At 46.4% G+C, this 60,948-nt stretch overlaps 1 protein-coding gene and 1 non-coding gene across 13 annotated transcripts; one reads left to right on the forward strand and one right to left on the reverse strand.

Moving 5' to 3' along the window:
* Positions 1-8,146: 8,146 nt before the first annotated feature.
* ARHGEF37 (Rho guanine nucleotide exchange factor 37) lies at positions 8,147-57,405 on the reverse strand. Of its 12 annotated transcripts, none has more exons than XM_046666215.1 (15): positions 57,097-57,405; positions 54,392-54,511; positions 41,462-41,506; positions 40,144-40,340; positions 38,574-38,697; positions 34,244-34,391; positions 26,673-26,872; positions 25,090-25,220; positions 24,334-24,438; positions 22,208-22,318; positions 21,188-21,517; positions 18,557-18,685; positions 15,366-15,561; positions 13,712-13,869; positions 8,147-10,321 (listed from the first exon to the last, which is right to left on the reverse strand). In XM_046666215.1, the coding sequence occupies exons 2-15, from the start codon at positions 54,432-54,434 to the stop codon at positions 10,112-10,114; spliced, it is 2,127 nt and encodes a 708-aa protein (XP_046522171.1). In that variant the 5' UTR covers positions 54,435-54,511; positions 57,097-57,405; the 3' UTR covers positions 8,147-10,111. The 12 variants fall into 12 exon arrangements, with proteins under 12 accessions (XP_046522171.1, XP_046522173.1, XP_046522172.1 ...); XM_046666217.1 differs by lacking the exon at positions 57,097-57,405 and adding an exon at positions 56,727-56,992; XM_046666216.1 differs by lacking the exon at positions 57,097-57,405 and adding an exon at positions 56,526-56,717.
* On the forward strand, positions 35,563-35,664 carry LOC124243127 (U6 spliceosomal RNA). The gene has a single exon (XR_006889623.1). It is a non-coding gene; the product is annotated as a U6 spliceosomal RNA (small nuclear RNA).
* Positions 57,406-60,948: the final 3,543 nt, after the last annotated feature.

A 60,948-nucleotide genomic window follows, 5' to 3' on the forward strand; every position in this document is an offset into this window, starting at 1 on the left:
TGGGAGAGACTGCAGAGGGGCGGCCTTGGGGTTGCGGTTGCGGGCTAGATATTTATTGTCTCTGTACCTTCCAGGAAGCGAAGGAGTGTGACAGACTCTTGGGGGAGGAAGTGACATAATTCAAATTCCATATTCATTTTATTAAAAATAATGTGTTACATGCCTATTGAAATACATTAATTAATAAAAACAAAAAACCCATCATCATTGCAACACAAACTACAGAAAGTATATCCGGACCAAGCGTTTTTGGCTGGTGGCTGTGATTCTCCACGTGGGGGTGGGGGACACATGATTCCTAAAAGGAGCTCCAGATCTTGGAATCTCTGGCCTGGGAGGTGGCCAGGGGGTGGTGCAAAGGGGAAAGAGATGAATGTTGAGATTTTTCCAATTGTGCATGTATGCATGTGTCATTGTGTTTGTATTTTTATTTTATGCTTGCTCCTCCACCCCATAGCTTTTTTAGGGGGAGGGAGGGGAATGAAAAAGAATTTGAGATATTTAGAAATTTGAAAACAAAAGTAGGGAAAAGGTGTTCTTACAAACACCAGCCACATCAGCAAGCTATCTACAACCACTCTGGGCCCGATGGGCAAGCACCTTGAGAGAGTAAAGTAATTCAAGATGGCAGCCTCTAATCACCAGAGAGTAGCTGAGGACGTGGTCACAGTTATGTTCCCAGGGGAATAACTTTGGCCTCTTAAGACATCCACCTGCTTTCAGTTTTGAAAGATCGCATGTAATGAGGGGGTGTTTTTTACAGTCTGAGGTGGTAAAGGGTCAGGAACACAGACGTTAGAGGAAAGGCTGAAAGCACGGGGAGTGTTGGCCCAGAGAAGAGAAAACTCGGGCGCGGGGTCACTGTCTGCAAAGTTTGGAAGGAATACCTCAGAGCAGGAAGGAGGGTGCAGAATCGGCTGTGTGACCGAGGACAAATCATTTATTAAGAACTCATACGTGCCAGATACAGTGACAATTGCTTCCATGCCTTGTCCCATTTCGACATCCCAAGAACTCTTTGAGGCAGGACTATTTCCTGGTTTACCCACAAAGAGGAAAGTGAGGTTTTCAAGGGATGAAGCAACTTTTGCAACAAGGTCACACAGCTGGGAAGAGTGGAGTCAGGATTTGAATCTGGACGTTTTGCAGTGTGAGGTCTGGGCTCCTGACCACCACCGCCCCTTCGTCCCTGACCCTCTCCCAGGGGCTCCCCACCCTGCTTCCTAGGTCCAATCCTGCTCTCAGATGGGAGGGTTTCAAGTGGCTCTAGGTAGCCCCCTGGGCTCAATATGAAGTCCCTGGTGTTGAAAGCTGGACCCTAACCTTATGCCCAGCTCTCAACCCTGCCTCCTGCCAGGATCATAGTGTCTTTAGTGGATCTGATCCCTGAGTCCCCAAGGCCTGGTACTTAAACCTCAACCCAAAGACTGGGACCCTACTGCCCACTCTCTGATCTGGCCTTGATCTCTGTCCTCCCTGGATCCTAGGAGATACCTGTCCTCAAATGCCTCATTGGGGCGCCAGCCACCTGCTGGACACCTGCGGCCTCCCCCTACAACCCTGAGGAGTGCGCCTTGGGATCACCGTGCCCTCCCAACCTCACAGCTGCTTCACCTGACTCGACCCTCTTCCTAGCCCCGGCAGCCGGATCTGTGTTCCCAGCCGCCGTTCTTCCCCAGGGGAGAGGCCATCCTAACTGTGACATCAGCATGTCCTGTGAAATGCCTACAGGATGGAGTCCACAGTGACTGGCTACTGTTGAGACTCGTGTTTGGTTTTTAGCTTGCAGCTGTTTTTTTCTTTGAAGATTGGCCCTGAACTAACGTCTGTTGCCAATCTTCCTGTTTTTTGTTTTTTCTCTCCAAAGCCCCAGTACATAGTTGTATATGCTAGTTGTAAGTCCTTCCAGTTCTTCTATGTGGGATGCCACCACAGCATGGCCTGATGACCAGTGCGTAAGTCCGCGAACCCAGGATCCAAACTGGCGAACCCTGGGCCGCCGAAGCAGAGCCTGGGAACTTAATCACTACGCTACCGGGCCAGCCGCAGCTTGCAGCTCTTGAGAGCTTCCCATGTGCCAGGCACTGGGTTAATCATGGAAGGTGGATTCCCTCATGCAGCTTCAGACAGCTCTGTGAGTAGTGGATAGAAGCTGCGGTGATTGCTATGGAAAACTGGGTTTTCCCCAGGCCAGAGGCTCTGCTGATGTGCCCGGGAGCCCTGAAACCCCAGAATCAAGACAAGCAGCCTCTTCCCTGGCTGGAAGCCCCACCCCCACTTCCTGTCTTCCTGACCTGGGGCTCACTTGAGCCAGGGCCCACGTGAGGCAGTGTGGCTGGAAGGAGGCGACCCTCTCCTCCTGCCCACAGCCTGGCTCTGCTCTCACACAGCGGCCCTTGGGTCTCCTCTGTGTCTGTCTGCTCTGGGCTCTGCAGGAACAGCCTCAGCTGGCCAAGACTAGGGGCGGCTCAGCAGATTCTCACAGCTACTGACCCTGGAGCATGACCCACTCAGCTGCTGTGTGCAGCTGAAGACACTTCCAAGAGCTCCGGGTGGGGAGGGCTGGACAGTCCCCTGACACAGGGAAGGTGCAGTGGACCTGGTGACAGTCCCAGTCTTCCCCGAGGGCGGTGCAATCTGAGGGGCAGAGGTACCTGGGAGCCCCATAGTTCCACGACTCTGTACCCCTGGCTGCTGAACAGCTTATCAGTCACTGTCCAGTAAGAAACAGAACCTCTCTATGCATTTTGAACAGAAGGAATTTGATTTGGAAGGAGGTTACACAGGTGAAAGAAGATCCAAGAAGCACCCCAGAGATTAACAACATCCAAAAGACACTCCAGGGGCTGGCCCCGCGGCCAAGTGGTTAAGTTCGCTTGCTCCGCTTCAGTGGCCCAGGGTTTCACTGGTTTAGATCCTGGGCACGGACATGACACTGCTCATCAGGCCATGCCGAGGTGGCGTCCCACATGCCACAACTAGGAGGACCCACAGCTAGAATATACAACTATGTACTGGAGGGGTTTGGGGAGAAGTAAAAAAAGGAAGATTGGCAACAGATGTTAGCTCAGGTGCCAATCTTAAAAAAAAAATAAAAATAAAAAAACACGACACTCCACTCCTTTGGCTGGAGGGACAGGCAGAAGTAGTGTTATTGATATCCAGGACCTGAAGCTTCCTGACAGAAACTGGAAGCGTAGCCAGGCCTGTCCAATGGGACCTGACACCACGAGGCGGGGGCCATCCAGGGGGGGCGGGAACCATGGAGAAGACCAGCACAAGCAGAGATGCTGCCTGAAGCAGGGAAAGGGAGAAATACCCTGGGTTCTCTTATCCTCCCTCCTGCCAGTGCTTCCCGTTGGCCAAACCCACCAGGAAACTAGAGGGCCAAGGAGCCTGGGAAGCAGTTCCCTGCAGTGTGGAGCAGAGCAGGGCAGGGGATGAAGACGAGAGCAAGCAAGCAAATAACCAGCCTCTGGTGAGGTGAGCTGCTCAGAAGGGGTGGCTGCAACTCCTATGCCCACTCTGGCTGAACCTTCCAGGAGCTGAAAGCTGTCCCAAACCTGCAGCCACTGTTTAGAGCTCTCTTTTCATTCACAGACTGTAAGGATGTCCAGACCCCTGATGACAGGCAAATGGGCCCAAGACGAGGAACCCAGAACCACCCTGAGATGTCCTGGAAACATGGAGGTTGCCTGAGATCTCAGCGTTAACTGAACAGCAGCAGCTGGTCCTCCTGAGCCCAGTTATGCCAGAGCCCATGAGGACAGATCTGGTCCCCTCTTCTCTTTGTTCCCTAATCTGCTACTGGAGCCTCCAGCAAGGAACCTTGGTCCCCAAAGCTGCTGGGTCCCCTAGGAACACCCCAAGAAGATGCTCCTGGTTGCAAAGGGCCCTGAGCCCAGGACCAGAGTTGTTGCTCCGGCAGTATCAGGGTGCCTGATTATTGCCTGCCCGACTTGTCCAGGTGCAGTGGACAGCAGAAAGCCCTATTGCTGAAGACAGGCTGGAGAATCTGGGCCGCTCGCGTTCATGAGCACTGCCCTGGATGAGAAACCTGCCCAGCCTGACCCACTTGGCAGCACCAGGGATGGCAGAGGAGGGAAAGTCCCAAGAATGCTTTGGGGTGCATTCTGAGGAAGGGCTGTACCCAACCTCAGCCAGGCCCTCAGCAGCCTGGACCAGGGGGCTTCATCTACATGGGTCAGGGGCCAGGCCTTGTCACTATTCCATACAGGGAGAAAGACAGGCCTTGCAAAACTTCCTCCAAATTTCATGCTCTCTCTTCTGAAGTTCCCCATAATAATGATAACTGTGTTTATGGAGCACAAATGAGCCAGGTGCTGGGCTAAGTGAATTTATCTCAGTATCTCATTTAATCCTAAAAAGAACCTTGAGAGATAGAGACTATGGAGATCCTCAGGGGTGGGTCAGAAAGTATGGCCCACAATCGAATAAAAGTCTGAAGACAGCAATGACAGTAATAACAGCATAAAAGGAAAACAGTGCTCCCCGGAGATCTAAGGAAGGAAAATTAATGTTTGAGGAAGTAGTGAGAAAGTGGAGACACACGAAAGCATTTCACAGGAAATACAAACATGTGAAACTACCACCTTCCCTCAGCATCCCCAGGCGATTGGTTCCAGGCTCGCACTGACACCAAAATCCCCGGAGCTCAAGTGCCTTCTATAAAATGGAGTAGTATTTGCATACAACTTATCCACATCCTCCCATGCACATTAATCATCTCTAGATTATTTATAATACCTAATCCAATGTAAATGCTAAGTAAATAGTTGTTATACTGTGTTGTTTAGGGAATAATGACGAGAGAAAAGTCCGTACATGTGCAGAACAGACACAACCACCGTAGGCCTTCCAGCCCATGACTGGTTGACTCTGTGGATGTTGAACCCACGGGTAGGGAGGGCTGACTGAAATTCTTCAGTGGAGAGTCTCCACCCACAACAGTCAACCCACACTCAGGCAGAAGACGCAAAGAGAAGGCTAGTCATGGCCCGCACAGTCTCCACCCAGATTTCACATTAAAAAACAAAAACAAACAAAAACCCTGGTTACCACCAAGAACAAAACAAAAAGACGACCCACCAACCGGGAGGAAATATCTGCAAATCATATCTGAAGCAACCCAAGTGCCCTTCTATGGATGAGTGGATAAAGAAGATGTGGTATATACATACAATGGAATACTACTCAGCCATAAAAAAGACAAAATCGTCCCATTTATAACGACATGGATGAACCTTGAGGGTATTATGTTAAGCAAAATAGCCAGACTGAGAAAGATAAACACCCCATGATTTCACTCATACGTGGAAGATAAATAAACACATGGACAAAGAGAAGAGATTAGTGGTTACCAGAGGAGAAGGGGGTTGGGGGTGGGCATAAGGGGTAAAGGGGCACATTAATATACTGACTAACAAATAATAATGTTCAACTGAAATTTCACAATGTTATAAACTATTATGACCTCAATAAAATAAAAAACACCCTGGTTTCCAGCTTCTCTTAAAAAATCAGAATGTTTGGTACCACTGGACCCTCATTCTGATGTGGCAACATCGGTTGGAGCCACGAAGCTGCAAGCTCGTTTAGACTGAGCGTGTATGCTCTGGTCCAACACAGTCCCCACCACTCCCTAATGTCTTTCATCTGGGTCTTCCTCTCATTTGCACCACCTGCCTGGCACCACGGAGCATTTACTTCAGTTTGACTCCATGGCACCTCCCAAGCCTACCTCAAATTGGTAGAGCCCTGCTGCCACCTGGTGGTCATAGCTCACATGTTCTGTCTACACAGCAGTGGTACTCCTGAAGCCATCCACAACTATTCACGCCACACCGATGTTTCATTTACTCCTCTCACTCACCCTGTGAGAAGAGGAATTGTACCCGTTTTACAGAGGAGAAAACAGAAAAGGTAAGCTGAGAAAATACTGATAAGAAAACTGATGAGCAAGGTTGAGAGAATGGATTGTTCAGGATCCCAGCCCCTCGGGATGCTGCCAGGAGTGCAGTCCCGCTTTTTTCTCATCCCGAGTCCGGAGTATTTTAGTCTCTGCCCTACTACAACAGGCCCAAAAAGGACCCTTCCGGAAGTCAGGTCCTGGTGGAGGGAGTCAGGGGCGCCTTTATAAGCCAGAACTCCACAATGAGTACGTTGCAGGCAGGGGCCTCACCAGCTTCTTCTCATGCAAAAACCATGATAGGTGCATTTGCTACTTGCCTACTGGCAAGTAGACCTTGAACTCAGGTGTTCTAAGTCCAAGCGCCGGGCACTTTTCACACCACCTGCCTCCCCAGGCCTGAGCAGCTTCTCTTTCCCTTTTCATTTCCCTAAACCTACTCATCCCACAAGGCCAGCACCTGCCCCACCTCCTCCAGGAAGGCTTCCTGACCACCTCAGCCACCCCAAAACTCCCCGTTGTCTGAGCACCTGGTCCATAGGCCTCCTCTGGGGCGGACAGCATCTTGCCCCTTGGTGCCAGGTGGCTGCCTGATGCTCATGTTGTTGCTACAGCTGACGGTGAGATTCCTTGGAGGCAGGCTGTGGTGTTCCCATCCCCTCTGGGATGTTTCCCTGAGCAATACGTACTGAATATCTGTTACTTGAGGCATGTGACGGACGCTTAGGGAGATTTCGGGATGAACCAGAACTTGCATCCTAAAATACAACCCTGGCATGTCACTCCTCCGCTTCAAACCTTTCAGTGCCCCCTCCACTGCCCTCAGGATAAAACGCAAAGCTCCTTACCATGCTGACCTCTTTAAGCATCTCACTGCACCCACCACGGCTTCACGCACCTGTGTGCTAGCTCTACAGCATTTCAGTTCTCCGACGAGCCACGCTCGCTCTAGCTCTGGGCCTTTGCACGTGCCCTCCACCCCACCTTCACCTAACCCTAGTTACTCATCAGGCCTCAGCTTGGATATCACTTCTTCCAGGAAGACTTCCTAAGTTGCCAAGTCTGAGTCAGGGACTGCCCCTCTTGGGCTCTGGTGGCACCTGTTATTGCCCTATCCTAACACTTCCACTGTCTGTAACTGACTGGTGACTTCTCTGTCTCCCTCACCAGACTGTGGGCTTTGGGAGGACAGGACCCCGTCTGCCTGATTTCTCGCTGTACCCCCAGCAGCTAAGACCAACTCTGGGAGACACCAAAGGTGTGCAGTAGACACTCATTAAGTGAACACCTGAATGAGTGAGGTGCCATATTTATGTACAGCAGGTGTCAGTGAACAAATGTCACACTGGGGCATCTGACTACCCAACGGTTAGAGTCACACCAATTCCAGACACACTTCCATCTTTGAAGTCCTTTATTCCCAGTAGTTCACATCAGTTATTCACCAAGCTAGAGCTTGTCATATTAATCAGAAATTCACTCATCTTTCCTTTGATACTGTATCTTGGCCTCACGTCCAAAACTGGGTTGGGGCCCCAAAGGTTGAAGAGCTCTCACTCCGTCGCAGGGAGCGAGGGGCACCCTTGGGAGTCAGTCTCCAACTCCTGAAGTCTTATTTGGTTCATAGGCAAATGCTTGAGCAAGTTTAATACGTGACAGTCTGACAGTGAAATACATAAGACACAGTGCAATGGTTCCAGGCATTCGAGGGGAAAAAAAGGCACATTACACAAAGTCCCCTGGAGAAAATTCAGGCCATTCTCCATCTTTTCAATATGCATTTTCTCACCCTTCAGTGACTTTTAATCTCATTAGCTGGTCTACGAGAAACCATAACTCATGTGCTACTGAACCCATTCTTATTTTCCCTTCATGAGACAGATTTGATTCCAAGTGTATTTCGGTTTTCTCCCTTACGCCTACAAGAACATCCAATTTTGCGCAGGTCCCTTTTAACGGCACTTAATAAATATACATTCTGGGACCTGACAGAACAGGCTGTCCTCGTTCAAACCACCTCTAAAGCTGCCTGTTCAAAACATCTGAGCTAGTACAAAGCTCAGACAGGGCATGTCCTAGCTTATAGTTGTGGCCATTTCTGACCCCACGTCTATCTCGTCCACCACTACGTGGCTAGGGCAGAGGTCTCCAACCCTGGCCAGACACTAGAATTCTGGAGAACTTTTTGAATTCCTGAGGCTCGGGCTACACCCCAGACCAATTACATGGAAGGGGGGGGGGGGGGGGGGCAGGGATCCTGGCGTCACTCATAGTTGAAAGCTGCCCAGATGACTACAGAGAGCAGCCATCTCGAGAAGCCCTGAGCTCAAGTTCCAGCACACAGGAGCTCTCACAAGCACTGTGGACCCACCAATGGATTTCCTACTTTATCATCTGCTCCTCTATGCTTCCTATTTGTATCAGAAAGCTGAGCAGGAAAGAGAAAGGAAAATGAGTCAAGAGCATCTGGTACAGTGAATTTGGCGCCAGGAAAGGGATGGTGGGGACTGAGTTTCTCTTGTATTATGCAGGCTTCAAGCTTTCAGAAGCCCAGAGGAGATGAGTTAAGGACTGACACAGACATGTCTCTATTTCTTAAAATTAGCCCTCCCAAAACCAGAGCTAACAGCTTTAGGCACTATATTATAATCACATAGAGATGTTCTTGGAAATAAGGCTAAACTGCCACCTGCTTTTACACACACTCTAACTTGGGCTGGTTCCAAAATTTGTAATTCATATTAAAGATCAGGCTGGATCACCTTTTCCCTCTTCCGTGAACCTGGCAATTTATCATAGCCCAGAGTGACAACCGAGAAGGGATGATCCAACAGCAGCTGCACCCAAAACTGCCTCTCTGTCTTCCTTGAACAGGAAGTGGTTTTCAATTTCCAGGTTCTAGAAAGGGATGACCATAGGGTTTGACCTCACTGAGTGCAAGAGATTGGCTGCCTAGAACGCAAGAAGGATCCTGAGGTAGATCCTGGGTTTACGGGAAAGGATGCCATGTTGATTAACGACATCGGCCGTGGGCCTGGGCATGGGGCATGGCGGCAGGAATGCTTCCAGTGCAGGCAGGGCTGGCCGATGCTGGGGCCATCCTGACACCACTTCCAACACATCCTGCTTCCAACAGCAATTTACATTTATACCACACCCTGCGATGCAAGGAGCTTCCACATCCTTAGCCTCACGTCATTCTCACCGCAAAACTGTGAGTTAGGGCTTTATGGATGGGAAAACTGAGGTGGTGTCCTATGTCTAAGGTCCCACAGCCAAGTGACTTCACGTCCACTGTTGCCTCCAGGCCTCGGCAGGCTCTTGAAACCACTGGAGGTTCCTCTGGCTCCCCAGCTTCCAGAAACAGGAAACCAAGCCATTACCTAACCTCCCCCACCCACCAGGACTTTAACCACCTGAGGCACAGTTTCCCCTGTGATTTGCATGCGCCTTTGTCTCCAGTCCAGAGAACACAGCAGCAGTGTACAACTGCTGCCAGCAGCCTCGTGCGCCACACCTGACATACCCTCAAAATCCCCTCTTCCCTGGAACAGCCTCTGACTTTGCCTACACACATTCCAGAACCGTGACTTGGTGACGCCCACTCCCAGGCCCCACCAAGAGTCTTCTGGGAACCTCTGCACTGCCCGGACAAGCCTGCTGGAGAGGGCTCCCAGAGTTCACCGCCCAAGACAACTCAGCTCCCAGCAGGGAGAAATAAAAGGTGACTGGTCGGCTATGGTGTCTCCTGATACCACATGTGGGGAGGGAACCGGCAGGCCAGCCCGTTCTGGACTTCTCCAGCGCCCCTCCCTGCAACCACAGAGCACACAGGCAGCATTCACCTGGGTGACCCACTCGCATGGGCAGGCCCAGATGGGGCAGAGGTAAGACTGGCCATCAGCTACAAGTCCTCATCAACTTGACCTGCCATCCAGGGTGTGAGACTCCAGGTTGGGGCAACCTCGTAAGCAGACATAACGAGTGGTCCTGGCTGGGGTCTTCCATGCCCTCCCACGCCAGGCACTCTTCACGGCCCCCTCCTTTTCTGGGTGCCCTTCATCCCACTCTGGCCTGATCTCCCGTTCCACCCTCGCCTTCTCTTTGCTTTTCTTCTCTCCTGGGGTCATAGCCTCTAAGCCTCCCCCCTCTCTTGACAACATGGGCTCCAAGGAGGGCACCCTAAGAGGGCAGACTCCAGCCCCACGGAGCCGGGCTTGGGGCCCTGGCCAGGAAGCTGGAAGGCACATATCCCCGCTGTCCGTCCACTTCCACAAGGCTCCACTCCGGGTTCCCCTTCTTGTCCTGGGCCTCCAGCACAGTCACTGGCTGGCCTGCCTGCAGACTCACTTCATGGCTGCTTCTGGCCAGAAAGGGGTACACTGCCACCACCTGAAACACATGGGGAGCGACACAGAAATGGTCAGGGTGGCAAAACAGACAAACCCAACCCAGAGAGGCTATTTATCCTGTTCCCTCCCACCTGACTCAGCGCCCATAGCTGGGCAGCCACCGCCTCCCAAGCACATCGTTTGTGCTAAAGACACGGCTACTTCTGCTCCTACCTTCCCTATGGCAGACTCTATTCCAGCACTTTGCCTGGTTTTGATTTTCACAATTCTATAATTCTCTTTGCCCCATTTTTCAGATAAGGAAATTGGGACTTGGAGAAGTAAAGAAATTTACTCAAAATCACACAGTAGTGAAGCTAGGCCTGTCTGGCCTCAGGACGAGTGCTCTCAGTCCACGCAGCCAAGTCACTGAGCAGAGGACTCAGCACCCTCCCCAATGCCGCCCAGATCTAAGGGTGTCATCAGCCCAGGCCAGTTTCCCAGCTTGGAGTAGAGACAGGAGGTTTGGTGACTTGGTTATGTTTTGGGGAGAGGCATCAAACTGGAGTAAAAACTGGAGGGGAGGGCATTTATTAGGCTAATATTTCACCTCTCTGCGCCTCTGTTTTATCATCCGCAAAATGGGATTAGGGACAGCCTCCCCTCCAGGTAACTGTGGGAATTGAATGAATGAATGCCTGTGTCTGGTACATAGTAAGGGCTCAATAAACACAGGCTGCTTTGACTATTTTTACCATTACTGTTATTACTGTGGACCAAGCCTCAGGACCAATCAGGAGCAAGGGAAGATGTGACCCCATGTGAGTCCCACTGAGCAGCCCCACAAACAAAAAGGAAACTGCTGATGTGTCTGCGTACATGGACAGCTGAGCTCACCCACGTGAGCCCCTGGGTGGGGGTTCCCAGAGACACTGCTCACCCTGGCTGGGGCTGGGCCTGAGTGGGATCCTTGAGGGTCCTTTGCTGATAGGTGGGACTGTCCAGCAGGAGGCAGCCTGGGTGCAATACTTCTGGCTAATGCTCCAGGATCTTGGCCTGAGTGCCTTCCTGGGAGAGTGTCACAAGCTAAACAGCATAGCTTCTGCAGGCTTCTATGCAGCCCACTCCAGGCTCCTCCAGCCGCCCTGGCCAGAGGCACCCCACAGCTATTCACTGCAAGCACGTCCTCATTGCCTCTGGGCTCCCGCCCCTCAGCCTGGGTTCTCTCTGTTGCTTAACTGTCACCTGCAAAGCTCTCCTTTCTGCTGACGGTAACTGTGAGCGTAGCCTCCATTTATGGAGGCTCACACAGGCCCGGCGGGGCTTCACAATCTCATCCAATCCTCACAGTGACCCCACTGAGCTTCTTCCCCCTTGGGGACTCTGTGCCTGAACAGCCAAATCCTTAAATAGCTTCCTATCAATTCTTTTTGTTTTGAGATATAATTCACATACCATAATATTCACCCTTTACAGGGTAAAATTCAGTAGTTTTTAATATGTTCACAAGGTTGTGTAACTATCACCACTTCTAATTTCAGAACATCTTTATCACCCGCAAAAAGAAACCCCATACCAGCTAGCAGTCACTTCCCATGCCCTCTCCCCCGAGCCTCTGCCAATCACGGATCTACCTTCTGTCTCTATGCATTTGCCTATTCTGGACATTTCCTACGAACAGAATCATACGATACGTGGCCTTCTGTGTCTAAGTACATGTATCAGCACTCCATTCTTTTTTATGGCTGAATGATATTCATTTATATGGATATACCACATTTTGTTTATCCATTCTTCAGTTGATAGACACTTGGGTTGTTTCCACTTTTTGGCTATTATGAATAACGCTGCTATGAACATGCGTGTACATGTTTCCCATTGCTTTTAAGAGAAGACCAACACCCTTGCCAAGGCCACAAGGCCCTGCCAGCCTGGCCCTGCCCACCTGTCCAGCAGCACCTCATTCTCCCTGCCCCTCACTCTTTCCAGCCACAACGGCCTCACCCAGTTCCTCAGGGCCCCCTATCCTCCCCTGTCACTAGGCGTTTGCATTCTCTGTGTACGCTTTCTGGAGCACTCTTCCCACGTGCACCCCAAAACACCCCCTTTATCCAATTAATCCCTACTCACCCTTCAAATCAGAGAAAAAGCATCATTCCTCTCAGAAGAACCTTTGCTGAACCCCTCCCACACCCAGGGCTCTGGCACTTACTGTGTGATATTGTGATTTATAAGAAATACACATTGCTCATTCAGATGACCAAAATATATTTCTCATATATATTTGGTCTTCATCCATGGTTCTGGACTCACAGCTCCCCAAACCCTCAGAATTTCCTAAGTGTTGAGAGAGATAAAGGTATCGTTTGTGATGTGATGAGGTGACTTTTGGAAGCACCTAAGGATGGGGCTGGCTGCCAGGAGAGCCGACCACGTGATCAGCGGGTCGGAGCTTTCAGTCCCACCCTCTGACCTCCAGGCACAGGAGAGGGGCTGGAGGTTGAATCAATCACCAACGGCCACCAACGGCCAATGATTTAATCTATCACACCTATGTGATGAAGCCTCCATAAAGACCCAAAAGGAGAGGGGAAGAGAGCCTTCAGGTTGGTAAACACGTGGGGATTTGGGGAGAGGGCATGGACGCCCCCCACCTTCCCACATACCATCCCCTATACATCTCTTCCATCTGGCTGTTCCTGGTTGCATCATTTTATAGTAAACCGATAACCTAGTAAGTAAAATGTTTCTCTGAGTTCTGTGAGCCGCTCTAGCAAATCACTCAAACCCGAGAAGGGGGTCGTGGGGTCCTCTGATTTACCACCTGTCGGTCAGAAGCACAGGTGACAACCTGGACTTGAGATCAGTGTCTGCAGTGTGGGGGGACAGTCTAATAGGACTGAGGCCTTAACCTGTGGGGTCTGATGCTATCTCTGGGTAGATAGTGTCAGAAGTGAGCTGAATTGTGGGACATGCTGCTGGTGCCCAAGAATTCTTTGTTGGTGTGAGGAACACCCCCTCCCATTTTGGAAATTGGGTCCAGGAAGCTAATTCAACTGCTATAACTTTACGATTATTCATATGACTGTTTTATTAATTGCTGTTCTCCCCTCCCCAAGATTATAAATTTGAGGAAGGCCAGGACCGAGATTTACTTTTGCTCGTCATTTTCTCTCTCTCATCTAACACAGTGTCTGGCAAATACTGAATGAATGAATGAATGAACAAATGCCACTTGCCCTACTGATGGGCAGCAAAGGGTTAGCTCTCTGTTGTTGATGTGGCAGGGACAGGAGGCTCCCTTCTCCGGTCCACCTCTGGCCAGGACACTAATGTGGCCACTGATCAAGGCCATGGGCTCACAGGATGGTGGCCCCTCCAGAGGAGGAAAATCAAAGCCCCACTCTAGGTGGCCGTGGGGAGGCAAAACCCACCCCTCTCCCAGACTCACCTGGGTCATGGTTGGGACAGAAGAGACTGGCACTGGAGTGGGCTCTGGTGTTAGATGTCGGGAGTCCTCGTGAGGCCCCGCCTGTCCTTTGAGCTCCTTGTCCCTGGGGACGACGCGGTACAGCTCCAGTTTCCCAGCTGGCACATATCCTCGATGTCCTACAGGATATGTAGAATATTATCTGGCTGCAGAACAACCATCCCCATCCCTTTTAGCGGGAGAGGAAGTCACCACCGTTCGTGGATATGAATGCCCCCAGCACAGCTTCTCAGCCCTAAAGAGGACCTGAATAGGTAACCTGGGAACCTCACAAACCCACTTCCACCCCACCCCGCTTCCAGGGGTTTCCAGCTTCTGCTTACACACCCCCAGTGACACGGAGCTCATTCCCTGCTAAGGCAGCCCACTCCGTTTTAAACAGCTCTGACAGAGATACAAAGTTCTTCCTCGGACTGGTGTGAAAACTGCTTTCTTAGTCCCCTACCCCTCTAGGGGCAGCCCTAGCAAGGTTGCTTCCTTGACCCAGGACAGCCGGTTCTAGAAGGCAGAAATTGCCTTTCCCCTCCCCAAATGCCCCCAGTTCCTTCACATGTAGCGACTACCCCAGTGTTCCTCTGGCTGTTATCGTTATGAATGGCCAGCACTGCCCTAGAGCTTGCTAGGTACCAGGCCAGCATTTGATTATCTAGTCTTCCCACCAACTCTCCATTTTACGGCGGAGCCAACCGAGCTCAGAGAGGCTCCGTGACTTCTCCAAGATCATACAGTTCGTAAAGTAGCAGAGCTGGGGTCCAAACCCAGTCCTCTTGACCCCAGGGGCCTCACTTTAATCTCCATGCAGCAGTTTTGCAAGTCGAGTCATGAGACTGTCCTTTCATGATTTCTGCTGGATTTGTACTGTTTCTTAATTTTTTAATAGACTCACTTTTTAAAACTTAGTCTTGTACCATACAATATGAATAAAATCCTGGTTTTATGTACTAGCTATGTTTTTTCTAATACACACTAAAATACTTAATAATTGCAATAAACTATCTGAAGGGGGAGAAACTCTACATAGACAGCACCACTCCCGCCAAGTAGTCCTGTGTGACCTGCATCTTGTGGTCACATGCCCTTCTCTGGAAGACACTCTGCTGGACCATCTCCTGCTGGGTTCACCTGCCTCCTGCCTCCTGCCCCGTTACACTGGGGCACCCAGAACTGAAGAGCACACCCAACGGCGTGGCAAGTGCAGAAGGAACAGGATAACCCCTCCCTCAATCTGGATGTCTGTCCACGTAGCTGGGATCCAAGCATCCCTGCTCCGCGTATCCGCATCTTCCAGGGTGATGCTGAAGTTCTCTCCATACAGCTCCGTTACCCCAGTGGTCTGTGAGGTCCCCAGGGTAGGGTCCCTCTTCCTTGCATAGCACCCAGCAAACAGTAGGTGCTTGCTAACGGCTGTTGCAATGAAAGACTGAATTCCTCTTTTTGGCATTCCATGTACCACACTAAGCCAGCTGTGCCCCAAGCCCTGCATTTTCACCTCTGCTCATTCCCATGCAGGATTTGCACAGCCAGCCCGGCCCACAGGAGTGCCTGCATCTCCCCACTGGCTCCTGTTGGGTGGTTTTCCCAGAGGGAGGAGAAGGGCTCACAAAGTCCCACGTACCCCCAGTGTCCACCAGCCAGCGGCTGCTATTGCCTTTGGTGTCCTTGTTTTGAAGGAGGGCCACAATTTGGCCCCGTGGCAGTGTCAGGTCCAGAGTCCCAGCCCCGCTGATGTTGCTTGTCACCTGGTACAGCTTTCCCGGGCCATACCTGCTCAGGAGGGCCTGCACTTGGCGTTCAGCCCCTGGAAGGAGCGGCTGGGGGAGGAGGGACAGAGACAGACACAGGTGCGTGAGTGGGCATGCAAAAGCCGGCTCCAACGTGTGCCCACATGCTGAGAGCCAGTTGCTCTGGGCCCATCCTGCCTCGGCTGCCAATGGGCCCATCCCAATCGGGGCAACAGTCTCCCTCTAACACATGGCTGGATTAGACGAGAAGCACATGCTCTTAGTATCGAACAGCATCTCAGAAGAAACCTCTAATTTCACCTCTAATATCCTTCCAAAGTCTAAATTTCTGGGATTTTCTAAAATTCTAATTCAGGTTCTGAAATTTCTTAGTTCCAACACTCCAGGAGTGCACCCCAAATTCTGCCCATAGCATCAAACTAAGTTATCCCACAGGAAAAGGCCTTACAGAGGTCTTTCAACCCCAAGGAGCAACATTATGAGCTCCATGTGGACACCAGGCCTTACTCATCCAACATCTTTTTTTTTTTTAAAGATTTTATTTTATTTTTCCTTTTTCTCCCCAAAGCCCCCCGGTACCTAGCTGTATATTCTTAGTTGTGGATCTTTCTAGTTGTGGCATGTGGGACACCGCCTCAGCATGGCCTGATGAGTGGCGCCATGTCCGCGCCCAGGATTCGAACCGGCAAAACCCTGGGCCGCAACAGTGGAGCTCACGAACTTAACCACTCGGTCACGGGGCCGGCCCCTCATCTGGCATCTTAAACAGCCAGCACACGGCTGACACATGCAGACCCTCACACACGTGGGAGTAAAGGGAATGCTATCTTTTATTCCACGAGTTTTCAGTCCACAAGTATTTATTGAGCACCTGCTGTTTACAAGGCACGGTAAGCCTTGTGAATGGTATAGCAGGAACACAGGAGAGAGTTTTTCCCTGAAGGAAACTGCCGTCTAGCTGGAGAGAGAGACTCAGTGGCACTTTCAGCTCATCCAAAAATCTCCTGGCATTGCCTTTGTTTTTTCATTCACTGCTTCCCGCAAAAGTATCAGCAAGAAGGCACTCAGGGTGATTGGCCCATTTTTGTAAAATAAAGAAGAAACTAAAAATGTTGAATATAGATATACTATATATTATCTCTTATGATAAACAGATAGATAGATAATGTATATGTATTCACCGTGTTCTACATGGCCATCTCTGGGTGGGAAGGTGCTGGGTGTAGGGCCGCCCTTCAGGGACATTTGGGCACAGACCCTGCCATTACCGATATTCCAATGGGTTCACTGAATGGGTTCAGGATCAAGAACCAGGAGGACCGATGTTTCTAAATAGGCCCTGACACGGAAGTGTGGAGACGGGGAGCTTTTTTTCAGAACAGAGGTGTCAAGGTGAGTACAAAAGCGAGTGGTGTAGCCAACATCGGTCCACTTTCTCTAGTCCAGCAGGCCCCCTGCTGTGCAGAGACCAGCAGCACTCCCTGGAGGGACTGGGGGACGTGTGTAAAGACATCACTGGGACTGCTCCTGTCCTGGATGGCCACCTCACATCTGTGGGTCCTGTACCCTTAGCCAAATAAGTCAGGAATTTATGTGCAGTGCGCACGTGTGTGCGCACGTGCACCTGTGTATGGCAGTGGGGGGTGTTCTGGGGAGAGATGGGGAAGGGGGGGTCTCTTCTCTTCCTACCAATTTATAACATACACTGGGATTATGCTGTTCCCATTTGTTTCTTCTTTTTGTTTTTCTGTGTCTTCTCTTTTTTCTACAATCAGCACGGATTGCTTTTCCAACAAGAAAAATGTTATTTTAAGCAGGGACAGGAGGTTCCCGTGACTCACGTGAGTGGCTGCTCTGTTCCGCTCCCAAGCTGCAGGGCCCATGGCCCACACCTCTGCCAGGGCAGTCTCAGTGTGGGGGGAGGAGGCAGGGACAGCTGCGACCTGAGAGGCATCAGCCGCCCCTTGGAGTAGACGTGCATCTCTGATGTCTTTGCCCTCCCCTGCACGCTGGCCTGACGTGAAGGTCGCCTGTATCTGTCTCTGGGTCCTTTACTTGTCTCTGGGTCCCCAGGCCCCCTTCTCCCTTCTGGGGAACCTTGAAGCTGTTTCCTGACCCCTCACTTCTCGTCTCCCATGGGCCTGGGTACATTCAGTCTTCTCACACCCGGGTTGTGCCACACTCTGGGAGCCCCTTCTCCCTCCAGCTACTTCAGTTACTTTAAAAACATATAAGACCTGGGTCCAGCCTCCAAGTGGACTGGAAGATACGCTTTCCTTCATTTTAGAGAAAAATACTTTAGCAAGAAAAGCACTCGGCTAGCCAAAGTTTTATAAACCATAAAGCAGCTGAAACACTGTCTTTTGCGACTAAAAATTCCACAGCAAAAAGAAAATTTAAATGACTCCTTACTCAAACTGTGTATTCACCCTGAGTGCTGGTACAGTCATACGTTGCTTAACATCAGGGACATGGTCCGGGAACACCTTGTTAGGCAATTTTGTCGTCGTGTGAACATCATAGAGTGCACTTACACAAACCTAGATGGCACAGCCTACTACACACGTAGGCTGTATGGTACTAACTTATGGGGCCACCGGTGTATGTATGGTCCGCCGTTGACTGAAACGTCATTATGTGGTGCACGACTGTATTTGAAGCAGGTTCAGTGAGGAGGTGGTGAGGAAACGGTAAATTTTGATGAAAAATTTGAAGAAGTTCCAGGTTTTTAGATGTTAGTGCCACTTGCCCATTATTATATCTAATTTCACTTAATATTAAAATGTTTGGGTTTTCTTATTCTTGATCTAAGAGTTCTATTCTGCTCTTATGCTTACTGGCCATGAAGAACAGGTGTGCATGGGGGTGTGAACCCCGCCTGACCCCACGCCCAGCTCGCAGGGAGAAAGGAGCCAGGGAGAGGGGCGATGTCCCCGCAGGTACCAGGAAACGCTGGGAAACGAAAAGGCAAAAGAAATAGGGGATTGGGCCTCTGCCCACCGGCAGGTGAAGGAGTGACGGTCTTTAGGATGGACAGTCTTTGTGGGGAAGGAAGGACACTTACTTGTATGGTAGGAGGTGGCAGCACTTTCTCGAAGTTCTTCTGAAAGGAGTGAAGCTGGTGACTGGTCTGGCCTAGTGCATCCTCCACCAGTTTCCTGAAGGCCAGCTCAGGGATGTGGTGGTGGGGTAGCTGGCGGGGGGACAGACACTGTCAGCAGAGCCTTCGTCGGGAGAGAGGGGACAGGGAGACCCTGGCAGTCCACACTCTGGCTCCAGGTATGTTAAGATGGGCCTTTCTGTCACGGTCACCTGTTGTTTCTGTCTGCCTACTGCCCCACTTCCCTTTCAGAACGCATTCTGCTGGGGCGTTGAGTAGCACTGCCCATCCTGGCGCTCCAGCCCCAGGTCTGGCAGCCATGGCATCCTTTCTCCTATCCACCACGATCAGTCCAACGATTGGACAGTGGATCCAAGCAAGGCCAATTGAAATCCTCCCACCAGATCTAGAATATGAAGGCTGGAACAACAGGGTCGCTCTTCCTTTGGATTCTGAGATGTAAAGGTAAACGCTTGCAGCTCTTGTGGGCCAGCTCTCCCATCATGCAGGAAAAAGCCTGCCTGAGAATAAAGCGAACCCAGAGAGGGAACCAGAGCTGGGGAAAGTCAGAGTCCTGACAACATCATTGGTACTGAATGCTGATGGGCCTGAGGCTGGGTTCCCTCAGGGCCTCCTATTTATATAAGTCAACATGGTCTTCTTTATGCCTGAGCTGGTTTGGAACCCAAGGAGCTCTGAGTAATGCTCCATCCTCAGACCTTGGTGCTGTTAGGCATCTCCTGCATTCTTATCAGACACCCTAGGCATGAGAGAGACCCCGCAGCTAACAGAGATGTGTCCTTTCTGCTTGTCACTAAACTCACTGCTCTTGGTTCTGTCCTAGAGCCGCCCGCCCACCCCCAGGATGCAGACAGATTGAGGTTCTACCCTGCAGGCCCTTCCCAGGCCTCACAGGACTGGTCCAGGTGAATGGGCCATGGGCACAGACAAAGCTGGCATCATCACTGACAGGCCCTCACATTCTATATTACAGGGGCAACCAAGAAATGCCCTCCTTCTGCTTTTATAAAGTCGACCCCCCCCCCCCACCACAACTGGCATCCTGTAACACTCCCCAGCCCTGCACATCCCCTCCAAATAAACAGGGGTCTGGCAGCCCTGGAGAGAAAGCTAGAGGGCGGGGAGAGAATGAAAGGATCGTCTAATCAGATTTACCCTCTGCCTTCAGGGAAGAGAAATGCTTTTCTGCAGATGGCTCAGGCGTAACTCAATTCAAAAAGAGCGTCTGAGACAGAACTAGAGACTAAATGCAGTGAGGGACAAAAAGCAGCAGCCCACAGTCCCAGCCCTCCTCAAGGAGGAGAAACAGCTTCATCCGTCACGCCAGCAGAAGGCAGACTCTGAGAATGCTTAGCAGGGGCACAACCTGAGGGCTGCTGGAAGATAGGGGATGGGGAGATGGGTTCTCCCACCTGGGGGAGGGGATTCGGAGAGCTTCATGGAGAGACTCATTCATCTGTCACATATCTAGGGAGTTTTTCCCATACACCACACACTGTGAAAGGCACTGGGGATGATGAGGAGGGGCATGCCAGGCCGAGGAAGCAGTCTGGGCAAAGGGACTGGGGTCACACTCAGACATGGTGTGCTGGAGGTGGGGGCTACAGGCATAGAGTGGGACTATGAGCTGGAAAGGCAGTGAAGGGGTCAAATTTTAGAGGAATTTTCATGGAACAAACTGGATGGGAAAGCTGAGCTGGGCAACATGGAGCACAGGAGACAGCATGTGGTACAAGGAGTACTGAAATTACTCCGGAGGTTGGACCCACAGGCCATTCAGCTCTGATGCTGACATCAGAGAGAGATCTGAAAGCAGCTGAGTATTCTTGCCTATATCAACTCCAGTCTTCAAAATTCTAAAATCAAAGTTTGTACTTAGAGGTTTGTCCAAACCTCTCTGTGACCTATTTATGCTTTCAGCAGACAGCTCCTCTCACCGGCTGTCGAGCATTATGGTTCAGAGCCCAGGCTCTATAGAGATGAACTGCCAGGGTTCAAATCCTACTAGCTGTGTGGCCTTGGGAAAGCTGCTTAGCCTCTCTGAGCCTCAGCTTCCTTTTGAAAGGAGGATAGTAAGAACACCAACTCTGTAGGGTTATTGTGAGGATTAAGAGAGAGAATACACAGAAGGTGCTCCACACAGATACACAGTAAGTACTCATGGGGGAGGCAGCTGCTAGAAGCAGTAACAGGAGCAGGAACACCAGCTCGAGACATTGACTCCTGACAGTATAGAAGGGACCTTGCCTCTGTCATCAACTTCTAATCCACCCCAGGGAGCAGTCCCAAGGTCTGCTATTTTCCCAGCAGAGCCTCCTCTGCTTCTGAGTTCCAGAACCTGGAAGGGCCTGGAATCCCAGTTCTATCCTTGCTTTCATGGTCTGATGCCATTAATGGAGGGAGAAGATGCACGAGAGAGAGCCAGGAGGTCCCCTGGGCTCCTCCTAAGCACCTGACGGCCTGTTTGGAAGGCCCAACCTCAGTCCATCCCAGCTCCTGCAAGCAGCGGCCTGCAAGGGCGACAAGGCCTTGCCTGGCTCTTCCCCAGAGGCGCCGCAGTCCCAGGGGCCTTACCTGAGCCAAGCTGCCCTCTGCCCTCTGCAGCACCTGCTTGGCAAGGTCCCTCTGGAGGGCCACGAACGTGCACAGGATCTGGCGCAGCCACTGCACGGCCAGCTGGTTAAACTGCGGGAGCTCGGCCACCAGCATGGAGTTGAGTGCCTGGTACGTGTGCCGGGCCACCTCCTCCTCGTAGGACACACTGCCCACCTCCAACAGCTTCTCTTCCACCCGCTCAAAGTCCAGGAGTTTGTCCAGACGCTTCTTGATCAGGTTCTGAGGGCCGGCCAGGGTTTTGGCCAGGCTGCACAGTGGCTGCCACACCAGGCCTTCCAGCCGCCGCTTCTGTGGGGAAGGGTGGGCTTGGGAGGCTGGGAAGGAAGTGGCAGAGGGCAGGCACTGGGAAGGGGCTGGGAGATAGGCAGGACCAGGCTCCAGTCCCACCCCTACGAACTAGCTGTGACCTCCAGCATGTTTTCTAACCTTTCTGGGGCTCTCAATGTGCCCACCTGAATACATATAAGCCAATACATGTAAGCCAATACATGTAAGGAGCTTAGCAGAGTGCCGGGCACAGAGCAAGTATTCAGTATATGTCACTTCACATCATCACCGTGCACAGATCTTGAAAAAGATTTTGTATCGAGTGGTATCAAAAGCACAGTCTTTAGGGCTCAGATGCCAGCTTGCCAGTGACATCTGAATAACCCAGGAGGGCACCCTCTCTGGGCCTGAAGCTCTCATGCGCAGAATGGGGCTATTAATAGTATCTGCCTCGTAAGCCATGTTGCAAGGATTAAATGAGGTGAAGAATGTAAAGGGCTTAGCGCAGTGCCTGGCGGATAGAGAGGCTCCACAAACGTTAGCTGCAGCTATTTTTATCAGGAGAATGCACTGATGATAATCTCCGTCCTGCTCACTATCCGGGTGGTTATGAGCGTGACAATCCTGTGAACTGCCTGACGTCGAAATACCATTCTTTCAGGCTCTGCCACCTGCCCACCAAAGAAAGGGGAGCGGAGAAGTCCCACTCACAAACTCCGGGAAGGCCTGGAGCTGGAGGTCTCTCGTCAGGCTGCAGTACTGCACCACCGGCCCCCTGCCGACGTCCAGGTCACACTCCTGCGGCCGGAAGTGGAGGAAAGCCTGGACCGGGGCGGATGGGGGACAGCGAATCACGGCCTGTCGTGGCCATCTCACACCTGAATCCCTGTCCACCATGCCCCCTCAGAGGTTGTCCAGGCTGTCCGCACACCTGCCATGACAGGGAAGCACACAGCCTATTCTGTCCTTCCACATCTTGAGTGATTAGAGAGTTCTTCCCTAGACTGAGCCAACATCTTTCTCCCTATTCCAGTGCTTCCCAAACTGCACATATTTGCCCATCACCTTTGTGATTTTTTTTTTGCCATGTCCATATTCCACATGTTCTAGTAATACTTTTCTTTAAATCAACTAACTATTCCTATTTAAGTCAATGCATTAGGGGGCTGGCCCCATGGCTGAGTGTTAAGTTTGTGCGCTCCGCTTTGGCGGCCCAGGGTTTCACGGGTTCGATCCTGGGTGCAGACATGGCACTGCTCACCAAGCCATGCTGAGGCGGTGTCCCACATGCCACAACTAGAAGGACCCACAACTAGAATATACAACTATGTACTGAGGGACTTCAGGGAGAAGGAAAAAAAACAAAAGGAAGATTGGCAACAGATGTTAGCTCAGGGCCAATCTTTAAAATAAACAAACAAACAAATGCATTAAAAAAAAACCACCTTATGTCACAACCATAAGGGGAAAGCCAGTAATAATCACCATAAGTAGGCATGTATGAATAATAGCTATAAAAACAAACACTGTTATTAAGTTCTGTCTGGACGTCACTGCCTGCTGCTCCCAGCCGGAGACCTGCTCCATCTGTGTCAGACACGCCAGCGAAAGGCTTTTCTTAGACTCAGGGAATTGAAAGAGGGAGTCGCTTTCTCACTTGGGGATCCACGTCAACACTGTACCTGTTGTGTTAAGTCCTGCATCTATGGAAATGCAGCCTCAATACATCCAAATGTCCACAGACCCTACACAGCCAGCTGTGTCTCCCCAGGCCCCACGATTCCTTCTTAGGACACAGCTCTGAATGCCTTCCCCTTCTGGTTCACTGTGTTGCTCAGACCCTTCCACTGGGGGTCCAGGATGGAGCAGGAATACGCAGCGAGCTCTCCCCACACGGGAGCGTGGCCCTGTGACCTCACTCCTTTTACACACTCCCGATAAGGCCACCCCAAATCCCACTATCCAAAGAGCCTGTTATCGTCTGACTACGCTGGTCTGCACAAACAGATGTGATTGACAACAAAACCATGTAAAAGGGACGGAGTGGAAGCAATGAGTCAGCAGCAATGACAAGAATGAAGGGGGATCTGGGCACAAGGAAAATGACATGCTGGACGGTCACGCAAACTGGTGTTCCTGCGGGCTGAATGCAGTGTGTAGAAATATATTGTCTTGGGCCTGCAGAGCATTTAAATTTCTATTTAATTAGTTGCTCACGTGGATACATCATGAGATTTCACCTGCAAGTCTGAATTTCCACGGTTTTTTTCTTAAAATCGGAAGAGCAGACTACACTGAGTCTACCTTCCCACAGAGCAGAGACTCCCCTGAGATTTTATCCCCTTTTAGATTTTATTCCTTCCTTCCTTCATTCAGTCATTCAAATCCCAAATATTTTTATAAATTTCACTACTGGAAAGTCTCATAAAGTGTCTGTTAGATATTCAGCCTCACACATACGTACACATTTCACTCAATAATATTACTTGCCAGGCCCCTCCAGGTTCCTGAGTTTGTCACCTGCTCCAGGTGCTGGTCTGGAAGGGTCCCTCTGGAGGGCTCTGAGCGCAGTGAATTTTGACCCTGCCCAGTGAGAACCTCACCCCCTGAGAGCTCAACGGGCTACTCAGAGCTCACGCCCTACTCAGACGCCCTGGGGGCTGAGGAGCCCTCGCACATGGCCCTGCTTCTGGCCTGCAGCCAGTGACTAGATGACCACCTCCTTTGGGCTCCTGTAGCTGGTGCCTTTGCCAGCTTGTCCGATGAGCCCCACATACCTCCTGCCTGGGGAACCCGGCCCAGCCCAGCCCATTATTAACGGCAGGCAGGATCCTCACCTCCAGATTATCCAGGTAGGCAGCCACATTGTTCTTCGTCTCCTTTACACACAGCGACACCCAGTGGAACCTTTCTTCTAAATCATCAAATTCTTTGTCTTCCGTCTGGCGGTAAAGTTATGCTCGTGAGGGCCCAGAACATCCACACGGGGGAAAGGTACATCCCATACCCATGTCCCAAGTCCTCACTGGGATCACATCAACAGACCCGCGCATCAGAATCACTTCCCCCAGCCCCCAAGCTGAGCGGGATGGTTAGAGGCAGTGAGTGCAGCTTAGTGGTTTTATATTCAGACCATGGAATCAAACACTCAAGCATATGAGTCCTGGTTCATTTGCTTCTTAGCTGTGTGACCCTAGGCAGATATTTTACCCTCTCTGGGCCTGTCTTCTCATCTGCAAAATGGGGTAATAGGAACACCTACTTCACTGTGGATCAAATAACACCTGGTTCAGAGTAAATACTCAATCTTGGTCTGTCCAGACCCAGAGATTAGCACTTCTCCTATCTGTATAAAGAGATGCTCAGGGAAAGAGTAGCACAAGATGCAGTGGAGAAAGCCCTCCCCTGGCTCTTCAGAATCAAGTGGGGGTGCCAACTCTGTCTCTTCCTGGCTATGCAACGCTGGGAAGTCACTTCACTCCCTCAGCCTCAGTTTCCCTCATCTCCACAAGGAGTCTAAGCCCCCTGCCTTGCCCACTGACAGTCTTGCCCCTTGGGATGGTTGGGACGAGACCCTTGCTGCCCATGCTCACCCTGGGCACGAGCCCCGCCTCCTGCTTCAGCAGCTGGCTCAGCCGGGTGGTCTTTTTGGAGAGGGTGTGCGTGTTGATGCGGGCCAGGCGCTCCCGGAGGGTCAGCTGCTCCACCCTGGTGTACTTGGAGGCTGCAGGGACAGGGGAGAGGCAGGGTTCGGGGACCAAAGCTGACCCAGGAAAGCAGGCGTCCCTGACACACCAGGCCAGGCACCCGCTTGGGCCCACTTCTCAAACATCAGGGTCACGCCCATCACCACGCTGGGCATGGAGGAAAAGCACAGGGCTCGGAGCCCTCCCTTTGAATGGAAGCTGTGGTGAACAGCTCCCTGCCTGCTTGACTTTGCCAAGCCACCACTTCTTGAGCCTCAGTTTCCTCATCTGTAAACGAGGCTCGCCACCTCACAGGATTGCTGGGAGGATCCCATAAGACGATGGGTCTGAATGTACTTTCTAAAGAAGAACCCAAGTGGGAGGTGATTGGCCTGAGGTCCCTCAGCCAGTGTGAGCCAGGCCGGGTGGGAACCACGCTTTCTCAGTCCTGGCTCAGGCTTTCCCCCCATGTGCCACCTCCTGACCTGGATGGAGAAGCAAGTGAGGAAAAAATCCGAAACTGCCAGATGGAGTCTGGTGTGGGAGGGAAGACCACGGGCCTGAGAGTGAAAGCTAGCTCTGTCCCTTACCTGCTCTGTTACCTAGAGCAAAGGACTGAAGCTCTCATTTTACCCAACTGTGAAATGGGGCTGACAGTGCCACCCTCAGAGGGCTATTGTAAGGATCAAACATGACAACGAATAAAAAATGCATCACAGTTAGCCCTTAGGAAACATTAGCAAAATTATCCGTATTACGTGCCTCAGTTGTGCAACTGAGTTTCTCTCTACTCGGGACACGGCTTCATTTTCCAAACCTTTCTGTTTCAACAGCCTGAGAGGCACAGTTCCCCACCTTCCTCTGCCCCTCACCCCCACCCCAGGATACACACTGCTCTCTGCCTCCCCAGTGTTTGTTTCTCCTCCACAGTATAGCAGCCACGTGGTTTTGATAGGACTGACCTCACTTTAGCTCAAGGAGTGGGTGCTGACTGGTATAAGCCAATTCATATAGTCCCATCCGCTGGCTACAGTGATTGGTTCAAAGAAGGGTACATAACAAGACCTAAGCCAATCAGCTCATGGCATTCGCCTAACCATAGTGATTGGTTCAGGGTGAGCACACGACCCAAACAGGTCCTATCAGAGTGAAGCTACAATTTAATTTTTACTGTTAAGGGGAGAAAGGTCCTGTCTTGTCCTGAAGGGTGTGGCTGCAGACGTGAGTCTTGGAACAGCTATAGCTATTTACTACTATGAGGGAGGCCAGCCTGAAGAGGAAGATGACACACAGTAAAGAGTAGAGACAAGAGAATTACAGGGAAATGAAGCCAGCACCCTAATCAAGCCCTACCTAAAGCCCACATTATCTCTGGACTTGTAGTTACATGAGCTACTACATGCCCTCTATTGGTGAAGCCAGTTTGAGATGAGTCTTTTGGTAACTAGCAGCATTCTCACTGCTCTACCCTAAATGTCCTGAGTCCTTACCCACTTCTTTGCGCCTCTTGTATTCATTGATGTTGGCGTTCACATCCTGGAGGGCATGGGTAGCCCTCTGAAGGACAGGGTAGGCGCTGGCATCAGGGAGTGTGTTCTCCAGGATTTTCTGCAGCAGCAATGGGTACTTGGTAATCCTCTGCAGAGGGATTACCAGTAAGAAACTGAGGCCTGAGGATCCAGCTTGTGGCCTGAAGGAGAAGGCGGGTGTTAGGTCAGTGAAGCCCATCCCTGGGGGAACCAGAGGGCCTGGGCTCTAGCCCCAGCTCTGCCAACTGTGTGATCTCAGGCAAGTCCCCCTCCTTCTGTGGTCCTCAGTTTCCCCATCTGTAATTCCTGAGGTCTAGCTGTTGGACGAGTGCTGCTAGTTCTCGCTTTGCCCCTTTCTGGGCCTTGGTTCCCTGTCTGTACCAAACGCAGTGGTCAGTTCTCTGCCTGAGCTCAGCTTACTTGTCTCTCGACAAGAGACACAGCTGACCACTCCCTCTTCCTCAAAACACTTTCTTCTTTCAGCCCCAGAGGTGTCCTTTGTCCAGCTTCTCATACTCCACAGGCTGCTCTCTTGGCCTCCTCTGCCGGCCTCTCTCCAATGCCAGGGTGCCCTGGGCCTCCTCTCCTCCCTCTCCACTCACTCTCTGCCTGATCTCACTTAGTCTTACGGCTTTACACACGTCCCAAACCCAGATCTCCACTTCCAACTTCTGCCCAGAGCTCCAGACTCACACGGTCCACTGCCTGCTTCTCATCCCCGCTGGGGGACATCCCAAACACAACTCTACGTGCTGGTCGGTCATCCACATGATATTTCATTAATGAAATGGTTCTGCTGCTTTAAAAAAGAAGTTTTTAAAATCACAGGAACTTAATGTTTAGAGATGCATTCAAAGCATTTAAAGGTAAAAAGTCATCTGCATTTTCCTTTAAATAGTTTAGCATGAAAATAGATGAAGCAAAAAAAACATAACACTGGTTCATTTCAGGTGGTGGGTATATGAGCGTTCATTACATCCTTCTATTTCATTAAAAAAAGTAAAAAAGAAAACAAAACACAGGAACTAATAGTGTCCAGGTCCCTTCCAGATGTACCATTTGTTGCATCGATGACTATTTCTAGTTCCTTTCTCGATGACATCTGGAATTTGCAGAAAGAGCCCCTGAGTCAATGGCATCTAAGAAGAGGCTGCAACAGTCTTGCCTTGATCATGACCAGACCCACATTCTGAGAAACCCACGAGGCCTTCAAACCTCAGTGTCCAAGTGCGTCTCCTCCAAGATGACTCACGGACACAGCTCAGGACCGTTTTCTGGCCCCCTCTCTATGGCACCCTTGCCTCTGGCTCCTCTTTCTATGGAAAAATCTCCAGACCAAATGTCCAGGAAAGATCAACCACGAGGCTAAGGGTAGGCAGGGCAGGTGGGAGCCCCCTCATTAGCTGCAGGGGGTAGGAAGCAGGGGTGGGACTCTCTCTCAGGACACACCTACACTGACCACGTGTTCTCACCACGGGTTTTCTAGTGCTTGGTTGACCACGGGCAGGGGAGGTGGAAACAGTTAGCAGATATTTGTAAAACTGTCCTCTGGGCTTACTTTGCATGGGAAAGGGCCAACTACCTCCTGGGGATAGCTGTTCCCTCACAAATCAGAGGGTAGGGGGTCTTCCAAGAGACAATCACAGCTCTTCCCCACAATCATCGAGGAGTCAGTACAGAATTACAGCAGCCTCTGACACGGACAGCCTTTCTTAGGTAATTTGGAGAAAAGATTTCATGCAGCCTTTCAGACAGCCAACAAAAACTGAAAGACAATCCCCAGAGCTGGGTGAGTGTGGGAAAACAGGCACTCTTACATTCTCTTCATGGGAGTATCAGTTGGAGAGAGCTTTTTGGAGCACGGTTTGGCAATTTGCGAAAGGTACAAACCCTCCGTTCCATTAATCCTACTCTAGAAATCTACCCACAGAAATATCAACTCAAGAGAGCAGGGATGAAGGCAGAAGTTATTCTGCAACTCTATTTATGACAGTAAAAAACTGGAAACAACCCAAATATCCATCAATAGGGCAATGGTCAAATAAACCACAGCCTATGAGCTGCCATGGATAGGAATTCTACACAATCATTACAAAGAACATGGTAGAACTATTCGTACTGTCGTGAAAAGATATTCATGACCATGGTTAAGTGAAAAAGAAAGTTCTAGAACTGCATGTATAGTAGGAGCCCTTTTAAAAATTCATTCTATCTATCTATCCATCCATCCATCCATCCATCCATCCATCTAGACTTTCCCATGGAATGTGTGCTTCCTGTCTGTCTGCCTACCTGTCTGTAAATATACAGAAACTTGGGTGGAAAATGTTAAGTACTAGGGGGAAGGACAGGGAAACAGGAGACCAAGAAGGGATGGACTTTTACTCTTTTAGTTTACATACCTGTGTATTATTTGAATTCTCCTTTTTTCAACAAGCATGCATTACTTTTCTATTTAAAGCAAACAAAAATTGCCAATAAAGGAAAACAAAGGAAATTATTTGCCGTCTCCAAACACTCTGCCTCAGCCATCATTCTGGAAGTGCGGGTGCTTTGTGCTGGACTGATGCGCCTCTGCACTGCAGCCTCCTCCCACCCCTATGGCTACCCCATTACAACAGTCCTACCTAAGGCAGCACTCCCTGCCCACGCAAGGATGAGCCTGTGATCCCCTCGCCTTCAGCTGGGAAGCTCTGCCTTAAGACACAGGCTAAACTGAACACCCACTCACCCACCCAAAGAAAGGGTGGGAGGCAGCATGCATTTTGGAATCACAAAGAATCTGATTAGATGGTGCCATCTATCCTAACTGGCTGAGAAAGAACCATTTATGGCTGGTGTGGTGATTCCAGGTGGCCAAGTTCCAGAAACATTCCCATGATCATCAGCACAAGAAAGCGGGGATTACTGCGTCAAGATGGAGGAGATCAGAAGTCACGCTGACGGGAAGAACATCATTCCTGGTGCAACATTAGACCAGAGGTTCTCATCGAGGCCATTTTGGAAACCTGTAGACTCGGGGGTGCTCCAGGCATTTCGTGGGCAGGGAGCGAGGACGCAGGACACCCTGCGAGGACAGACCTGCACTGTGGAGAACTGTCTATGTCTCAGATGGCCCTCGGAGCATTCAGAGACTGAATGAAAGCCTTGAAATGTGCTGCGATGTCAAGAACTGAGACATTTTTTGCGACACTTCAACTCCATCCAGTCCCATGTCATAACCCTGGGAATTGTTATGACATTACCTTTGATAAATAAGACCCAGATCATCTGCAAGAACATCATACTTCCTCCTTTCCTCTGCCTCCCAGGATGTGCTGTTATCCCTACTTCCATTACGTCATTTCCTTCTTTCTCTTACCATATACAAGGAAGTCAGGCTTGTCATCAGTGCCAGCTGCTATTCTAGCACAGACACACTCTCTGCTCTTCCATTTTTCTATGCTTATATAGGACGGCTTCTGACTTTTCTTTCCTTAATCCAAACTTATTTATTGTAAGTAGGTGCAAGCATCTGATGGCTTCATTCTATCTTCCAGTGTAGTGGTGCCCAAGCACTTTGCACACTGAAATATGTATTACTTAATTAGAAATTATTTTCCTTTTATTTCTCCTTTTTATTATGTTAAGTCATTTTACTGATTTTTTTCCCTGTTAGGTATATAGGTAGGCGATATATATATATTTCATATATATTTTATATCTCAAGATAATAAATTCATTTAATGTTTGTTATAAAAAAGGGGCAGCGGGACTGATAGAGCTGAGGACCACAGTGTGGTCCCAGAGAAATATAATCCCTGCCTAGCCAAGATAACTATAATAGCCGGGATTTATTGAGTGTCACTTGTGTGCACTAAGTCAATGTTCCCAGGAGCTGCTGTTATTACCCCCACTTTACACATAAGAGAACTAGGTTCTGAGACTGAAATGGCTCTGCCAAGGTGGGTCAGGGGCAGAGTCAGAGCCGCTACAGGCAGCCTGGCGCCAAAGCCCGTGAGAAAAGCCTGGGCTGGGCTGGCTGGGAAAAGACCAGAGTGCAGACGACATGACAAACAGCAGCCTGTGTGCCAACCAGAGGTCCCCCACATAGTGTTTCTAACATGTCTGAACCAGAGGCCAACAGTTAATGCTCAGGAGACATTACATCAAAATTTCTGGCTTCACCTGAAAAATCAGAGCATCTGACCACAGTGGACTCACATTCCTACATAGCAACTGAGGCAGACGGTTGGCAAAAATGGCTGCAGTTACTCCACTCTCTGCATCCGCATCGTTTAAATATGACTTTGAAGCTCCTCCCATCAAGAAGTGGGTCTATTTCTCCACCCCCTGGGTCTGGTACAGCATGCCAACTCCCAGCCGAGACCTCCAAAGGCCTTGTCCTCCCTCTCCCCCAACTTTCTTTCCATGCGTCTGTCTCTCTCCTCTTAGAACCCTGTGACCACCGTGTGAACAAGTCTGGGCTAGCCCGCAGGACAATGAGCGACTGTGTGGCCAGAGCTGAGTCAGCTCATGTGTCCCAGATACATGAGAGAGTCCAGCCAAGGTCAGCAAGGCTGACCTGCAGCTCATCGCAGACATGTGAGGGTGCTCAGCCAGGACTAGAAGAATCATTTACTGAGCCCGGCTAAATTGCTCACATGCAGAAGTGTGAGCTAAATAAATGTTTGTTTTAAGCCATTATGTTTTGGGGTGGCTTGTTATATAGCAAAAGCTACTTGATATAGCAATAATCAGCTCAGGCTGGGCTGCAGCTACACTCTATTCAGAGTCTGTTGGCTCTGGTTTGCGACAGTCTCCACTACTCCCTTTTGTCCCACATCTGGCATTTTCCTTCCTTCATTTCAGTTATCTGCCTCACTTCTGTAGAAATGTATTCAATGATCCTTGCAAAAGCCTAAGTTTGTAAGACCCACAAAGAGATGAATCAAAGGGGAAAATGAATGTGGTTTTTCTGGAGACAGGGAGGGGCTAGGACATAGGTACTTGAAAAAGAGGCTTCAGGGGCTGGCCTGGTGGCATAGTGGTTAAGTTTGAGTGCTCTGCTTTGGCAGCCTGGGGTTTGCCAATTCAGATCCTGGGCATGGACCTATACACTGCTCATCAAGCCATGCTGTGGTGGCATCTCACACAGAGGAACTAGAAGGACTTACAACTAGGTTATACAACTATGTACTGGGGCTTTAGGGAGGAAAAAAAAGAAAGAGGAAGATTGGCAATAGATGTTAGCTCAGGGCCAATCTTCCCTACCAAAAAAAAAAGGAGGGGGCTGGCCCTATGGCCAAGTGGTTAAGTTCGTGCACTCTGCTTTGGTGGCCCAGGGTTTCGCCGGTTCAGATCCTGGGCACAGACCTAGCACCGCTCATCAAGCCATGCTGAGGCAGAGTCCCACATAGCAGAACTGGAAGGACCTACAACTAGAACATACAGCTATCTACTGGGGGCCTTTGGAGAGGAGGAAAAAAAAGGAAGATTGGCAACAGATGTTCGTTCAGGTGCCAATCTTAAAAAAAAAAAAAAAAAGGTGGCTCCAGGGGGTTAAGGGGTGAGGATAAGATAATGGAGAGGAGGGGAGGTATCAGGAGGCTCCATGTGAGATAACGTCACTTCAAGGACTGAAATCTACACCGTCTTTCTCTCAGGTGTAAAGGGAATGTCTGAGTGAGATAAAATAATCACAATAATAACCTCCGTTCCTCCTACACTATTCTGATTTCCAGAAAACGACCTTCACCTATCTTCACTTGGTGAGCTTGCCCTGGGGAAGATATAAGCCTTTTCAAAACAGAAAAGAGGGGCTGGCCCGGTGGTGCAGCAGTTAACTTCGCGCCTTCCCCTTCAGTGGCCCAGAGTTTGCTGGTTCAGATCCCAGGAACAGACATATGCACCACTTGGCAAGCCATACTGTGGCAGGCGTCCCACATATAAAGTAGAGGAAGATGGGCACGGATGTTAGCTCAGGGCCAGTCTTCCTTAGCAAAAAAGAGAGGAGGATTGGTGGCAAATGTTAGCTCAGGGCTAATCTTCATCAAAAAAAAATAGAAAAGAAGTGGAACAATTCACAGGAAAGGAAACACAGATGACTCTTAAATACATAAAAAGATGGTCAATTTTAACTGTAAGAAGATAAATGCAAAACGAAACCATACTGGACATCATTTTTCACCTATCTCAGTAGCCAATCTCTAAAGTTTAATAACACTCTGCTGGGGAGGCCATGGGCAAACTGACATCCCCGTGTGTTGCTCGTGGGACTGTAAATTGGCAGAGCCCTTACAGAGGAAAATTTTGCAATATTTATCAAAATTATCAATACACACTTCCTCTGACCTAGCAATTCCACATCTGGAAATTTACCTAACAGATACATTTGCACCTGAGTAAAATGACATATGTTCATGAATAATCACTGTAGCACTGTCATAATATCAAAAGAATAGACATAGACCAAATGTCCATTAATAGAGTCCAGTTAAACTGTGAAACAGGCACATAGTGGAAGAATACGCAGCTATTGAAAGGACCATGCACTTATGTATTGTGATGGGAAGATCTCCAAGATACACTGAAAGTGAAAAAAAAAATACAAACTTTCATTAAAAATTTTGGAAAGTAAGAGTATATATTTGTATTTGCTTGTAGATGCACAAAGGAACTGTGCAAAGATCCATAAGTAATTTTAAATGGTTACCTTACCTTTGGGGGTGGGAAGAGCATTCAGGTAGATGAAGGGACAGGGTTGGGAAGATGTTTTACTGTACAAATTTGGATCTTTTAAAGCTTTTGAACCATGTAACTATGCTACCCACTTAAAATTATAATTTAAAACATTTTGTTCTCTACATATCTCTTCCTGGAGCTTCGACCCACTGGTGCCAGCTCTGGGCTGTGATGCCACCCAGGGCAGTTCTGATGCTGTTCTGTGGGGCAGGACTTCAGCCATCTGGAGAAGGCCTCCCCAGGTGACACACACCTGCGTCCCACCACCGAAGCTTCCAGCACGTGGTTCCCACCACCTCACCACCCTTCCTACGGTAGTCAAGAGTGCTGTTCACCAAACATTTCTGCTCTTCCACCTCTGGACACAGGGCAGGAGAGCACGCCCTGGCCTCCTGGTAGTTGGACGAAGCCATGTGATGAGATCTGGCCAATGAATTATGAGAAGCGATGGATATCATTTCTGGACTGGAGTGTTTGATTACCAGTGTTAGACCCTCCAGAACGTTTTCCCTTTGCTACCATTACTGGCAACATTCCAGATGTAGCTGCTGTTGGCATGGGTCCCAGAGTGAGGATGCTGCAAAGAGCCCAAGTCAACCCACAACGGAGCTCAAGGAAGGTACAAATGTTTGTTGTTTGAAGCCACCAAGACTTAGGAATTGTCTGTCTCTGTAGCATAGCCTAGCCTATCCTCACTGAGACACTCCTGATGCAGCATGAGCAGCACCAAGTGGGGGTGAAATGGTAATGGCCCCTGACCTCGGGGTCAATGGCAACAAGAGCGAGTGCTCACAGGTCACGCTACTCACACCACTGCCTCAATGATGCCCTGGATCTCCCGCTGCAGCTCTGGCTCCTTCCGGTAAGTGTCCACCAGCAGCAAGGCCTGGTCGTAGCTGGCACAGTAGACCTTATAGACTTGCTCCAACTCCTCTTGGAATTCCAGGAATAAGTTACCTGACAGTGAGAAAGCAACAAGGCATTCTCAAAGGCATGTCTGTATGTCCCCTTGTTGGGGACAGGGAGGCGGTGGGGGAGACAGCTAAGCGCTCCAGCTCCGCGGTGAGACGGCCAGGCAAGTTACCTCATTGTCCTGAGTTTCCGCTTTTCATCTCACTTTCAAAATGCTGCTATAAGAATTAAGTGAGAGGGTGATGGAGAGCTCAGACTGGCACACTGTGAGTACTTAATAAACGGTAGCTATAATTACGACAATAATATTGATAGTTCTCATACTTGTACGGTGTTTTACAGTTTACAAAACACACTCACGTTCTATCTTCACAATTACCGTGAGTGGCAGGTACAACTCCCAACCCCGGGTTTACAAGGACACGCTCTAGCACGGCACAGGCAGTCACAGCACGCTTTGGAGTCAGAGAGACTGAAGGCCAGACCTCCTGCCAAGCTTTCCCAGTCGTGTAACCTGGGGCAAGCACGTGACCCCTCAGACTCTCCATTTCTCCACCTGCAGGTTGGAATAAAAGCCGTACTCGCTTCCACGTGTTTTTTGTGAGGGTTAAATAAATAATGCATCTAAAGGACCTGACACAAACTTCCTTCACCAAATATTGACTAGCTGCTTATTTACTGACCATGTGCCGGGCACTCTTGCAAGCTCTGTGAACAAAACAAAGCCCCTGCCTCTTGGGGCTTCTATTCGAGCAGGGAGGACAGACAATAAATAAATTGATAACATATGCCAGGTAGTGATGAGTACCATGAATCAAGACAAAGTCAGAAAAAGAGTGAGAGAGCAGCAGGAGACCTCCGGAGGGAGGGCCTCCATGAAGATGTGAACATTTATCAGAGACCAGAAGGACCCGTCCTGGGAATGTTGGGGGAAGAACAGCATCAGACTGAGGGAGGGACAAAGCAAAGGGCATACGGCCGGTGAGCAGTGGACATGAGGACAACACTAGGAAGGCAGGTGTGGCTGGAGCAGAGTGTGCGAGGGCACAAAGTAGGGAAAATAAATAGGAGACTGAAGCCAGATGATGGAGGGCCTCGAAGTAAGAGAGGTGGAGTAAGGTGTCTGGATTTTATTCTTCTGGTGGCAGCAAGCAACTGGAGGGTTTTGAGCAGGGGTGACATGATCTGGCTTCCTTTTTAAAAGGATCACTCCAGCTTAATTTCAGCAGCACATATACTAAAGTTAGAACAATATAGAGGATTAGCATGGCCTCCGCACAAGAATGACATGCAAATTCATGAATCATTCCATATTTTAAAATCAGAAACTTATAAGATTGGTTACTTGTAGGGGAAATGAAACAAGGTGGAAAGAAGGAGAGAATGGGATGGGGTAGCAGGGATGAGAGGGGAGCAATGCTCTGCTGACTAGACCTTTCTGTACAGCTCTGACTCTTGGACCCGTGCTCCTGTTTCACATATACAATTCAGACCCACCAGGATGTGCAGGGGGAACCCCAGACGGGATACAAACAATAAGGCATGAACCTCATTCTACTACAAATGAGTAACATAACCGCACTGAAGGGTATGGGGAAGAAATTAACGTAAATAACTGTTTTTCACAAGAGTACAGGTAATTCTGAAACTACCTTATGTGTATACTAACTCTGAATAAATAAATAAATATATTGTAGATGACAGCCATTTCTCCCTGTCAGAGAAAGACGTTAAATAAGAAAAGAGGGAAGACTAGAACGAACCCTGTGACTCTGGACTGGCATTGGAGGTATCATGAACTCATGGCTTTATATATATAAATACAGATGGACAGATATAGAAAGAAATGTAGATGTGTGCAGATGCACGTATTAGCAGATATACATATATTTGCCAGCTCTGTCAGCTGACAGGGCCTAGGAGCAATGACACTCCAGGAACCATGAGCAAACGTGGAGCCTAGAACTTGATGTCTAAACATCATTTTCCAAAGACAGGAACCAGGGCCCCCAGGAGAAATGGCTGATTCCAAGGATGGTGCAGGGAATATACAAGATGAGCCTGGAACATCTTGTGATGTCAGAAAGTCAGGAAGTGCTCAAAAATTGTTGGAGGCACATTGAAAGGACACAGGAGCCAACGTGAAGGGGCTTCCAGTGGCCAAAGTTGGTAAAATTTGAGCAAGAAAATGAATAATGATAGCACTGACTCACTGAATAAAGTAAATATCCATGAGTCCACACTGATATAAATAAATAATTGAATAAAAAAAGAATGGGGGAGAAGAGACAGTTCTTGCTTATAGAAGAATTGCAATTAATAAGTATAGAAGGAATAAGGGAAATAGAAAATTACCATTAGAACACCAGTAATAATTATTGTAAGCAAGATCCATTGATGGATGCTAAAATTAACGGATGAAAGTTTGAGAAGAAACAGAACATGTGCATACTATCAAAGTTTCTCTTCATAAGATATTTATTAACCACAAAGAGAAAAAATAGTAACTTTATAGTGGAAAACCTAGAAGATAGCACCTTCTATCAGCTACACTATCAGAGTTAACATCATTCTAAGTAATAAAATACAGCAACATGAGGTGCCCCTGCTGTGACACACGCGGAAGGACGGGACATTGATTATGACATTCTTGCCAAAAATGTATAACCTCAGTTTAATCATGAAAATAAGTTTAATTTTATAAATCATATAAAAGGTTATAAAATATAAAAATTTGATTATAATGCAAGTTTATGAAATGTTTCATATACGTCATGTGTTGTTTAACAACGAGGATGCGTTCTGAGAAATGTGTTGTTAGGCGATTCTGTTGTGCGAGCGTCACAAAGTGCACTAACACAATCTAGCGCACACCTAGGATACATGGTCCTAATCTTACGGGACCACCGTCATACGTGCGGTCCCTCCTTGACCAAAACGTCATCATGTGACACACGACTGTATAAACTTTCATAAAATAATTTTAACTTTATAATTGAAAACCCCAAATTGAGGGATATTCTACAAACTTGAACTCTTCAGAAGTGTCATAGTCACTAAAGACAAAGAAAGACTGAAGAACTGTCACAGACTGAAGACGACTATGGGAACATGACAATAAAATGAAATGTGGTATCCTAGATTGGGGCCAGGACCAGGAAAAGGATATTAATAGGAAAACTGGCAAAATTTGAATAAGTTGCACTGATGTTAACAGCCGATGTCGATAATTGTACTATGGATACGTAAGGTGTTAAAAATTAGGGAAGCTGGATGAAGGGTATATAGAAGCTCTCTGTGTTATTTTTGCAATTTTTCTGTAAGTCTAAAATTATTTCAAGATAAAAAGTTTAAAAAGAACCTTGAAGACATTAAACTATGTGAAATAAGCCACATACAAAAGGATAAATATAAGGACTCCACTTATGTGAAGTACACAGAGTGGTCCAAGTGATAGCGACAGAAAGTAGAACGGTGGTCCCCAAGGGCTGGTTATCATTTGGTGGGTACAGAGTCTCAGGTTAAGAGGATGAGGAGTTCTGGAGATGAATAGTCTGATGGTGGCACAACAATGTGAACGTACTTAATGCCACTGAACTGTATACTTAAAAATGGTTAAAATTGTAAATTTTCTATGGTATGCATATTACACCACAACAAACAAATTTTAAAAAGAGATTTTTAAAAACCCTGCACCCTAAGGTTATAGGAGGTTTATTCATAATTACCAAAACTTGGAAGCAACCAAGAAGTCCTTCAGCAGGTGAATGGATAAATAAACTGTGCTATATCCATACAGTGGAATATTATTCGGTGATCAAAAAAAAATGGAAATGAGATGTCAAGCCAGGAAAAGACATGGAGAAACCTTAATTGCATATTACTAGACAAAAAAGCCACTCTGAAAAGGCTACATACTGTATGATTCCAGCAACATGACATTCTGGAAAAGGCAAAACTATGGAGACAGTAAAAAGATGAGTGGTTTCCAGGGGTTGAGGGGCGGAGTGTAAACAGGCAGAGCATAGAGGGTTTTGAGAGCAGGGAAACTACATCCATCCATGTCTTGGATATAGGACATGCTATGTTTCAGTCTGTTCCCAAAAACAGACTCCCAGTGAGCGGTGTTTCCTTGGAACTCTGTAGACAGTTCGGCAATTACCACATGCTGAGGACAATTAATTCCACGGGAATCTAAGGTGGACAACTGCCTCTTCTTGTGCTTACCAATTAGCTGCACTTGATCCTCTTCCCTGGAGGCTGTCTCCTGCAGACCATGAAGAAATCTGCTGTTCACCTTGACGATATCATCAATGTTTGAGAACAGGACATCCAGATCTCCCTGCGGCAGCTGGAGGGAACAGAGAAGCCATGGGAGGTCGCTGGGAGTTCGGCAGAGTGACTTTATTTGCAGGCTTTGGAGAGTCGTCTAGAACACTCACACCCTCAGGGTCCCATCACTCTTGGGAAGACTGTCCCTGTGGAATGTTTGCAAGGACTGTGAAATTTTATTAATTAGGTATTTTCATTTCCCTACAAGAAGAGCGGAAGAGATGGAGCACTCAGCATGAAAGGAAGGCTGAACTGGGGTTTTATCCCAGGTCTGCTGGCAGCTGTCATTTTTCTTCTCTCAGTTTCCCCATCTGTCATATAACGATGGGAAGTTGCACTTCTTTCCAGCTCTGACACACTTGGCACCTACCACCATTACTTTGAGATATAGTCTGAACTCCAGTCCCTATTAACCAAGCTATATCACTGTTAAAAAGGATGCAGGATATCCACATATGTGCATGGGCATATAGAGGATATATACAGAGAAAGATGTACTAGATACAGGATCAAGTAGGAAAAGCTAACTGTAGAAAAATATATGGAGTATGCTCTTATTTTGTTAAAATAAGTAACAACCTATATTTGTTTGTTCTGTGCCTACAGAGAAATCCTAATTTCTTTTTTTTTTTTAAAGATTTAATTTTTTTCCTTTTGCTCCCCAAAGCCCCCTGGTACATAGTTGTATATTCTTTGTTGTGGGTCCTTCTAGTCGTGGCATGTGGGACGCTGCCTCAGCGTGGCTTGATGAGCAGTGCCATGTCCGTGCCCAGGATTTGAACCAACGAAACACTGGGCCGCCTGCAGCGGAGCACGCGAACTTAACCACTTGGCCACGGGGCCAGCCCCGAAATCCTAATTTCTAAAGAGCAAAATATGAGAGGACTTTTACCTCCTATGTTATGTAGTTAAGTATGTCATTAATTCAAGAAACATTAGTTAAGTCCACTATTTACATGTCAAGAACAGCAAAATATTGAACTAAGTAGTCTTTACCCTTATGGAGCTTACATGCTAGGGGATGCTTGAAATTTTATAGAGAGAGCCTATATTATTTCTGAAATCAGGGGGGAAAAAGATATAAAAAAGGAACCCTAAAATAGAAACCCATCATAGTGATAACTTCTCCATGTCATCACCCCCCAAAGGGGACAATCAGAATGTAGGTCAGTTTAAGCAATCTGTTCTAAACTTGATAAAGGGCTCCTTTACCCATTAGCTCATTTAATACTCTGAGGTGATTATTCCTCTCCCCATTTAGCAGATGAGTTTACTAAGAGTCCAAGGCCTTGCTGAAGGTTGCGTGGACAATAGATGGAAATAGTGGGGCTGACATCCAGAAGATTTCACATCCATCATGCCTTCCCCTCCATCAAGCCTGCCCCAGGAACAGACATGAAGTCTCGAGAGCAGAACTCACGTTTGTCCCTATAAATATAGGCTGTGTGTGGCCCCACGCAAGTACCTGCTGCAGGCGGCCCCTGATGTCCGAGGCACAGAGCTGGAGCATGTGCAGATAGGAGACCTCCGTGTCGATGAGTTCCCTGATGGCCAGCCTCTGATGGAGCGACGATCTGTCCTCAGACACCCGGCCTTCCCCATCCGGACTCTCTGTCCTGGGGGACGGTTCATCAGCCCCGGGATCGGCCATGTCAGCAGGTTCTGGGGAAGGCAAACACATCCCAACTCACTTCCGGGAGCTCTACCGGAACATGCTATCTCTAATCCAAAGACAACTATTCATCAAGCTGCCTAAGAACATCTTTAGCTGCATGCAGAGTTGAGATGAACTGTGTATTAGCATTTGTGGGCAGTACCTGGACCATCGTAAAAGGCAGAACACAGCTCAGATAATTGGTGCCATTTAAAATTCATTTCCCAGGATTCAGACAATGTGCTTGCCTAGCTTTTCTTCTGTTTCGTCCCCCAGCTCTTGACCCAGATTTCTTTATCTAGTTCGGCTGAGTCCCTCTCCCTCTCTCTCCCCCAGTGGTTCCCTCCTCTCCACCCCACTACCCCATTCAGGCCGTGTGCAACCTATCACCTGGTCTCCAGGATCATCTTTCCAAATCCAAACCCCTCTCCCACTGCTGCCACCCACGCCCTTTCATCCTGGACACGCTTCCAGTTTAAACTTCCTGAAACAAAGCTTGGGATCACGGTATTCCCTGCTGTGAGACTTTGATAGCTCCCTGCTGCTCCGTGGTCCAGCTCCAACCCCATTTTCCCTTTCTCAGATACACTCCAGTGAAAGAGAGTTATGTGCTTTTCTGCATACCTGCATGGTCACTTCCTGCCTCTGTACTTTTGCTCCTGCTGTGCCCTCTCCCTTGTCTCTAAACTCTGGCATTCATCTTCTCTAAGGCCTTTCCTGACCCTCCCAGCCAGAGGTACTTTTCACCTTTATCTCTACGTTTAAAAAGTACCAATGGCAGTACTGCGGACAGATGGCCTGAAAAGCTGCCTCCTACAAAACACCTGGAAATGCTGGGTCAGCTATAACACACTTTCATTTCACTGCAAGGCAGCACTTGCAAGAGAGTAACGAAAATCAGCAGGCAGGGCTCCCAAACAGAGGGAACTACAAACCAGAGCAGGAGCAGCTGAGCTGACACAGCTGTGGCCAAAGCGGACAGGGTGGGCTGGAAGAGGGCATTGCTGCGCTCAGTGAAACACGGACAGGGGCATCAGTGCCCAGGCAGGAACAGGAGACGAGCTCCTTCACAGAAGTGGGACCTCAAGACTTAAGCGAAATGGCGATTCAGAAAAAAATGTCCCCCTACCCACACAGAAGATGACAAAGATGTTTCTCCATCTTGGCTTGGGTCCTGGGGGAGGAAAAAGACTCCTCTGAAAATTCATAACAATAGGCCTGTTTTCTCTGAGTTTTAGGTTCAAACTGATACTACACATTTGGTCCAAGTAGCCCCAAACTGAGAAATTAACAAAAAAGTTCTGGACTAATGCTACTCTGAGGGGCCACAGGACAAATAAAATGTCTCCAAAGGGACATATCCTTAACCTAGGCTACATGGTACGCTAACAGATAATCTTGTCCTGAAGATGAGTTTAAAATCCAAAATTACAAGAACTCTACTGTGAGCGAGCATTATCAGAAACAACAAAGAGCAGGATTAGACCCCAAGAACATCAGATAATCAAACGATCAGACAGAGACTATAAAGCGAGAAAAGAAAAAACACTATAAAAAGAAATAATGACCTATTTGATTTTTTACAAGCACCAAGTAGAACTTACAGAAATTAAAAATTTAGTCTTTGAAATTAAAAACCGAATGGACAGATTAAACAGACATTTAGGAAAGAAAAATAGTAAAGGGACAGATAGATCCAAAGAAATTATCCGGACTACTAAAAAGAAAGAAAAGCATGGAAAATCTGAAAGAGAATTCAAGGGATCTGAATATTGAAATAAGAAGGCCGTGTATCAAATCTGAGTTCCAGAAGGCAAGAATAAAGAGGGTGAGGGGAGGCAATATTTGAAGAGATAAGACAAAGAATTGTCAAGAATTTATAAAAGTTATGAATTCTTAGATGTAGGAAGTACAAGTCTCAAGCAGGATAAGTTAAAAAAATCCACATCTAAACAGGATGAGGAGAAATTGCAGAACCTGGAAGGCCTAGAGAATTTACCTTGTACATTCTGTTTTTATTTTTTTTTTTATATAGAGGTTTTTTTTTTTTTTCCAGATTTTTATTTTTTCCTGTATATTCTTGTTCTCAGGAAACTATGGGAGAATGTGCTCCATCAAAATAAAGAAATAAATCAAGCAAGAGGAAGACATGAGATACAGGGAGTTGGTGATCTAATGTAGGAGAGGCACTGAGGAAATCCCCAGGATGGAATAAGGGAAATCCTAGGATTGACTATTGGCTACAGGCGGACAGCAAACAGTCTGGACGAGAGTACTTCAGAAGGCACTAGAATGTCTTGAGAACAGATTTATTGAATTGATAGAGAATATGGTGTTTCTGTAGGCATAATTACATAAATACACATGAAACTAAGAAACAAACCAACAAACAAAAATAACTGTTATAACAAAAAAATTGTGCAGAAAAGATGAAAGTCATTATATGTTACTACCTGGTTCAGTTATAAATAGAATTTACACACATAACACAAGCGATCTAATTAATATTGTGTATAACTATATGGAGAGGATAGGGTAATAAGAAGGCTATACATATGTGGTGAAGGAGGAGTAAAAAAAATAGCTGAATCCTCATCTTTCATAGCAGAAAGTCAAAGAACAATGCCTAAACCAAAAGCTCAAGAAGCAGCAGCATATGCATGCTATTTAAAGATATGGAGGTAAATACTAAAACAATCAGCTAAAATGATAGAAGGAATTGCCTGGAACGAAAGACAAGTGGACAGACTGTTTTCCATAACAAACGCTGCAGAATTATCTGTCTCTTTTCTCACAACAAGGGTAGAACTACCCATCCCTTTAAATTACATGCTTTTATGGCTTTGATGTGAACCAAAAACTAAATGTGAGAAAAAGTGAGAGCTCCTCATTTTTGCTGGAGACCAATATTCAAAAATAAATCATATTCCTATATATGCCAACAACAGTATGTACAAGTACAATTTAGAGAAAGATAGCATGATAAAAAAATTTAACAAAAAATAACTACTATTTATTCCTTCCTAGATATCTTAATTTAACAAAAGATGTACAAGATCTTTAGGAAGAAAATTATAAAACTTTATTGGAATACATTTAAGAACTATTTTCATGGATAGGAAGAATCAGTATCATAAAGATGAAAATTCTCTACAAAGTTATTCAATACAATTCCAATAAAACTCCCAACAGGATTGTTGTTGTTGTTTTAGTAGAACATAATAGAATGATTCTAAAATACACAAGGAAAAGGAAGAGGGTAAGAATAGCTAAGGCAATTCTGAAGAACAATGTAGGGGGAACTGTCTTACCAGATATCTAGATCTACTAGAAAACGATAATATTTATCAGTTTGATACTGACACAGGTGATACTGACAAATAGATCAGTGGAATGGAGTAGGGAGCCCAGAAACAGACCATGGTAAAGATGGGAACTTGATATATGACATAAGTGTCATTATAAGTCACTGGGAAAAGGATGGTCCATGGGATAATTAGCTTGCCATATAGAAAAATAACCAAATACAATACCACATCACACCCCAAATAAAGTCCAGATGGATTAAAGACCTAAATCTTAAATGCGAAACTCTAAAATTCTTAGAGGAAAATATTTTTATGCTCTCCAGACGAGAAGGGTTTCTTCAACAAGACATAAAGTGTAGAAATCCCAAAAGAAAAGATTGATAAAGACTGATCAATCTGACCACAATAATACTGAAATCTTCTATTAATAAACAATTCTACAATCTAAAGGAAAAGAGGGGGCTGGCCCGGTGGCAGAGTGGTTGAGTTCGGATGCTCCACTTCAGTGGCCCAGGGTTTCGCCAGTTTGGCTTCTGGGCACAGACCTAGTACCACTCGTCGAGCCACGCTGGGGCAGCATCCCACATGCCACAACTAGAAGGACCCACAACTAAAATATACAACTATGTACTGGGGGGCTCTGGGGAGAAGAAAGAAAAATTTAAAATTTTTTTTAAAAAAAGGAAAAGAGAGGCCTCAAACCAGAAGATACTTGTAATGAACGTAACCTGCAAAAGTTTAATATCTAGACTTTATAAAGAACTATGAATCATTAAAACAGGGAAATCTAAAAGAAAAATAGACAAATGATATCATTGCAAATACAGTGTTTGGGTTCATTCAATGTCAGTTTTAACCTCCTTCTATTAGATCTTGCTGTAATGCTGAAATTGGAGAGCTAAAACCCAGCTTCCCAGACTCCTTTGCAGCTAAGACTGCAAGATGTGTTTTCAGCCCCACCAATCAGACGGTCTCAAGAGAGCCCTGAATTTAGAACTGAGCTAAGTAGGAAGGAAGGCACGCTTGAGGCATCCATTTAATGGGGCAAGTACTGCATTGTTCTGAAGCCAACAGTTTCAGCACTCCATTGTGGCTAAAATCATGGAATCCTGAAGCCAGCAGCTGGGACAGCAGCTTCCCAATTCTCCAGTTTCCTGATTGTTCCCGAGGGTAGCAGCTCCCTCGGAGGGCCTTTCCTGTAGTATTGATTTTGGACTCATTCCTAGAGGCCCATTCTGTGACCTGCTTCTCCAGCCCTTCCACCAATTTGGTAAGTACCTAATGTCCTCTTGTAAATCCCTTTCTGGTTAAAATAGAATGATTTGTGTTATCTCCAACTAAACTCTGGCTGATACAGGTACAAACAGGTAATCCACAAAAGAAGAAATTTAAATCGCTAACACACAAATGAAAAGATGTTCGATTCACTAGTAACTAGGCAAATGTGAATAATTAAAACCACAATGAGTACCATTTCATGCCCATCAGATTGGCAAAATATAAAACTAAATTGTTGGTGAGACTGTAGAGGAATGGGAAGTCTCATATACTGATACGAATAATGTAAATTGTTGCAACCACTCTAAAGAGCAATTTGGCAATATCCAGAAACACTGAAAATGCACACACTGTCAGGACAAGGAGTGCTACTCCTACATATATCCTGCCTTCAAGAAACTTCTCCACATATACACAAGGAATGTAGACAAGAATGTTGACTGCAGCACTGTTGATAATAACGGAAAATTAGAAAGAACCTAAATGTCCCAAGGAAAGTGGATAAGTAACGTACAGTATAGCCATTTAATGGAATTATGAACAAAAGTGAAAAGGAATAAACTATACATTCATGTATCAACATGGCCATCCTCGCAAACACTGTAAAGAGGGGGAAAAAAAAAAAAGAAAACCCAAGTCCCAGAAGGGTACATACAACATGATACTATTTTTAAAAGTTTAAAATATGTAAAACAATGTTAGATACTATTTAGGGACATACATATGTAGCATAGGTATTAAAATTTTTGTGGAGGTGATTGGCAATAAATTCAGGATAATGGTAAACTCTGGAGAGGGAGGCGGAGGAATGGAACTGGGGAGAGTATCAAAGGGGACTTAATGGCATCTGAGGGGGTTTTTAGTTAAACTTTTAATTTTGAGATATAGATTCACATGCAGTTGTAAGAAATAATAGAGGTTCCATGTACCCTTTACCCAATTTCCCCATTGGTAACATCAGGCAAAACCAAAGTACAATATTACAACCCGGATACTGACATTGATACAGACAAGGCACAGAATGGTTCCATCAGGAAGATCCCTCGTGTTGCCTTTTCACCCACTTGGCTCCAGCCCCATCCCATCCTTAATCCCTGGCAACCAGGAATCTGTTCTCCATTTCCATAATCTTGTCAGTTCAAGAATGTGTGTAAATCGTACAGTTTGTGACCTTTTGGGATTGACTGTATTCTATCAGCATAATTCCCTGGAGATTTATATAAATTGTTGCATGTATCAATAATTCCTTCATTTTCACTGCTGAGTATCTGAGATGTTTTATTTCTTTAAAAAAAAACAAAGCAAATACGGCAACAATGTTAAAATTAAACAAAGCTAGATGGTAAGAACATGGGAATTTGTTTTATTGTTCTTTGTTCTTTTCTGGATGGTTAAAATATTTCCTAATATTTAAAGTGGCACACATCCCATTCAACCTTGTACTCCGGTTATTTAGGGCTATGCCTCATCTCCATGGCTAAATGTTAAGCTCTTAGAGAACAGATGAGCACCCGTTCATCTTGTGTCCTCCTCTGTACCTCACAATACTGGTGATTAATACATTTTTGCAAACATAAATGGTCTATTTGAATGTATTAGCAGCAGTAGAAGTTTCTGTCCTATGCCATGAGCACCAACCCGTGGGTCAGATAGCACGTAAACAAAGTGTTTGGGGAGAGCAAGGTTATTCAGAAGGCAAAGGGCCCAGAAAGATCCCGGAATGCATCTGCCTGATGCACAGCTCTATTCCAGCTCCAACACTGCCTGTGGTCTGCTGACATGTCCCTGACCCGAATCGCTGACACTCACCACCCTGTGCGTAGCTTCTCTAGAAAGATCACGACAGGATTTCAGGGGAGCTGCTCAGGTTCCCCTACTCAGAATTGTTGCTCAATAAACAAAAAGCGTAAGCAATACTTTACAGAGAACTGCTGACTATTTAAAATAGCAATAATTTGCATAGGTTAATTGCAGTCTAGACCTCCAAGCAGGCTGGGCAAAGCCTCTCTTTAGCAGCATTTTGTTATCTCTCACTGTATACCCATGTAATGGAAAGAAACACACTTGCATTTCTTTAAAAATACTATATATTATTTGGCAATGACAAAGAACGAAGTACTGATATGTGCTACAACATGGATGAGTCTTGAAAACATTATGCTGAGTGAAAGAAGTCAGTCACAAAGGACCTTATATTTTATAATTCCATTTATATGAAACATCCAGAATAGGCAAATCTTAGAAACAGAAAGTACATTAGTGGCTTCCAGGGCTGAAGGCATAGGGTTTTGGGGTATGGTGGCTATTGGGTGCAGGGTTTCTTTTGGGGGTGATGAATATGTTCTAAATTTATTGTGGTGATGGTTGTACAACTAAAACTAAATATATACTAAACATACTAAATATACATTAAATATACTAAATATATTAAATATATACTAAAAACTTTTGATTTGTACACTTGAAATGACTGAATTATATGATGTGAATTATATCTCAATAAAGCTGTTACAAAAAAATATTATATAACACTAAATGCTGGCAAGGATGTGGAGAAACTGGATCTCTCATACATTGCTCGTGGGACTGTGAAACGGTACAGCCGCTCTGGAAAATAGTTTGTCAGTTTCTTTAAAAACTAAACATACACTTATCAGCAATCACACCTCAGGGCATCTATTCAAGAGAAAGAAAACTTCTGTCCACATAAAAACCTGCCCACAAATGTTCATAGAAACTTTATTTGTAACGGCCAAAAACTGAAACAACCAAAATGTTGTTTTAATAGGTGTATTTAAGAGGTGAATGATTAAAAAAAAGCTGTGGTACATCCACTATCACGGAATACTCAGAAATAAAAAGACATGAACTATTGTTACACTGCAGCAACTTGCAAGGTTCTTGAGTGTATCATCCTGCCTGCAAAAAAACAACCTGAAAAGGTTACATACTGTGTGATTTCCTTTATATAAGATACAATTTTATAGAGACAGAGAACAGAGGATGGAGGGCAGGTGGGTGTGACCATAAAGAAACAGCATCAGGGAGAACTTTGTGGTGATAAAACAGATTCTATCTTACACTGAGGAGGAGGTTACTCAAATCTACACATGTGACAAAATGGCGTAGAACAATCATGCACATATACTATACCGATGTCAGTTCCCTGGTTTTGATATAGTGCTATATTTAAATAAGATGTAACTATAGGAGGAATCTGGTGAAGGGTACAGAGAATTTCTCTGTATCATCCTTGCAACTTCATATTGATCTATAATTATTTCAAAATAAAAAGTTAAAAACAAACAAAATATATAGCCTACGTTATCCACTATCTTTGCAATACTCTCAGGACAAATGCAACTTAAAAGCCTGCGATAGCAAGCTGGGCACCCTTGTTCCATTTCCTGGTCTGGCCTGATAAGGAGGCTTGTCTTGGAGAACATACTCCAAAAAAATGTGGTTTTCCTTATCATCCAGTCCATCCTTATTCCTGATATCTCTTTGATGCCCTATGGTAGGCAATTAAGAACTAAAATTAGGGGCCTGCCTGGTAGCACGGCGGTTAAGTGCACACATTCTGCTTCAGTGGCCCAGGGTTCGCCAGTTTGGATCCCGGGTGCGGACATGGCACTGCTTGGCAAGCCATGCTGTGGCAGGCGTCCCACACATAAAGTGGAGGAAGATGGGCACGGATGTTAGCTCAGGGCCAGTCTTCCCCAGCAAAAAGAGGAGGATTGGCAGCAGTTAGCTCAGGGCTAATCTTCCTAAAAAAAAAAAAAAAAGAACTAAAATCAGTCTAGCACATAGAATAGTGTTAAAAAGAAATGCCTGTGGAATGTTCTGCAGCAACTGCTTCTGACTCTAGGAGAGGATAAAACACTTAATTCTCTTTTCCTGTGTCCATACCAACACAGAAGAATTTGGGCATTCACATATTCATTCAACAAATATTTGGAGCAGCTACATCAGGCGAAGCACTTTCCTGGATTCTGTGGACACAAAGATCAAGAAAACAATGGCTCTAAAATAAGGATGGGGCATTTAAAATAGCTGGTTATTTGCTCCAAGTTTCATTCCACTAAAAGCAGAGGAACTAAGGAAGGAAATGTTATAATGTTATGGACTTCCTGATCATTTCATCACTTTCAAGACAGAAGTAGTAACAAGGGGAAATGATATTCCAAACCTAATTCTGACCAACCAAAGGAACTGAATGGAGAAATGGAAGTAAGCAGATGCCCAGGGCAAGTGAAACCATCATCTCAAAGTTCTTTCAGAAGGAGGGAAAGTTGAACATCCCCCAGGTTTTAAAGGAAGGTCAATTTAAGCATTTAAGGAAAAAAAAAAAAGGACGTAAAACCTCTGTTCTGAGACTCTAGAGATTAGGATTCATGGAAGGCTGTCACAGGTGACGTTCAGGCATCATGAGAGTAAAAGACTCTGTTGAAGAATAAAGGGAGGAAATACCTATAGAAACAAGAGTGGCCACATAGAGATCCCGGCTAATGAAACCAGCTTATAAAGATATGGGAGGGTCCTGTACAAAGAGCTTCCAGAACTCTAAAACCCAGAAGGATTGGGGATTGACAAAATTGTAAGAATAACCTCCAAAGTTCTGCCCCGTACTATGATTGCCAAGTGTATTTTAAGATTCATGTTCAGAAAAAGTTAAGAAATAGGCATACTATTTGATGGCTTTGCTTCTCTCTTCTTAGCCCTAAACAGTGACTGCAGGAGGCCTTGTGAAGGTTTGGGGCCCAGACTCTAGACCCAGAAAACCTGATTTCAAATTCTGATCCTGCAATCAATTGGCTGGCTTTCCTGGGATAATTATAGAACCTTCCTTATAGGGTTGTTATAAGGTTTCATAGATAATCCATGTAAAGCGTCTAACAAGAGTGTCTGGTACAAGGTAAGCTCTCAATAATAGTAGCTGCTGTTTTTGTTACTATTATTGTTAAAGTGGAAAGAGTAGCATCATCGTGGATCAGATGGATGAAGAAGTTGTCTAAGGACACTTGGCTGATCATATTCAAGCAGATGATGAGGACAGCTAATCATGATGATAATAATAAGTATTAAGAACTACACACCAGAGCCTAACTGAGCATGCAGCTAATCCCAAAGAAATGGAGTTCAGAAATGGAGAGACTATGAGACTGAGCCTTGATGGCATTCAGTCCAGCCACGATGGAGACTGATGCCTTTTGCATTTTTTTATATGAGCTAATACATTTTCATTCCCCACCCCACTGTGGCCTAAGCCACTCTGAATTGGGTTTCTGCCACTTGATTAAAACAGATGGTCTGTCAGCCCTTTGAAAGCGAAACAGAGATCACTTGGGGCCAGCATAGGTTAACAAAACAGAAAACAAAAAAACAAATCATAAAAACCTCCCAAAAAATAAAAGTCCAGGACCAGACGGCTTCTCTGGAGAATTCTACCAAACATTCAAAGAAGATGTATTACCTATCCTTCTCAAACTATTCCAAAAAATTGAGGAAGATGGAAAAATTCCTAACACATTCTAGGAGGCCAACATCACCCTGATACCAAAGCCAAACAAGGGGAACACAAAGAAGTAAAATTCCAGGCCAATATCACTGATGAACACAGATGCAAAAATCCTCAACAAAATATTGGCAAATCAAATACAGCAATACATTAACAAGATCATACACCATGATCAAGCTGGATTCATACCAGGCACACAGGGATGGTTCAACATCCACAAATCAATAAATGTGATACACCGCATTAACAAAAGGAGGAACAAAAACCACATGATAATCTCAATAGATGCAGAGAAAGCATCTGACAAGAACCAACATCCATTCATGATAAAAACTCTCAATAAAATGGGTATAGAAGGAAAGTACCTCAACATACTAAAGGCCATATATGACAAACCCACAGCCAACATCATACTCAATGCAGATAAACTGAAAGCCATTCCTCTGCGAACAGGAACAAGACAAGGGTGCTCACTCTCCCCACTCTTACTCAACATGGTACTAGAGGTTTTGGCCAGAACAATTAGGCAAGAAAAAGAAATAAAAGGAATCCAAATAGGCATTGAAGAAGTGAAACTCTCGCTGTTTACAAACAACACGATTTTATATATAGAAAACCCTAAAGAATCCATCAGAAAACTACAACAACTACAGAAAGTTGCAGGATACAAAATCAACTTACAAAAATCAGTGGCATTTATATACTCCAATAACGAACTAAAAGAATGAGAACTCAAGAGTACAATCCCATTTACAATCTCAACAAAAGAATAAAATATCTAGGAAGAAATTTAAACAAGGAGGTGAAAGACCTATACAAGGAAAACTATAACACATTAACGAAATTGATAATGACATAAAGAAATGGAAAGATATTCTATGCACATGGATCAGAAGAATAAACATAGTTAAAATGTCCATACTACCTAAAGCAATCTACAGATTCAATGCAATCCCAATCAGAATCCCAATGACATTCTTCATGTAAATAGAACAAAGAATCCTAAAATTCATAGGGGGCAACCAAAGACCTCAAATAGCTAATGCAATCCTGAGAAAAAGAACAAAGCTGAAGGCATCACAATCCCAGACTTCAAAATATACTACAAAGCTACAGTAGTCAAAACAGCATGGTACTGGTACAAAAATAGGCACAGAGATCAACGGAACAGAATTGAAAGCCTAGAAATAAAACCACACATCTACAGACAGCTAATCTTTAACAAAGGAGCTGAGAACATACAATGGAGAAAGGAAAGCCTCTTCAATGAACAGTCTTGGGAAAACTGGACAGCCACATGCAAAAGAATGATAGTTGACCATTATCTTTCTCCATACACAAAAATAGACTCAAAATGGACCAAAGACTTGAAAGTAAGACCTGAAACCATAAAACTTCTGGAAGAAAATATAGGCAGTACACTCGTTGACATCAGCCTTAAAAGGATCTTTTTGAATACCATGTCTACTCAGACAAGGGAAACAAAAGAAAAGATAAAGAAGTAGGACTTCAGACTAAAGAGCTTCTGGAAGGCAACAGAAACCAGGATCAAAACGAAAAGATAACCCACCAACCGGGAAAAATATTTGCAAATCATATATCTGACAAGGGGTTAATCTCCATAATACATAAAGAACTCATACAACTGAACTACAAACAAACAAACAACTCCATCCAACAATGGGCAGATGATATGAATAGACATTTTTCCAAAGATGATATACAGATGGCCAATAGGCACATGAAAAGATGTTCAACATCACCAATCATCAGGGAAATGCAAATCAAAACTACACGTAGATATCATCTTACGCCCATTAAAATGGCTACAATCACCAAGACAAAAAATAACAAATGTCCGAGAGGTTGTGGAGAAAAGGGCACCCTCATACACTGCTGGTGGGAATGCAAACTGGTGCAGCCACTACGGAAAACAGTATGGAGATTTCTCAAAAAATTAAAAATAGAAATACCATATGATCCAGTCATCCCACTATTAGGTATTTATCAAAGAACTTGAAATCAACACTACTAAGAGGCTTATGCACCCCTATGTTCATTGCAGCATTATTCACAATAGCCAAGACGTGGAAGCAATCCAAGTGCTCATCAACTGGTGAATGGATAAAGAAGATGTGATGTGTATATATATATATATAATGGAATACTACTCAGCCATAGCAAAGACAAATTTGTCCTATTCGCAACCACATGGATGTTCCTTGAGGGTGTTATGTTAAGTAAAATAAGTCAGAAAAAGATAAACGCCATATGATTTCACTTATTTGTGGAACATAAACTTACGGACAAAGAGAACAGTTTAGTGGTTACCAGGGGGACGGGGGGTGGAGGGTGGACACAAGGGGTGAAGGGGCACACTTATTATGGTGTCTGACAAATAATAATGTACAACTGAAATTTCACAATGTTACAAACTATTATGACTATAATTTAAAAAATAAACTTAAAAAAAAACAAGTAATGCCAAACTACCCTCATTTCCTTATGGAAGGTCAATTAGGTCAGTAGATTAAAGGAATGCTGTAGGCTAGTATAACTGGACCAGCGAGGTGTTGACTGTCTCACATGACATCCTTACATGTAAGAAATAAAATGCAGCGATAGAATAAGACGTGGTTATAGACGCTGGGGGCAGGCAACAGGACAGTAATATGGACTAAAAACTGACGACACTACTGAACGCAAAGTGTTAATCAGTGTCAACCTCTGGGATCTGCCTTGTTTTAGTAAGGCTACCCATCAGTTCCTTCAGCGCTTTCCATTTCTAAGATCACCTGAGTCTAAACCTCCATCTCCTTTCTGCTGGATGAGTACAACAGCCTCCTGAGAGGATGCACAGCACTAGCGGGGAGCCGTCACTCAAAAACATGGAACTGAATGCTTTACTTCTCTGTTCAAAACCCGGGCAAGTCTTCCCTGACTCCCATCCCCTTCCAAAGAACCACTCCTTTCCCCCAGTAATTATTTTTATTCTATTTGTTTTACTGGCTGATTCAATAAAGTGTAAGCTCCACAAGGGAAGGGATCAAGTCTCTTTTATTCATGAATGCATTACCTGGTGTCTACTCTACATCTAGCACATAGCAGGTGCTCAATTAATTGAATGAATGAATGAATGAACATGGGCAGAATAATGATCAGATTGCCAATGACACTATTGCATGTGGAGTTAGACTAATATGAGCATACGCAACTCTTAGAAGCCACCAAAAATTTGAGGTCAGCTAAGAGATAGCAACTCCCCTTGAATTTTATATAAATGGAATTATACAGTGTGTACTTTCTAAAAGCTAGTTTATTTCTTTTGGCAAAACTATTTGGAGATCCATCCCTGTCACAGCATGTATCAATAGTTCATTATTTTTTAATGCTGAGCAGTATTCTATTGTATGGATATAAAACAGTTTATTTATCCATGCACTGGACAAACAATCGGTTGTCTCCTGTTTCTCTCTTGTAATAAAGCTGGACCTAGGAATGTCTGGATCACATCATAGGTGTATATTTGACTTGTTAAAATGTCAAACTTTTAAAAAAGTGGTTCTATCATTTTACATTCCCATCAACAGTATATAAGAGTTCCAGTTCCTCCATAGCCTTGTCAACACTTGGTATAGTCTTTTCAATTTTAGCCAACCTGATAGGTATAAAGTGATATTGTGCTTTTAACGTGCATTTCCCCAATGACTAATGATCTCCAGCATCTTTTCAAGTGCTTATTTGCCATCTATATATCTTCTTTAGACATCATGAGTTGGTTGTTTGTTTAAATGAGAAAAGAGGCTCTTCCTCACTACATAACTAGACAAACAATAGAGAAATTTATAAAGAATTAGTAGTTCCCCACCACCAATCCCCACCCCCCAGCACACACACAGGCACCAAAGGTGCATAAGAATCACCAGGAGCACTTACTAGGCACACAAACTCTCACCCCGCTCTTGAAGATCCTGATTCAGTAGGTCAGGGGTGGGCATTCTAACAGGCCCCTAGGTGATTCTGATGCACGTGGTCTGTAGATCATTTCTTGAGAAATCCTGCTCTTAATCCGGTCCTGCTAAGGAATGGTTGAAGGAATGAGGCAGTGAGTCTGGAGGGGAAAACACAACAAAGGGGGCACGGGCCACCTTCTAAGAAAGGGCCTTTGCCGAAGAGAGGGAGCCTGTTCACTCTGTGATGTACCACGGGGTGCTGATGTTTGGAACCTAAAGGTCAAATTAGAAAAAACTTTGCCACAGACCTCCTATGATACAAAATCAGGCCACAGAGCCAGAAGGGAAGAAATTTGCCAAGGTCACTGAGCCTGCAGAAAACGGATTTCTCTGGGTTGAGAAATGACTGATTAGGGGTGAGACAGAGAGACGGCAAGAGAAATTCCAGACATACGCACATACACTCACTCTTCTCCTGTCCCCCTCTCTCTCAGAGGAAAAATTCCTCTTTATAAATACGTGAAGAATGTAACCCACCAGACAGGTAGTGTATGTCTTAACCCAAATTAAATAGCAGGAATTTGCCCTAAGCCATATTTCCCTGGCTCCGTGTGCCAGGCCTAAAATGACAGAGAAAGAAGACAATACAGTATTTTGTAACAGTAGTTCTTTTGATAGATCAGTAGGCCTGCACAAGCCCTGTCCTCACAATTTTGGAGCCACAGATTTTAAAGTTCCGAAGCCTGTCAATAAACAACAATAGGTTTGGACAATCAATCTCAACAAACGCCACTTGCCTCAGTTATAGCACCCAAAGACACACACCCCCATCAGTTAAATAAAAAGCCATTTATTTGATCTAGAGCAGAATCAACCAAGTCACTGTTTACCACAGCAAGCTGCTGATCCAAGAGGGACGTGAGCCAACCGCCAAGCAACTCCTGTACCCTGGCAGAAACTCAGCCCAACCTCCAATGCCAGGCAAGACTGGGTGCTGCCCAGGTCCCCACGTATGTCCTTTCATTTAAAAACTACACAGGTGCCGGCTCCATTCAAAAGAAGCAAGTGAGTCCCAGTAAACAGTCCTTATTAGAAAGTCTATTAGTTTCTCCTTTTAGCATTTTACCTTGGGTCAAATATCGAGTGCAGTGCACTATTCTAAATAAGTGCATTCATTTAGGTTTCCATCACCAAGGTATGTACCTGGTTTGTAAGTCATAATAGGGTTGACTTTATATTTGCATGTTTACAATTTTTAAATTTTTATTTTATTTCAGATACAGCCCAATTTCCTCCAGGTCATCACCCTTTCCTAACTGGCACAGCTGTGATGCACTGGATTATGCACGCCAGCACTTTGGTTGAGCATCTACTACATGCCAGGCACTGGGATCAGCATCCATTCTTAAGTCTGACAATAACCTGAAGGACAAAGCAGACCATCTTATCTCTATTTTACAAAGAAAACTGGACCTTGGAGAGATTAAACCATGAGTCCCAGATCCCACAGCTGGCGGTGTCAGGATTCCGTGTGGACTCACAGCGGGCATTCGCTCCTTCACCAGCTGCCTCCCTTTAAAAGGAGCAAATACACTGCTCTGAAGCGGCGTGGCCTGAGCGCCAGCCGTCAGCCAATCCTGACAGCAGGAATGCTTCATGTCAAATCTCAAACTGCCAGGCTGTGTGTGAGGCCCTCTGTGGGCAGGGGACCCAGATTTCTAAGGGGTCAGTGATCCCAAGAAGGTTAAGAACCAGTGCTGGGCAGGCTGTCAGCTTCTCCTTCCCCCACAAGGTCCTGGCGCTCACTGTGCAGGGAGCACTATGGCGGTACGGGACGTTCAGGCTCCTAGTCGCAGCTTTGGCACTACTTTTCCCAGGAGCTCGGCCAAGGCAGCTCACCTATGGACGGCAGACTTCCGTTCTCTTTCCTCCTGGCCTTGACTGTCTATTTATAATTATACTTTCTTTGGCAAGGATCTTTACCATTGTTTGTATTATTCCATGGTTTTAACATATGGATTCTTATTAAAAGTCACCCCAAATCCTCCACTGAAGCAGGCAGAATATAAAAACAGATACAAAGAACACCAATTAGTTTTTACTAGACCAGCTTACCTCTCTGGGCCTGTTTCCCACCTGTAAAACGACGCGGTCGGGTCACGTGGATCAGGTTGCTGGCACTCCCAGAAGGATCCACAAAGCTAGCTACCGAGCAAGGGGGACCGCGCGTCGTCGCTCCCGCGTCCCCCACCTCCCTTTCTGGAAGGACCAGCAGCTGCTTTCCCGCGCCTCTCGCCGGCCCCAGCGCGCCGGCCCCAATCGCCCGGGCGCACTCACCGCGCGCGCAAGGTGCCGGCGCTCCAGCGCGGAGCTCCGCCCCCAGGGGACCGCGCAGCCGGGCCGGGAGCGGGGTGGGGGTGGGGGGCGCCGCAGTTCCCACGGAGGGCGCGGGCGGGCGCGGCTCTGCCCACGCGGCGTGCGCGCGTGCGCCGCGAGGGGCCCGGGCCTCCAGCCTTTGTTAATTGTCTATTTGGAGCCGGGTTGTTTTCCTCTCGCGGCTCCCGGGAGTCGGCCTCAGCCGGGGTGGCCCTCCCCTAGCCGGCATGGCCCGGCGGCAGGCAGCCGAGCGCTGGCCCGCAGCCAGCACGGAGCGTTGCAAGTAGGTGTTAGCGCCGCGCCCGGGGACCCACCCACGGGACCCACATACCGGCGGCTTCTCATTAAGCCGTCTTCTCCTTGCTCCAGCTCGTCACCCCGAAAACACAGGTCAGCACTTAGGCCACACGGTGGGAATGTTGACTCTGAATCACTGGATGTCTGTCAGTGTTCGTTCCCGAATCACCAAACTCCCGGGCTGGACCTTGATTGAATTATAAGTGTCGGCTGCCCAGGACCTCTGAGTTCTTGTCCCAGCTCTCCCGGGAGCCCTGTGCGCAATCTTAGACAAGTCTGCCAGCCTCGCTGCGCCCCAGTTTCTCCTCTATGATAGGAAGCTGTTCGTCTACTCTCTCACTACCGTGAGCAGGACTGGTCTAAGTACTAACTATCCAGCTGTCAACCTGACAGACAAGGTCCCCGCCCTCTTCGGGGTAAGTCAGACGTTGAACACAATTGAAGGTGATAATTGCTACGCAAAATAGGGAAAGGCAGGGCCACCAGACCTTATTTGTGGACTCATTAATGGACTAGATTAACTTTTCTAAATCCTCCCGGTTCTAACGTTTATTCTCATTGTCATGATTAGGGCTTATTATTTATTGTGATTGGTGATAGCAGTAGTAACATGGCTTACTAAGTGCCAGGTACTATACTAAACATTTTACTTGTATTTTCTCATTTATCTCATTCACAGCTTCTCTGAGAGATAGGTATGCTTATTATTATTATTATCCTATTTTAGAGAGAAAGACGAGGCTAAAGAAATGAATGTAACCTGTCCACTGTCACAAAGTTACAAAGTGACAGGACAGTATTCAAATCCAGACTGAGGCTCCAGGGTGCTTAACCTCTACTCTACACCCATGAAAGCATGAAGACCAGAAGGGTGTTGTATCTTGAATGTGACTATTGAGAACAACAGAAGACGAGGGCGTGGGTTTACCCTGTGGACAAGAAAGCAAAGGAAGTTGAGAGCTTTCTTAAAGAGCTGTCCATGAATTAGACTTAACCTTAGCGGTCACTAGCATGGGGAAAGCTATGGGGAGACACCCTGCGAGCATGTGAGGAAGAACTTCTCTAACAACTGGAGCATTTCAAAAATGACATCAGTCGCCTGGAGAGAGCATCTTGTCACTAAAAGTCAGCATTCAAGCACAGAGGTTTATTGGGGATGCTTCAAAGAAGAGTCACGTAAAATTTAAGGACTGGTTTAGGTGATCCCTAAGTTTCCTTCCAGTTCTGAAGGGAAATTGAGTCCTAGAGTGGTTAAGTGACTTGTCTGAAGTCCCAAAACCAAGTCTGACTTGTAGATCAGACTCCTAACTGTTTATCGGTGAGGGTCTTGTGAGCGCTCAGCACCTCAGTTGCTCCTGTAAAGTGTGTGTGTGTGTGTGTGTGTGTGTGTGTGTGTGAGACAGTCTTTTCTGGGTATGTGGAATAATCTGCTTTACCTGTTTTACTTTACTAATGTGTGCCTTTCTTCCTTGCTTGTATCAAGTATTCTATGTTTTCAGATACAAGTGTCAACCCCCTGGGCAATTGCTGTATTATAGGGGTCCTAGAGGTAGTGGGGTCTCTACTCCCTTGGAGTGGAGAAGTGTTCATTTGGTAATTTAAGGAAAAGGAGACAAGCTGGATGGTGTTTTCATTTGAAAGTGATGTTTTGGGGCCCGCTCGGTGGTGCAGCAGTTAAGTCCACAGTTCTGATTCATCGGCCTGGGGTTCACCAGTTCGGATCCTAGGCGCGGGCCTACACACTGCTTGTCAAGCCATGCTGTGGCAGATGTCCCACATGTAAAAAAAAAAAGTAGAGGAAGATGGGCATGGATGTTAGCTCAGGGCCAGTCTTCCTCAGCAAAAAAGAGGAGGACTGGTGGCAGATGTTAGCTCAGGGCTAATCTTCCTCAAAAAAAAAAAAAAGTGGTGTTTCTTTGATTCTATTTTAGGACTCTGGATTATCTTGAGTTAAATTTCTCATGCATGGCACTATCCCACCTTTCATCCTAGTCAAAAATTTTTATTTATTTTTTGTTGAGGAAGATTGGCCCTGAGCTGACATCTGTTGCCAATCTTCCTCTTTTTGCTTGAGGAAGATTTTTGCCGAGCTAACATCTGTGCCAATCCTCCTCTACTTTATGTGGGATGCCGCCAAAGTATGGCTTGATGAGCAGTGTGTAAGTCCGCCCCAGGGATCTGAACCAGGGAACCCAACCGCTATGCCACTGGGCCAGCCCCATAAATATTCTGATGAGTAGCAATCTAGTTGTCAACTTCAGAAAAGCTATTCTTTTCTCAGTGCTCTAGAGACCTACTTGTTTGTTTGCGACTGGAAACTTCTAACAAAGGAGTCCAATTGCCTTTTTGGACCGATTTCTAGTACATTTACCAAGAAATGGCCATCATCTTGCCCCCAGTGACACTAATTCAAAGATGAAAAGAGTTTCTCTTCACTTCTACCCTCAACAGAGTGGTTAATTTTTAAATTTAATTTTTGAAAAGAAAATATATTTACCTGGTTCAAAATTCAAAAGTACACAGTTTATTGATCTTTGGATTCCTCTCAGAGCCTGGCATATTGCCTTGTCTATAGTAGGTGCTGAATAAGTGTTTATTCACTGGGTGGTTGAGTGAGTGTGAATTAAGAAGTTGTGGGAAACAAAGAGTTGGTTTAGGGTGGGGCAGCAGACATTTTGCCTGAGGTGCATGGGCTTAAAGGGAACCCAGACAGAGCTCCCAGACCAGTTGTAAACTTGACTTTATCCAGAGATCTGTACTAAAGCAGCAGCATCAGACTCTTTTGGGTTGAACGTTACCTAAAGACTATGTATTAGCCAGAGTCTCTTGGTTGTAAGCAACAAAACTTGATTCTGGTTAACTGAAGTTAGAATTTAGAATTTATCTAAGAAAAAAGAATTTATTGAAAGATATTGGGGAGCTCAAAGAATCAATGGAAAGGCTGGAGAACCATGCTAGGAAAATAGGCAGGCACAAGGGAGGCTGGGTGGCCAGACCCACAGAGGAAACCATGCCGCAGGAAGGATGCTGCTGCTGGACACTGGCAATTCCCTGGTGATGGGGTACCATAGGTGACCTAGCTGCCATCACTGACAAATACTGAATACCACCACTACCAGAATAAGTTTTATCCATTGCCTGCCTCTCTTGGCTCCTGTCTCCAGAATCACAATTTGGGAGGGACTGGCTGATCAGTCATGCTTAGGTCCCCAGCAGTCAGTGATCAGGAAAAACCAGGGCCTTTTGGCTTCCACGAGTGAGACGCAGTCCTCTTTATAAGTTTCCCCAACATATCAAGGCAATTTGGTGGCTGGGCAACCAGGAATATGACAAATGTCCGCTATGCAGTCATCTTCTAATAATTTGTAGGCCAACAATGGAAAGAATTAAAGCGTATAATCTGTATAAAATGTTTAATCCAGCACCTTGGCTGAACTCTCAAAACCCAGACGAGGCAGCTGTCATACTTATTATTCAATGTTTTAAAATTTTAGCTAACCAGAGAACTTCTTTATAGCACCAACATTTTCTTCCTAAGCCTCCGCTTTCCTTTGTTGTTGGAATCACTTACAATTGCAGAGTCGAACAGAGAAAGGTTGAGAAGAAAGAGGTAACTGTGCCAAATGTGTACTTAGCGCAATAGGGACAGTGCCATGAGCCTAATAAACCAAATTTGTTCTGATAAAAAAAAAAACCCTGCCTACCTCTTTTAGAGTCTCAGTCTTGGGATCATACCTATTGTTTTCATAAAACTTTGTGAAATCTAACCTTCTATTTTCTACAGTAATAATAAAAACAGGTGCCACTTACTGAGTGCCTGATACGTGTCAGAAATTTTTCATGGATTATTTCTAGTCATGACAATCACCCTATATACTAGATATTG

The sequence above is a fragment of the Equus quagga genome, chromosome 7, assembly GCF_021613505.1.
Source record: "Equus quagga isolate Etosha38 chromosome 7, UCLA_HA_Equagga_1.0, whole genome shotgun sequence".
Lineage (NCBI taxonomy): Eukaryota > Metazoa > Chordata > Mammalia > Perissodactyla > Equidae > Equus > Equus quagga.

Coding starts and splice junctions, on each gene's coding strand:
- ARHGEF37 (XM_046666215.1), bottom strand. CDS start 54,434: ATGCCCACCCCTGACCTACTGAATCAGGATCTTCAAGAGCGGG. Junction 40,341..41,461: donor CTTTGTCATCTTCTGTGTGG/GTAGGGGGACAT, acceptor TGCCTTCCCCAG/AACCTGCTGACATGGCCGAT. Junction 13,870..15,365: donor CTGGCTGGTGGACACTGGGG/GTACGTGGGACT, acceptor CATATCCTGTAG/GACATCGAGGATATGTGCCA.